The sequence below is a fragment of the Colossoma macropomum genome, unplaced genomic scaffold, assembly GCF_904425465.1.
Source record: "Colossoma macropomum unplaced genomic scaffold, Colossoma_macropomum, whole genome shotgun sequence".
NCBI classification, from domain to species: domain Eukaryota; kingdom Metazoa; phylum Chordata; class Actinopteri; order Characiformes; family Serrasalmidae; genus Colossoma; species Colossoma macropomum.
This window is the reverse complement of record NW_023494804.1, coordinates 22,508,254-22,559,645: the sequence shown is the minus strand read 5'-3', so window position 1 is coordinate 22,559,645 and position 51,392 is coordinate 22,508,254. Positions and strand designations below refer to the sequence as shown.

The 51,392-nt window shown below is 37.5% G+C and overlaps 3 protein-coding genes across 6 annotated transcripts; 1 reads left to right on the top strand and 2 right to left on the bottom strand.

The window, feature by feature from the left end:
- The first annotated feature begins 751 nt into the window (after positions 1-751).
- On the top strand, positions 752-3,935 carry kcnv2a (potassium channel, subfamily V, member 2a). Its single transcript, XM_036595384.1, has 2 exons — positions 752-2,068; positions 3,651-3,935. Exons 1-2 carry the CDS (start codon positions 752-754, stop codon positions 3,933-3,935), a joined length of 1,602 nt encoding a protein of 533 aa, XP_036451277.1.
- A 2,896-nt stretch (positions 3,936-6,831) lies between these two features.
- On the bottom strand, positions 6,832-23,631 carry pum3 (pumilio RNA-binding family member 3). Its single transcript, XM_036595322.1, has 18 exons — positions 23,607-23,631; positions 23,123-23,205; positions 21,177-21,359; positions 20,924-21,062; positions 18,349-18,424; positions 17,998-18,091; positions 17,837-17,903; positions 15,638-15,812; positions 15,408-15,511; positions 14,798-14,876; positions 14,275-14,373; positions 13,310-13,363; positions 13,132-13,212; positions 12,678-12,820; positions 10,659-10,881; positions 9,568-9,655; positions 9,092-9,182; positions 6,832-7,297 (listed from the first exon to the last, which is right to left on the bottom strand). The coding sequence occupies exons 2-18, from the start codon at positions 23,190-23,192 to the stop codon at positions 7,171-7,173; spliced, it is 1,893 nt and encodes a 630-aa protein (XP_036451215.1). The 5' UTR covers positions 23,193-23,205; positions 23,607-23,631; the 3' UTR covers positions 6,832-7,170.
- Positions 23,632-24,605: 974 nt separating this feature from the next.
- On the bottom strand, positions 24,606-49,089 carry carm1l (coactivator-associated arginine methyltransferase 1, like). Of its 4 annotated transcripts, XR_005008646.1 has the most exons (14): positions 48,826-49,089; positions 45,503-45,628; positions 44,144-44,250; positions 43,885-43,989; positions 42,248-42,358; positions 38,561-38,738; positions 38,304-38,394; positions 30,720-30,801; positions 30,545-30,630; positions 30,355-30,444; positions 28,455-28,592; positions 28,249-28,338; positions 26,808-26,906; positions 24,606-24,809 (listed from the first exon to the last, which is right to left on the bottom strand). XR_005008646.1 is itself a non-coding variant. In XM_036595878.1 (13 exons), the coding sequence occupies exons 1-13, from the start codon at positions 48,989-48,991 to the stop codon at positions 24,800-24,802; spliced, it is 1,380 nt and encodes a 459-aa protein (XP_036451771.1). In that variant the 5' UTR covers positions 48,992-49,089; the 3' UTR covers positions 24,606-24,799. The 4 variants fall into 4 exon arrangements, 3 of the variants coding, with proteins under 3 accessions (XP_036451771.1, XP_036451770.1, XP_036451772.1); XM_036595878.1 differs by lacking the exon at positions 26,808-26,906; XM_036595877.1 differs by lacking the exon at positions 24,606-24,809 and having other exon boundaries at positions 26,574-26,906.
- Between the last annotated feature and the right edge of the window lie 2,303 nt (positions 49,090-51,392).

The window sequence follows — 51,392 nt, the reverse complement described above, 5'->3', positions numbered from 1 at the left end:
TATTAATATGCGAGGCACAACAGAGCAGCCAAAGTTACTCCCAGGTTTTGTACTCCAGATTTGGTATACGATGCAAAAGGCCTAGTTGCACCCTTTATTGCAGGGGTGGGCTACTCCGGTCCTGGAGAGCCAGATTACTGCACAGTTTGGTGATTTACCTTCTCAGGCACACTTGATTCAACTTATCAGCTATTTAGCAGGGAGATCACCAAACTGTGCTGGACTCTGGCCTTCAGTTCCCCACCCCTGCCTTATTGCATCCAAAAGCCTGTGTAAGAGCGGTCTATCCATTACAAGGTCGTGTATAGGTCAGATGGACTACAGTTGTGTATAGCAGATGGTCAGTTGTCTACTGCTGCTTCTTCTGCTTCTTAACTATGAAAATGTGATTTGTAATCCACAAATTCCTTTGATGAAAAGGATTTGTCGCAATGTATAATTTAGGAACAGGAAAGCCCCCATTAGAGTTTCTGCATAGCATATAGGATAATACCCAAGGTCTGTTGTAGAGGAGATTTGTGAATGTAAGGCAAATGAAAGACATTAGGGCGGGGAGAGGGAGTCTGGAAGAGAGGATAATAGCGTTTAAACCGTTAAGCACGCAGATCCTTTCGGTCAGCAACATTGGACGGTCAGTGCTGCTTCCCGCTGGTGTGCTGCGATGCACCTCGTACAGAGTTATTAGAGACATGCATCACTCTCGCACCCTCAGTAAACTGTGAGCGGACTTGGCTGAGAGGACACTGCCAGCATGTTCAAGTTTAAGGGAAGGAGGCGAAGCCTCTTCCCCAATTACAAACTTGGAGGCGCAAACCTCTGTGCCAGTGATCCTGTGGTGGAAGATGAGCTTCCTTTCGCCCAGCAAAACTGGCTGAAGCCTTGGAATTCCATGCAGGAACTCAGTCGGGACATCTATGACATCTATGAAGAATACGAAAATGATGAAGATGACCGAATGATGACCACACCTCTAAAGCTTTCGTCTCCAATTAAGAACTACATGTTGAATATTAATGTGGGTGGCAAAGTGTACCAGATCTCTTACAGGGTGGCAGCGAAATACCCCAAGACCAGAATTGGCCGTCTTGCGACGTACACGGACCACAACAGAAAGCTTGACCTCTGCGACGACTACATTGTCCAGAACAACGAGTTCTTCTTTGACCGGGATCCGGACATCTTCCACAACATCTTCAATTTCTACCGGACCGGGGTTCTCTGGATAAAAGACGAGCTGTGTCCTCGCAACTTCTTGGAGGAGATTAACTACTGGGGCGTCCGAATCAAGAACACCCACCGGTGCTGCCGTATCTCCTTTGAGGAGCGGCAGGATGAGCTGAACGAGCAGCTTAAGGTTCAACGAGAGCTGCAGGCCGAGATTGAGGTGGAGGAAAATGAGGAGCTCTTCAGAGGGATGGCTTTGGGACCGATCCGGCGCAAGATCTGGAACCTCATGGAGAAACCTTTCTCCTCGATTACGGCCAAACTCATGGCTGTGGCCTCCAGCTTCTTTGTGCTGGTCTCACTGGTGGCCATGACCCTCAACACGGTGGAGGAGATGCAGTACAAAACGCCCACCGGCCAGCTTAGTGGAAAGACCTACACAGAGTATGTGGAGACCTTCTGCATTGCATTCTTTACCGTGGAGTACCTGCTTCGGCTTGTGTCCACACCGGACCTCAAGCGCTTTGGGAGGAGTGTGCTGAACGGAGTGGACCTGATCGCTATCCTCCCCCTCTACCTGCAGATGATTTTGGAGTGCTTTGAGGATGAGGACTATCAGAGGCACCACAGCGACATTGAGACGGTGGGGAGGGTGGGCAAAGTGGGACAGGTGCTACGCATCATGCGTCTAATGAGGATCTTCCGCATCCTGAAGCTGGCCCGGCACTCCACAGGATTGCGAGCCTTCGGCTTCACGCTCCGCCAGTGCTACCAGCAAGTGGGATGCCTTTTCCTCTTCATTGCAATGGGAATTTTCACCTTCTCTGCTATGGTTTACACAGTGGAGCATGATGTCCATCAAACAAACTTCACCAGCATACCTCATGCGTGGTGGTGGGCAGCTGTAAGTAGTTTTTCTGTATTCCTGTCCATTTAAAGCAACAACCAAGGTTATTCAGGATACCAAGAGAAGTCTTTGCAACCCCTCAGCCCATCAAAAAAGTCTTGTTCTAAATTTGCAGTAAACTATACTATAAATATTCTGTTAAGGAAGGCTGAACCACTGTTGCATTGTTAGGATGCAAATAATGCAAATAAGCTACTTTGAAAGCATACATTCTTAAAGCTGGCTCTTTAAGGGTTCTTTAGTAAAGAAAATGGTTCTAAATAGAACCTCTAAGAACCCTTTGTTTGATTAAAGGGTCCTTTGCCTGGTGAAAGAGTTCTTCAGATTGATGGAGAATGTGCTGTAGATGGTTTTATATAGAACCTTTTTGAACAGGGTTCTATATAGCACCAAAAAGGGTTTTTCTATTGTTTCGATGTCAAGCTTGTAACAAAAGAAGAACCCTTTTGCTGCCCTTTTCAAAAAAGCTGGACAATAGAAGAACCCTTTTCAAAAAGGTTCTATACAGAATCATATACAGCACCTTCTCCATTCTCTAAAAAACCCTTTCACGGTGCAAATAACACTTTCTCTATATTTATATAGAACTATCTTCTTTATTAAAGAATGCTTGAAGAACAATAGAAACAATAGAAAAACCCTTTTCAAATAGGTTCTATATCGAACCATCAACAGCACATTCTCCATCAGTATGAAGAATCCTTTCATGATGCAAAGAACCCTTCAATCATGCAAAGTGTTCTTCATGGTTCTACATTGAAGCATTTTCTTTACTAAGGAACACTTGAGGGACCATTTTTAAGTGTGTAGAGACGAATGTAGTTTGGTTAACTACTTAAATAGTTCAAACTACTTTGTAAAAACAAAAAAAATATCAAATTGACAATGTGATATGAAATTCGAAAAAAATACAATACAAAAAAGTCACATACCAGCAAAAGAATGCCACACAGTTTATTGCAAAAAGTGCCCACTTTTTTACAGGTCATAGTACATAAACCAAAAAAATAAAATGCCCTACTATTCACAGAAAAGTGCAAGGAATGTCAGCTTTTTATAGTCTGATTTTTTTTTTTTAGGTTTCAGTAGTTAACTACACAAAAAGTGGCCGAAAAAGTAATTTAACCATTTGAATCACTAGGGACATATAAATGTAGTTGAACTACCAGCCAGCTACTGTATAGTTAATTACTAGTTTAATTAGATGTAGTTTACAAATAAGCCTTCCCTGGCATCAGCATCACTGAAATTTACAGTAGTGGCTGTGCCAACTTGGAACCGTACCTTACGGCTGAACCGTGCCCACGCAGGGACTTTATACTGTAATGCTATTAAACATGGCCTCTCGAGGGTGTTAAGACGGAGTGCAAATATAGCCTTTGCCATCTATGCGTCACGTTCCTTTTTCTAATGTAATCCCCCACTGACATTTTCAAAAGTGCACCCACTTGGCTGCAGGTCAGGTTTCCCACCAAAAAAATCCACTATACTCTTTCCTTAAATGGCAAACGAGTGCCTTAAATGATCACATAAATGTGTAAAAGTCAATTGAAATGTTGCTTATTTCTCTCCTCCACAGGTAAGTATCTCCACTGTGGGTTATGGGGACATGTTCCCAGAGACTCACTTGGGCAGGATTTTTGCATTCGCCTGCATCTCATTTGGGATCATTCTGAACGGCATGCCGATCTCCATCTTATACAACAAGTTCTCCGACTATTATTCCAAGCTGAAATCCCACGAGTACACTTCCAGTTTGAAGGCTCGTGGCAAAGTGAGGTTTGCCAAAAGAGCTGCCAAGAAGTTTGCAGAGTGCTGCGAGAAGCCATACACTACCGCTCCAGAACCGCTCCACTGTGAATAATGTTTGACCTGTGATACGGTGTGATAAGGTGAGATACCTGTGCTAAATGGTAACTCAAAAGATGCAGGAACTCCTTTATAATTCTTGACTTCACCCAGTCAGTTGGAGGTCCTACATATTAGCTCAGCATTTTCCTGTTTTATATTGATTTGCTTTGAAACTATACCTTTTTTAGTATGCAACAGCATCTTCATCTTCAGCATCTTCAGTGTGCTTCAAACTAGGACTGTTTTTTAACATATGCTTCTAATGCACCAATTTGTACACACAGGCAATTTTGCTAGACTGAGATATTTTCAAAAAAATCTGTATTTTTGTAAAATGATTTTGTATGCAATGTTTTGTATATCAAAAAATGTCATCTGTATGGATACCTGATCAAATGACATTTTCTTGATTGTCCATGTGAAAATCAGTTAAATTCTCTACAGTAAACAAACAAATATGTATTTTTTGGTGCACAATATCTATTTAGTTGTTGAATGTAACATATAAAATGTGCCATAACCTTTGTACATGACACGTGTTATTTTTTTACCAATATGTTCAGCACATAAACAGCAATTGTGCACTAAAATGTGTAGAAGTGTGTTCCCTGGTTTGCAGATGTTTATGGACATCTGCTCATTCAATGTTTCTTCCAAAATCAAGAGTATTAAAAAGGACTTTGTCTCCACCTGCAGCAGTGACTGTCTCTACTCGTTTGGGGAAGGCTTTACACTAAATGTTGAAACTTGCTGTGAGGATTTGATTGCATTCAGCAGCAGAAGCACCGGTGAGATCAGGTATTGATGTTGGATGATTAGTTCTGGATCACAAACGCCACTCCAACTCATCCCAAAGGTATTGGTTCGTTCTCCATCACTATAGACAACGCAGTTCCACTGCTCCACAGCTCAATACTGTGGGGTTTCATACCCCTCTAGCCTACACTTGGCACTGGACATGGTGACATGCTCATGTGTGGCTGCTCCAGAGTGTCTTGTTCTAGTGTCAGTGCTTTTCTATGGACTATACAAGCTGTGTGTGCATTTGAAGTCCTGTGTCAGCAGTGAGTGCACCTTAATGCAGCGGAATTCACAAATAAGAAGGGGTGTCCACAGTGTGTATGTATGTATATATATATTGTGGACACCCAATTTTTGACATTAGCAAAGATCAACAATGTTAACAGAATGGGAAGAAAAGCAGTCGTTGTCTTTTACTCTCTAAATATATGTTGTTAAAAAAAAAAAGACAAGTCACTCTAAAGAGCTTTCCAATTGAGACGTCAAAGTCTAACGTAACCCAGTACAAAGAACTAATCCAGGGCAGAAATAGTAAAGGGATTGAAATAATGAGTTCAAGGTCTAACATCTGGCCATGAATAGTTCAATACTTTTTTCTGTCCCTTTATGGACATCTGTGTAAGATTCACTCCGCAAAAGCCGATTTACAGTTCACATAACAGCTTTCCTCAAGCTACAAGGTTTCTGTGCCGGACAGATTAGAAGAGGCCCTGGATCCCCGCTACTGAAAAGTACTCCATCTTTAAAATATGTAGTAATACAAACTGATCTCAAACTCACAAACCTAAAGGTCTTAAAATTAAAAGTTTGTGCAGTTTATTCAAACACAAAAAACTGCCTCATTTGCCACTAACTAGAGTCCAGACGCAGACCAACTGAAAAGCTTTTCATTTGCAAAGTCTGTTCAGACCAGAACAGTAGGGGTGTAAAGATTCACATTTATAATTTGACTTGGTTCAATTCAGTGGTGTCTTAAATTGATACATCATTAAATTTAGCAAAAATAAGGTGTGCCTGACAATCTATCCTGATGTTAAAGGTCCCATATCATGAGAAACTGAATTTCTCACTTTAAATTAATTAGATGTGTGTAAACATTGCCAAGTTTCAAAATGCATGTTCACTCCTCAGTCCGTGGTCCATAAATGAAACTACACCCACCTATTCAGCCTACAGCAGTTTAGCTCCACCCATTTGCCCTTGAAGTTGTGAGGAGTGTACTAGACATAGCACAGTGCAGCCAAATCAGAACAGACGTCATTTACACATATCAGTCTTAAAGGAACAGCATCACAAAACCCTTCATTCTAAGGGATAAAGTTGGAAAATGATCATGTAAATATGAATTGTTTTTAGTATACAAATCCACACAATAATTTTCAGTTTATTAGACCATTTAAAATTATTTAAATACAATATTTTATAATGTGCCACAAAAGAATATACCAGGGCTAATATACACTAACAGGCTTCACACCATATAATCAGTATTAAGAGTACTTCATTTGCTCTAGTCTGTTCAATACCTCTACGTGTAGAACAATGCAATATGATGTATAGTTAAACTCCTAAAGAACAGACCATCCTTACGGGATTAATCCTTAAAGATCATAAGGAAGCTGTGTTGTGGTGAATAAGCCCTTTCTCGCCTCACCGAGCACACTCAGAGCAGACAGATGGAAGCAGAACTAGACAGCAGAAGGAATTTTCTAGCAAGAGTGCACGTTTCCACTTCTTCGCAGAGTACACGCCTTCAACATGAGGCTGAAGGTTTGGAGTTTAGTGGGGCTGAGAGATTAGGACCTCTCTTTGCAGTCAAAATGCTTTTGAGTAATGGTGCTTAAACACCCTTTTGTTGCATTCTGACACAGTCAAAATGATTCTACGCTTTCTAAATCAATCCTTTCACTCAGACACAACACTTTCACTGCCTCAGGTTCTTCATTTGCATGGGCAACCATGTCTCTTTAGTTCTATTTATGGAAAAAATATATTTCATGTGCTATGTAGAGGCTAAAATTAAGGGACAGCTGAACATGTTTAATTCATAAGTTGCACAGAGCATGGATTTTTTTTCCTTCCTAATATGAAAAACGCAAGAGCTTGCATATGAATGTAGTCATTTATTTTGTATTTAAATACATACAAATTCATAGGTAACAATTCAAAAAACAAAAGGGAAAAAGAAATTAGAAAATCCTTTGCACAACTCGACTGGGATTGTTTTGCATAATTACAAACTAAAGGCTGCTTAAGCCAAGTCATAAAGAAGGAGACAGGATTTTCAACTGAGAATCCCCCCCTGTAAATTACACTAAGACAAGGCTGTGGGAAAAGCAAGCCTGGCTGTTTTAAAATGAGTTACGACCTTGGTCTCAGACTCCGGCACTGTCAGGATGCGGTGTGAAAACGTGAGCCGTTGATCAATACAGATATTTTTTCTTTTTTTAGGCCAGTTTCTCCAGCAGAGCTTCCACTCCTTTTGAGTTCTGGATTTTTTGTAGTTTAGGAATAATGGGCTGCAAAGCTTTCTTTACTTCTTCTGCAACTTCTTCGTCTGCACTCTGGAGGAGGCTGTGGGGGGGATACATACAGCAGATGAATAAAGACAAATGCTTACAAGCAATTTTATGTTAATTCAGACACCGTACAGCAGTTTTATTTGCATGTTAAAGGGCCTTTATCACTGGAAAAAAACAACTAATTTTTCCTCTCTTTATTGGAATTAAAGATTTTGATGTAAGAAGTAAACATTGTTAAAGTTTCAAAACATTCCATTCACTCTCCAGTCTATACGTGAAATTTAAGCTGCAAATACTGCCCATTTTGAATTCACTGTTTTGTGATGTCACAAAAACGAGCACATTTCAGCCCAAACTGCTTTCTGAACGAGGAAAAAAAAAGCCTGTTCAATTTTAAGGGACGAAGGCTAAAAAAAAATGGTAACATAAAAATGAATCACGACGGTTTTCAGAACATAAACCCACACAAGGGTGATAAATGGTGTCAAAGCAAAAACAAAATACAAGAAAAAAATGTAGGACAGGCACGTCAAACAGTCTTAAGCCAAGTTTCACACAAACAAAAAACTTGCTGGGTTCACATCATGGAAAACCAGATTTTCACTCATTTGGAATGAAGGTTTTGAGAGTATGTAAACTATGTTAAACTCTCAAGACCTACTGGTTACTCTCCAATAAATAGTCCATATATGGAAATTAAGCTGCAGAAACAGCTAATTTTGAGTTCGTTGTTTTAGCGATCACAGAAAAAAAACATTTATGTGTATATCCGCCTATTCAGTCTACAGCTATTTAGCTCCAGCCATTCTTGCTGATAAGGATTGTTCAGCCTGGTCTGCTTTTTGAATTAGGCACAATATGGCAACCAAGCAGAAAAGAGGTCATTTACATACATCAGTCTTAAAGACACAGTAACAAAGCCTGTTTAATTCTAATGGATAAAGACAGGTCGGAAAACGATCATGTAAAAATGAATTAGAACTACCTTTGGTACATAAACACACACAAATGTCATTTGTGGATGTCAGGGAAAAAATTTAAATACTAGAAACATCTAAAATATGGGCCCTTTAAAATCTCAATTTAATTTTCTATTTCTTACTTCAATTACTACGTTTCATAAAACGTTTCAACAAGAAGTAAATTCAAATGTTACATTCCACAGGCTTTGACCTATGAAAACACAACTGCATTGTGCAGGCCTGAGTGTACAGAGGGGAAACAGACAAATCTCTCACTGCTTAAAGTCTTAGAGAGATTAGAGGAGGTCAGGCACAAAGACTGGGGAGGAGAGGGGGAGTGGAACGAACCAAAGACCCACAGATGAGGGAGAGTTATGGAAACGGGGGGGGGGTGAGTAATCCACAGCCTGCTGCCTACTGGAGGGCTTCCTAGCATGAATGAGAGAAGGGAGCCACTGTATAGGCCTTTATTAGCATACCAACATGAGGAGCGCATAATGTGACAGCGCTGCTGTACGACAGACTTACAACCGGGGCCGAAAGCAGAGGAATTCCTCTTTACAATAAAAACACTTTGTGAAATAGCACGCTTGATGGAGAAGCAAGAAATCTTCTGTGAAAGAGTCTTTGAGATGTTCTCTTTTTATATAAATTACAGCGTTTGAGCTGAACATGAATGAGCATTCCTTTCTGTACTTGGATTTTTTTTAGCAGCAGCATTTCATCAGTGCACATTCTTCACCACTAGATGGTTGTTGTTGTGCAATGAGTTTAATGTTCACCATGTAAGGTTTTGATAATATGTAAACTATGTATGAAATTCTAAAAAAAAATACATAAAAATAATTTAAAAAGATAATGACATTACAAGCAGGCTCACTTACCAGGAAAGAACAATGGCCCCACGGTTGACTGAAGCCCACGTCTTCAGCTTTTCTAACCCCACCTTCTCCAGCAAAACTCTGGAGAAACATTCTGTAGACACAGACAGCAAAAATAAACAGATGGCAATAGCAGTCTGAGAGGGTAAAAAAAAGTCGAATTCATCATTTCAAAAGGAATAAAGTCAACTTTCATAAGTCTTTTTTTCACTAATGTGTGCTTCAAAGTGCCCCAAATTTAATTTTAGGGCTAACACACAGTAATGTAATGATTTTGATGATTTATGGAGTAATTTAAGATCATATTATCAAATATACAGAAAAAAGAAGAAAAAGAAAAATCTTAAAATTCTTCTTAAAAAGAGATAAAGATCCAGAATTTTAATTGTGACACCATTTTTTTCTTTGTCACAGTAGTAAAAAGTCAGTTAAAGTGCACACCTGTAAACCTAGGACTCGTTCAGCGGTATAGTGCTTACCTTCTTGTCCTGCTGCCTTCATCTTGGTGTCCTGCTCAATCAACCATTTCAGCACAAGATGTCCAGCAGGGTGCTCAGCCATGTGCAGCTAGGACACGAGGAGGAAAAACAGGTAAGACAATGCCCACAAAGCTTAAAGACAAACAGACATTAATTCCATTTAAAAACATACAGTTAATAAATTCCATGGTTTTGAAAGAGGTAAAGGCACTGAACTGGTGGCAGGTTGTATCCTCCAATTCACAGTGCACTTAAACACTTAAACATGCTCACACCCAAAAACACAATAATTGGACTAAACTGATCAAGTGAAAAACAACAATAGTGCCACACAATCAATTGTACTTCCATTAATATTTACTTGGCTGCAATACATAGAGATGTAAGAAATGTACTACCAGATTTACCATGACGTTAGGAGAAAAAAAAACAAAAAACATGGCAGTAACATGTTTGCTCATTCGTAATCGAGGATTACTGCTATGTTTTACTACTTGTGCGATCTAAGCTGTTGCCACACTTTCATCTCATTTAAACATTGCGGTAGCGATTCATAACACAACACAATCCCACTAAAAAATAACACCTGAACCGCTCTAGCAGCAATTTTCCTCAGAAAACCTTCTAACTGCTGTTGTAGGAGTAGAAGACTTGCTTGAGCAGGATTTCAGATTGGCAGATTTACTGGGCACTGTATTTAAAACAGCCTCTTCTTGCAACAATTGAATTCAATTTACACATTACAAGTAAAAACTGGATTTCTGAAAAATGTAATATTTACTAGTAGAATTTTAATTATCATGTGCAAACTGAATTCCTGATCTCAAGAAAAATAGCAAATAAAAGCTGTAACAGCTTGCCTTAGTAATTTTAAATTGTGAGAAAGTCACTTTAGGTCTTATTTACCAAGCCGCACAATTTCCATGGCGTAGTTTTATGAGTCTGGCACAAAGAGCCCTATTATGAAGCCCAAAATGATTTTTTCCATTTAGTTTGTTTGCTGAAAGAGACAAGACGCAATCTCAACAGGCAGAGTGCAAAAGTAGAACAATATACAAAGGTCCAAACACTGATGAAAACTCTGTTCTCACCTGGTCTTCTACACCACCAGCCACAAAGTCTTCAGCAGCCAGCTCGGCCACGGCCTCCATGGCAGGTCGGGTGTCTCCGACTGCTGCTCCCAGGATGTCACTGACCACCACGCTGCAGGCCTTATCCATCACCATGGAGCGAGCGTTCTCACACAGGTACTTCAGCAGTGGAGGAGACACAGCCTCCAACAGCTCCTGCCGCCTCAGAGTCACATCCTTTTTACTGGATAGGACACATACATGTTATGCAGATGCATTGAAATGCATAATGAACAAATGTGTAAATGAAAATATAAATTGGTTACTCAAATATAAGGAAGCATTCATGGTTTAGCTTACCAAAAAGCTTCAGTTTAAAGTCGACACAGAAAACTGTTTTTATACTGGCTGAGTTGAATAAGGAGAGTGACATGACATACTGTGAATCTCAAACACTGTTGTTTCCTCCTTCAAAAACAAATCCATCATTTGCAAAAGAGGGCTGATTCTAAAATCCTGAACTGTTACGCAACAGTCTTATTAATATTCACGTCTCTAAAATTTACATACACCAGCCCACATTCTAGCTCAGCAGAATAGAACGACAATGGAGGAACAGCAATGGAAATGATAGACTATTTGCAGAAATTGTACTATTCCAAGCTGTGAATGGATGTTGGCAATTTTCATTCCCTTCCCAGGAAGCGAACTGTCAATGAGCATGGCTGATGTTCATCTTTAAATGATGCTGAAGATGGCTTCCTATGCGCCAGCTTTTTAATCAAATATTCTGTTCCACCTTAAATGCTTCAGCTTGTACAGGCGCCGAAAGGTAACTACAGCATGTAAAAAAAAACAAAAAAAAACAAAAAAACAGCAAGCTAGCAAATAGGAAGCCCACTTCAGCTTCCACATGTTTAACAGGATCCTGGACAACTTGCTCTGCATATTTCACTCCAGACAGTTTCACAAACCTTGGACAATATTGAGCAGCTTCACTCAGAGTTTGACACAGAAGGGATGGAGGGGTGTTCCATTTTTAGCATCACAAACCCAACCTCGTAACTTGAAAGTAGCCATGCTGTGTGATTTTGTCTACTTTTTGTAAAAAAGTAGACGACCAAAGACATATACCTTTTGTGTAGACATGAGAGTACAACTTAAAATACTAAGTAAATGCATTCTATGGCACCTTTAATGGCCTATAAACTATATTTTCTGGTATTTTAGTTCCTTCACTGAGAACCACTTATAAAGTCTGCATGGTTTTATGTACCATAAACAGTTATAATTCATTTTTACATGGCCTTTTCGAACCTCTCTTTAGGCCTTAGACTGATATATGCAAATGACATTTGTTCTGATTAGCTGCCCTGTATTCTGCCACATTCAAAAGCAGTCCATGTTGAAACACTCCTTATAACTTCAAATGAATGGGCGGGGCTAAACTACTGTCGGCTGAATAGGCAGAGATCTTTAAATGTGCTGATTTATGAGACATCACAAAAAACAATTAATTCAAAAGGGGTGTTTTTGCAAGAGAGCGGAGAGTGAATGGTGTGGCTTGAAACAATGTTTACAGACTATATTAAACTTACGTTAAAAAAAAAAGGGAATATTTTATTATATGGGCCCTCATGGTCAATGGGGAATAAAAACAGTCGCAGTCAGTCCTTCACAATATCAATTGTGAAAAACTGATGTGAAAAGCAAACTTAAGACCTTCCTTTTTACTCAGGCTTTTAGTTAGGTAATGATACACTTATTCTAATTTGTGTTTAATTGTATTGTATTTTGTTGTATTTAATAGATTTCATCTTAATTTTGTAGTTTTACGATGTCACTTCATCTTTCACCCTATTATATTTACTTTTACTCTCTTGCTTTCTTGCATTTTGTGCTGCATTTCATCTATTAAAGGTGCTATGTAAATAAACTGAACTTTGAAATATGCCAAGAAAACCAGAGGAAATATTGGATTGGTTAGTCGATTAAGTGAACAGTTGATAGACTAATTGAAAGTGTGTAACTGGGACTAACCTGTGAGCATTGTCGTCACCCTTCTCCAGAACTTGAATGATTTCTGGTAATAGGTGGGCCGGGTCCCGAGGGCTGAGAAGATAGAGCAGCACCTTCTTGCCATGTTTATTGCTGATGACCTCTGACAGCGAACTCACCAGCTCCTGTGAATTAAACGTTCTGTAGTGAATTTCTCAAAATGTTACAAAATGACAAACTACTCTGAAAGCCAACTTGATCTTAAAGTGTCTTAAAGCAGGCCTGAATCACCTTAATCCAACACATCTAATCCCTCTAATCAACATCTTCATGAACATCTCAATACCAGAGGCAGGTGCATTAGAACTGGACTGGAAAAGCTCTCCAAGAAAAGAAGACGGTCCTCTCCATTTTACACCTCTGTCTTTTCTTTGAGAACTAAATAATGACCAGACAGCACTCAGTGGTAAATGAGCAAGATCATTAAAGCACTTACTGATATAATAGCTTGTTTGACCAGTTTGGTGTCATCGATGCAGTCAAAGGCTGCGAGGAGAACTAGGTGTGCATATTCTCCCTGTGAAAGACATTATTATTATATGCTTAAACTACTCACTCTAAACAGCAAGTTATAGTAGAAAACTTCTATTTTCCACCCAAAATTTACAGCTTACCATTGCAAACTGTGCCATGTAGGTCTTCATTGTTTTCACAATAACCTTCCTGTCCTGAAATACAGATTGCACACATGTATTTATAAGCATACAAAAGTTTTGAAGAAAAACTAAAAACTAAACCTGCTTTGCCGTAGGATTTTGGAGGTGTCAAGTTTTGAAATGTTTTTTTCCTCTCATTAGCTGGTTAATGTAGAAGAAAGGCACACAGCTTACATCACTGTTAGGAAGCTAAATATTTCTTAATGCAACTGTAGTTGTAGTAACTCTTTAAATAAAATAAATAAATGATTACAATGGAAAGAAGGGATTACTTGAATGACAGAAATGACTCGATAAGCGACAAAAAGCTAAAAACTACATTAGCAAGGTGATCTGGCTATTTAGATTTCTTACATCAGTTTGCCATATTTTCTCTGTTTTAAAGGGTAAAAAATTTCTTTGCCACCAAATTTGTGCTGAATAAAGATACAATTGCTGTTTTCTTTATGATTTTGTCTGACAAATGAGGCAAGAGTTACTCTAATGCTAGCCTTTTAGTATTTATTAGTCAAGAATTCAGTGGCCAATCAGGCAGTCAGTAGAACTGTTGTAGAATGAATTTGCATAATGCATGCTGGGTGCTGTAGTGTACAGAGCCCTGCTGATGACATCCCTTATAAATAAAAATAATGCGTGGCCACATCTTATTAACATGTGGAAACAAGATCCTAATGCGTGGCCATGACCTAGTAAGGCGTGTGAACGATATTATGCCTTACTAAGTCATGGCCACGAATTAGGATCTCATTCCTATGCCTTACTAAGTCATGGCCACGCATTATTTTCATTTCAGAATGTCACCAGCGGGGCTCCGTATTAGTGAGAGAACAATGATCAACATCAAAACGATTTTAGGCTGGAATGTCCCTTTAAATATTCCAACAGTCTCTTGAGTGGAATTTCAAAAAGCCTTGAGAGCTCACCTTGGATGTGCCATGCCACAGGCAGTGCATGGCTACACGAGCTCCATCGTGAGTGTGTGCCATGTATACAACTGATTCCCTTATTGACTCAATCATCTCCTGCAAGGACACAGTGAGGAAGAGGATTGGGAAAAATAAGCAACACAGATTTAACACAGTTCTGCACAAATTTGCAAAAAATTACTTCTGAAAAATTCTTCATGTGCTGCATTTTGTTGCCGTCCAAAGAAAAAAATCTTCAAAATGGTAACTTTACAGCAGAGGGCAAAAATGTTCTTTACTTTCAATTCAAGTTAAAGTAAGAACATTTTATTCCAAGCAATTCTGGAACATTTCTATTGGTCCATTCATCATTGAATTTTCACACAGTGTGATGGCTGCTGTGCTCAAATGAAAAGTCAAAATCAGATAAAATGGAAATATGCTTTTCTTTGGACAGGGAATATATGCAAATCACATGAGGTCAGCAGCTCATACAAAACCACTCTTCATGTTCATGGACTCCACAAGACAGTTCACTTACTGTTCTCTGTTTGGCTGGTGCATAGAGGAAGAAGTCTAGGAACACTTTGTGGACCAGTGAATGTTTAATGACCGCTTCTCTGTGAAGAAGAAACAGAAATATTTTAGAAAATTTACACAGACTGTTAAACTAGTAGTGCACTAGATTAATACAATATTTGCCAATAAATTAGAAATAAAATGTAAGGCTGTTACTATAAATTATATTAATAATCCAGTAGTCTGATGAACTATTTTAAGCAATCGAGTAATGAGTAGGTTAAGTGAAGAATGACACACCAAAACTGCCTTTCAATAATTATAAAAATAATTAACAATTTATTTATTTTAAAAAACAAACAGCAAAGCCTTAAAAATGACATTAAAATATAAATGACAGCAAGAGAGACCAATATGATACTTCATTAATCATTATAATGCAAACTGCCAACTGACCACTGCCCATAAATACAGAATGTAACATTAACTGCTGATTTTGTTGAGTTTATTAATCATATCAGCCCTATAACTGTAATTATTATTAGTGGCCAAAACAATCATCATCAGTCCATAAATTACGTTTTAGTACATCCCTATTTTAAATGCTGCAGTCTGCTTTGGGTGAAACTTACTTCTGTGCCATTGGAGTAAGTATCTGTTTCATTTCTTCCATGATGCTCTCAAGTTTCTCTGGATTGCTCTCCAGAACCTTCTCTAACGTAGGACACACTGCAGACTAAAAAACAAATCCTACTATTAGTGTCTTAAGTTAATTTGATCTTGGTAAGGCACGAAAAACAGCAAGCAAACAGCAATTACTCAGCCCACGCAGAGCCAACAGTTAGGGAACATCCTTATATACCTTGCAGACTTGAAATGTGTTGCCACAGAGCTCCTCTGTAAGCATGAGTCTCTGGGAGAGGATGGCTTTGTCATTATAAGCGTACTCCACCACAGATGAAGCCTCTGAATGCCTCAACATCTGTCTGACCTTGCCCTTAAAGGCCAGCATCACCTCCCCGACCTGCTGCTTGTTCCTGATAGAGCATAGAAAGGTTAATGTAGAATTAAAGGGCAATTCCACAGATTTTCTTTTTCAAAACTGCGACGCAATTCAGTCGTTAAGATGTAAAATATGAGTAGTTTGATGTGAAATGTGTCACTCAAGAGAAAGTTGGTGGTGAGGGGAAACAGACGTTCAAAAGTTATATCATAAAATGCAATTTCATGAAATGGTTACAAATATGCTGCCTGATATAGTGGGCAGTTTCATTCAGTATATCGGATGACATTCTTCCTTCAAACAAAACAGACTTACATAAAAATACATTTACTGTTGTACACAAAAGTTTAAAAACCCCAAATGATGTCTTTATTTACTAAGTGAAAATAAGTTAACATCCTCTACAGAGAACACATGTAAATATGGCATTTCTGCAGGTTTTAGTGCACAATTTTTATTTATTTGCTGAGTTTATGTTATTTTTAGGAAAAATAACAAATAAAATATAAAATGTGGTCCATATTGAAAGTATTTAAAATTCAGCAAATAAACAGTTACTTTGCATTAAAATATAGATTTCAAATATTAAAAAAACAAGACATCTGAATAACCAATACTAATAATATTATAATCATCATCATTGCTATTATTGTTATGGTAATAACAATAACAATACTAATCATAATTACATTTTAACTTCAGAGCACCCTAGGACACTGTACTAAATGTTAAAAGAAAAACATTGTAAAAATATTTAAAATTCTAATGTTGTAACAATTGTAAAAGTTAGTAAAATGACAGAATTTAAAAAAATCTTAACACAACCGGAGCCTCTGTTGGTTTAGGAAAGGGTGTTCCACAGCTACTAAAAGGTGTTAAATAATGAGGAGAGCAGGATTTGAACTTATGAAGAATTAGGTGGAATTCTCATTTGTACCACCGAATAAATGTATATGATTTATTTCAATTTAAAAGCATGAAATTAAAAACGATAATAAAAATCTGTTTTTCAGACATTCAACCATTAATGTGAAAGGTTTTTAAAATATTTATAGAATATATGAATATTCTAGATAAGATTCGATATAACATTAGAAAATAAAATGGTTTTTGATGGCTGCAGTCCTAAAATATTATTTACATTAATTTAAAACAACAAATTAAAAACAAGAATAAAAATCTCTTCAGTCTTTTTATTTAACCATTAAAGTGCAACATCTTTGGTTTTTAAAATCCTTATAGAATATCTGAATATTCTAGATAGATTCATTATAACATTCGAAAATAAAAATATATGCAATAGCTGTAGCCCTAAACTGTACACTACTTGCATCATAAACATTGCGCCACCTGGTTCCTATCACCACCACTGTAAAGAAAGAGTCTGCAAGTTCCTCTACAATGAACCAATTCACATTAAACCACTCTACATGACTGAAATTAGACCAATTAAAGCCACAAATCTGTAAAATTTCACACTATTTCCATCTTAATGAATTTGTTGCTAGGTGACTCGTCTTCTGGTTTGTAACACTTGGAAGCACCCGCTTAAAGCCATTGCCATATGCTCCATAATTTAATCCGTTCAAAACAGTGTTGAGCAAGGCTGGAGTTATAGTGGGTGAACAGTAAATTCACTAGAAACATTCTTCGTTATCTAACAAACGTTCTCATGATTGATGAAGACTGCACAGTGGGCCAAGGTCTATCAAGCTGATAAGGAAATTTGAAAGATGGAGCGTGAGATAGGCAGAGCACTGTGTGCTTTGAGAAAGCAATATCATGCAACAAGGGCACATTTAGGCACACTTTGATTTACAGAGATTATTCTTCTTTATTAGTTTTCCTATCGTATATGAAGATTAAGTCATGCAGTCTACTTTAGTGAAATAGCCTTAAGCTCCTCATCCTCAAACACAGTTGGCATGCTAATATAAGAACATATACACTACCACAGCACCATCTGTGATATAACAGGAAAGAACAAAATCCCCTTAAATAAACTTAAATCCACTGAGCTTTACATAAAACTCATTCAGAAAAATGATGGTGACTTACCCATACATTAAAAATTTCTTTACAATGTTTTTAGCATATTTGGATTTGCTCAGTTCCACCATGTGATCTGAAAAATAATGACAGCATTTAGATTCAACAACTTAAACCAAATACGGGTTCAAATACAGAGTTAAAACACTGCTGAAGTGAATGCCATCAACCTTTGAGCTCATCAAAGATTTCTTGTCTTTGCTTATCGTTTCCAAACTGTATGAAGCACTGAAGTACTCGAGTCGAGTCATGGGCAAATGCGATCTAGAAAGAAAACATAAAATCTAACTGCAATCACAAAGCACACAAATTTTGGAAATAAAGTCTAATAAAAAAAATGTAAATATAATGCACTATTCTCAGGATAATGCCAACAAAGCCTGGGTCTGTCATGCTACACACAGCTGAAGTCTGATACTGGACGAGACCAAGGCTTCATTGGTTTTATACTGACATTCTGCGCACACAGATGAGCACTTCTGGTCCTACCACTGACAGAACAAAGTAACAAGAGCACTTACAGTTTTAATTTTGCCTTGTACAAGGACTTGGAGTTCTTTCAACAGCTTTGCTCTCTTTTCTTTATCACAGTCCTTCCTGTATAAAAACCAGATACCAGACATAACAGATTAGAAATTTACAGACAATTTTCTGCAAACATCAATGCACAGATGATTTGGCCCAATCCCATTTCACCTCTTGTCCCTACCACTTAGCTCTACCCCTCCATTTTGCGCGTTCACGCTTATGGGTAGGGTGTCCCGATTTTTTCTGAGATACAGGGGTAGGGCGAAATGTTAGGGATACATGGAGGCACACTCCAAACGGAGTGTTATGAGGAAAAAAAGAAAAACCGACAACATGGCTGCACAAGCAACCAACAGAACCCACAAATGTATTTTCTCCCTTTAAAAAAATTATGATAACCATTGTATTATTTTAATGTAATGTTGTTTCAATTTATTGTGGTCCTTTTCTTCATAACAAGCATAAAAAACTGCTAGTAGTACGCTCATGTCTAGGTAGCTAGCTAGCTAAATTTCTCGTTCCACTTTAATTTACATTCTGAACTGCTGCATCATTTAGGGTGGAACAGGAAAATCCTAATAAGAAGCTGGCAAATATCTGACTTCAGCTTCATATCACTGAAGAATTAAAGGTGGGTGATAATAAATAATTGTCCTCTTTGAAGGCACAAAATGCCCTAAATTTAACTAAAGCCCAGCAGCGAGGCTACTGAACTTTACCCTCCTCTGCTATCACTGCAGACTGGCAGGGTCACCTACAGAACACCGCTAGCACCTTTTAAGTTCCAAAGGGCAAGGTGACACTCGAAAACAAGGGGCAGGGGTAAAAATAAGAAAAGGGATTGGCCTTAAATATTCAATGATCTTAAAAGAAACACTAATTGTGGAAGTGCAAAACTTTGGACATCCAGTTGTACAGTCACAAAAATCACGCTGTTAGGCCTTAATTGATTCATCAGGACGGGATAAGCAGGTCAAGAACTGTCTTTTGGGATGACAGAGTGTGACAAATTTGACTTCTCAAACCTTGTGCTCACCAAGCTATTTGATGCCTACAAAGCAGAGGAAGACCATGAAAAGATATCAAAGGGTTTCCAGCTCAGTTTTTACTGTCCAAAAATGAAGAAATAGCAATTAAGGAACAACAGCTACACTAGAGCTGCATTTGTTTGTCAGCTAACATTCACTTGACCTGAACTACAGTTAAATTCATCTTAAGACTGTTCTCCGCTAGTGTCATTGTCATTGATACATTGACTATGTATCTATCTACCTTTGGAAGAAAAGCAGCCCCACAGTATCACAGATCCACCCCCATTCTTTACAGCGGGCACGAGATACTTTTCTACATGGCTATATTTGTGTCCACGCCAAACTCACCTCTGGTGTTTGTTGCCTAAAATCTCTATCTTTGACTCTTCTGACTATAGAACACAATCCCACTGAAACAGTAACTTCTGGCAGACTGTAGTCACTTGACTTGTTTATTGTTTCTTGCAGTCATTTCCTGATTTGTGCAGCTCAACAACGTTTTGTCATACATCACTGTTGTTTTTTATAGTCTTTCACATAGTGACTGATGACTGAGGGAATTTGGTCTGTGTTTCATCTCTGAAATATTCCCCAGTGAATCAGGAAGTCATGGCTGACCATTTAAATGTTCCTAATCCCACAGGTAAACTTTGAAACATAAAATATGAAGGAGAATACACTTCAGTTTGATTGCACTCATAAGAATTTCTAGGGGTGCCAACACAGATTTATAAAAAAAAGTACTTATTTTATGACAAGACTTAGTTTTTTCCTTCAACCGTTATACCTTAAAAATATTAATATTTTGATTGAAAGATCAAGATCAATAAGGAGTTAAGAATGCTTTTTACAGCTCATTTTCCTCATGATTACCAGTGGGGTGCCAATATTTGTGGAGGGCACTGTATATATAAACGGTCCATAGACAGCATACTGTGACAGTATGCTTCGGCCTAAGATGCTTGCTTTGTGTGCTTTGTTTTTCCTTGACATCTTCACTGTCTGATTTAAACTCAACTTCAGGGGACAAAAACTGTGACTGTGCTGAGCAGAAACACGTTTTATAGTGAAGCGCGCTGCAGTGCTGGTTGGGTTAATCACTGCTGTCAGGCTGCAGCATTTGGCGAATGTAACCCCGACACTCACCCAACCATTGGACTAGAATATTAAATGATGTTGCTTCTGATATATGTACATAATGTAGACATACTTGGAAACAGGACATAATGATATATGATTTGGTGCTGTTCTAAGTACAAAGCTGTTCTTTTCCAAACACAGTTGACAGAACAAATAAAGTACACATGTTGATTGTGCATGTTTTTTAAATTTGCTAGATGGTGAGGGGTTGTATGGATAGTTCACTACATAAATCTAGCCTAAACAGATCCGGGTGCTGCATGAACATGCCACCCTGCCACCCCTTTGCTATCGTTAATAAAAATGCATAGATCTGCTACTGACAGGAGATCAGTAAAGATATTTGATATCTGTAATATGCATGTCTGTCTAAATGAAGCTACAGAGAGTTACTTACCTTCTGACTATCTCCCACACTTGTTTGGCTCTGATCACAATGGGGTACATCCCCTTCTTATCATTCTGTTGTCGGTTCTGTTTTAACTCTTTCTTCTTTTGTTTGAAATCATTCCACTTCGGTTTCTTTGGCTCACTGTCTGCATAGTTCAAAATAAGAATAAAGCACCTAAAATTCAATTTGGTCTAAATTTCACAAACCTATTCAAAACTATACCATTAAAGTCATTGAAATAAACACTAACAAAACATACCCTCCTCCTCTTTCATATCCCCTTCAGATAGTTTTCTCTTTTTTGCAATCCTTCCATCTGTTGGCTTTTGTTTCATGAATTTCTGTGGTCCCCCTTTTCCTCCAGATTTTTCAAAGGTTTTCTTTCGGTCAGAGTTGTGAAGTTTGAATGGACGTTTACCAGGAGACCTTCCCTCAGGCTTGCCTAGAAGTTCCACGCAAACAACTGCAATTTTAGACAGTAGCAGTGGAATGACTGATACAAATGCACAGTAAGGAATGTGTCATCTTCAGTTAACTGCGCTGAAGGGAATCTAAGCTTTATCTTATTAATGGCAAGAAGAAATATTTGCTATTCTTTGCAGTATTTACTCTGGAACAATCTAACACTATAAATATACATATGATTTGTACAAAGACAAAAATGTTTTGCCCAAGCCTGTGTTGTGCAGAAGTGACCTATTTGAAACTCACTTTGTTTTGTCATTTAGGTCTATTGTTAATCATTGTTCAACTATTCTGTAAAAATACATTTACAGTTGCTTTTAAGAGTCCTGCTACTTTAATCACCCATTTCTTGCTCAACACTAGAGGTGGGTGATATGGCAGAAACGTAATATCATGAAACTTTTTAAAAAGTCCAAGAAGTTTTCAAAGATACACAATAAGGCATGAAATATTTTTCTGACATTTGAGAAGTTGGAAAGACAACATAAATGCCACAAAAACTATGAATACACTGATTTGTACTCAGCATTTCACATACTGCACTGCACTGCACTGCACTAAATCCAATTAAACAGCAAAAATGATGCTCTCTTTGTAGCCAAACATGCAGTTCGAAAGTGTTTTAGTATGGACTACATCCGCAATATGCTCAGAGAAATACACTGTGAAATACTGTCACATAATTTATCAAGATAATGATAAATATTGATATATTTTCAAGCTCTATTCAACACCTCTGACAATCTAATATCTAAACGCAGAAATTCACGAATTTGTAAAGCAATAGTTTAAATCTGTGGTAAAAACCAAATTATAGTTGATAATGACCCAAGATACTACAAGGTTTTAAAAAGTACAAGGTTTTAATAAGCAAATGTAATGCTTTGTACGAGGGCTGGGCAATATGACAATATTTGTGGCTATCGTGATAAATTACGTCACATTATGCTTTTCTAAACATATCGTTATGTTATGTACAAATCTTTATATTCATAGTTTTTGATAGTATTTTTTTTAAATGTTGCACTATTTTGTCTCTTATAACTTATCTGATAAAAAGAAAAAAAACAAATATTGTGACACATTGTGTATTGCGAAAACTTAAAGTATTGTGATATTACATTTTTGCCACCTCTATTTTGCACCCATATGTTTAGTGCTCTTAAACGTGGCATCCATGTCAGCTTTTTGCATGCAGAGATCTTGCTCTGCGTTTTAAAGAGTAGGTGTGATATAAGACATCTCCCTATTGTTGACTTTTTACATCTAGACTAAAGATCACACCCCTGTCATTCTATTCTGCATTTAGACTACAGCTTTCATTGGTCACCACTTGTCCCAAAAAAAGATGAAATGTACATGTATTCATGAAAAGCTATCAAAAGATACCAAAATACTACACTCTAAAAACAGATGTGTTAAAAAAACATTTTTCATCAGTGTGTTCAATTGAAGACAACAAATTGAGTTACTTCTAATTCAGAATGTGTTAAATCAGAAAACAATATGCCACAACACGTGTTAAATCGGGTAATACAAATAAGAGTGCTGTTATTTAACACATCACTTTTTAAGAGTGCATAAGTTTAAATCCCTCTTCACACAAATAATTTCATTTGTACTCACACATTTAGAGTTGGCTGTGAGGTTCAGAGGAATAAGTAACATAAACAAACCCCGTCTTTTCAGTGTAAATGTATATATTATTTCAGCATTATGTCAGGTGTTTTAAACAGTTACCTTTCCCTTTGAATGCAGGTTTCTTCCCATCTTTAACAGAGAATGATTTCTTTCTTGGCTTGGCCTCCATGGCGGACTGTGTACTGCACAGAAACAGCAAAGCAGGATAAACTTACTGAATTACTGAGGTTTTACAGCAGCGTTTAAAAGTCATTAAAGCTGCTGTTTCTCAGCGACACGTATCGCCGTCCCTGTACGTTTTTAACTGAGTAGTTTAGCTGATCTGTGTAAAATAAAGGCGCTGTATTAAGAGTCTGCACGTCTTCCAGAGGCTTTAACGCTTTAGCTCCGGAGCTAACCGCTCTATCTGCGGCACATTTACCAACTTTATTAACAAAATCGGCTGAATAAAAGCTCGAGATGTTTCTTTCAAGATGACACATACATGTACTGTGAAGTGCTGGTGAGAAACGAGGATTTAAACGCTGTTTTACGCAAAGTTTACTCACTATTTTGGTTACAGAACTGAGACACGTTTACTCACCCATGTGTGCAGGAAAACACTTTACGGCATCCACCGTTTCAGCTGTCGTAAAACAGATACGGCGCTGGTTTCGCGACACTGAGAGAATTTACGGCTTACATGTAGTTTTCGTTCTTTAGTCTTTCATTATGTTCTTTTATATGCATATATAACCTCGTATATTCAAAATAATAACATCTTTATATACATCTTAACACATCTTCATACATGCATCTATATTATAACGGACATTATAAAAGCAGTGAGACTAGATAGAAGGTAGATGCCCCTAATAAAGTGGCCAGTGAGTGTGTAAACATAGATACAGATTGTATTACTCATTTATTAGTCGAAACACATCATAATCTAATTTAATTTCACGAAATTTTACTTAATTTCCTTAAATTATTTATTTTTTAGCATCAGGAAAAAAGCAGAAAACATATATTTAACAGAAAATTACACAGAAGCTACACTGAAACTATAATAATATAATATCAACTTTTTCAGTTTTTAGTGTGTCCATTCTTTAACTTTATCACAGCTTCCATTCTTTTCAGGAAACTTGCATGGAAATCTGCATGGAGGTTTTCTCACACTTCCAAAGTTCAGTCTTCAAAGTTGGTTTAGCATTTTCTGCTTCTCACCATCCAAGTAATCCCAAACACATTCAGTGACGTTGAGGTCTGTACTCTGGGGTGGTCAGTCCAAAACACCAGCAGCTTCATTGTTGTTGTGTTTGTTTGTTTGTTTTTTCTGTTGGTTGGTTGGTTTTCTTTTGTTTTGTTTTTTTTTGTTTTTTTTTCTTTTCTTAGTGAGGGCTTATTGACAGCTTTTCAGATATGAAGCAAGAGTGGAGCTTGATTTATGGTTGATCATGTGTCTAATCTCCTCAAAAATACATCCTGAAAAATGAAAAACTTCTACTTAATACAAATTATAAAGTAATAACACAATGCCAGTAATCACGTTGATAATCAATATGCTTTATTTGCTTTTAATTTACATAAAGCAGTGCCTTTTGCAGTTTATAGACTGTAGAGCATCATTAGAGACAGACAAGCTAAGCAATAAAAAACACATTCTTTTAAAAAAAACTGTGCATTATTTCAGATTATTTGAGGCTGTTTTGAGCAGATTTCTTAGTGCTGGTCCCGGGGCTGAAAGGGAAGGCAGGCTCACTAACGTCTATTTGTCTGACGGACTGCAGTGACTCAGGCATACCTGAGAAAGAGATACAATACAAAATAGTTTTAATGTGATCAGAGTACACCAGCAAAGTGGCTGAAATAGCTCTAAACATGGACACTGCAAGTTCATACGACCACATATTTGGGACAAAATAATTCATACATTATATTATAAAACTAAAATATATAGGATCAGTTCTTAGTTTGGATTTGAATCAGATTATCTTAATTTGCACTTTTTATTTGACTATTTAAATTAGAGCCACAAATAAACAGCAGGAATGGAAGAAGAAAAAATAAACATCTGTTAAGAAGCCACAGCAGCTCATCTGAATGGTCAAGGTTTACATACTCTTCACTGTCTCTTCAAATTTTGTATCTGATCTTTCCTTTATATTATTTTTTTCTTCTGATAAATGCCTTTACATTGTGTCTTACTGCTTACCCAGCGTACCCTACCCAGCAGTTTTGGTCAGAGGTCATGGACAGGCTATCAGAGATTTTGGGCCTTGTCACCCCTTTATGTCCCATTGTAGTACTACTTAATGACATTTCTTCACCTTCAGCACCCAGTCACCTGAAATCCTTTATATTAATATTATTTACCATTGCTGAAGAAGTTACACTGCTGACCTGGAAGGACAGAACCAAAATCTCAATAAAACATTGGCTTAAACTTCTTTTGGATCACTGCAATTGGGAAACACTTACAGCAAATTTTAAAAATAATACAAAACCATTCAAGGAAATCTGGTCACAATTTTTACAATATATTGAGAGCTGAGATTTTGACATACTCTTTAAGAAAAAGGTTAAAACCCATATATAGAATTTGATAACTACCAACATCATAGTTATGGTATAAAAAATGGATGGGGGCATTATTACTTTGTTTATTGTTTTGTTAAATTATTCTTGTTTGTCTGTGCTGTCTTGTCCAGTTTGTCCACTGTCAAAATGTTTTTTTTTTCTCCTTCTTCTTCTGCCATGTCTCTCAGCTATTTCTGTCTTTTCTCTCACTTAAAGGGGTGAGACGGTGGACAGGGGGAGTGTGGGGGTGACTGGGGGTGGAGGGGGGGTGGTAGTTGTGGTACCACATCACTTTATATTTTTATGACTATTAATAAATGCTGAGTTGTGACATTAATTGTGAAACGAAAAGGAAAAAAATAATGTCTCCGTAAAAAAAGGAGGGGGGGGTGTAGCTAAGGAATACTGGCCTGGAATTAAAAAAAATATATATATAATAATAATAAGAAGAAGAAGAAGAAGAAGACGAAGAATTTTAAGCATATATTCAGTATCATACCTTAAAGGACCCATATTCTACAGTTTTCTTGCATTTTATTTTTCCTCTGAGGTCCACTTTAGGTACCTAAACTTCTAATTTTTATTCTCTTATTATTGTTACTATTATATATATATATATATATATATATATATATATATATATATATATATAATTCTTTTTTATGTGACCATTTTCCAATCTTTTATTAATGCTTAGAATTAAAGAAGGTGTTTTGTTTCTGTGCCTTTAAGACTAATATATCTAAATGAGCTCTGTTCTGGTTGGTTGCTGTGTAGACATAAAGCAGTCTGGGCTATAACACTCCTTATAATTCCAGTATGAGTGGGCATGAATAAAGTGCTGTCAGTTGAATAGACAGAATTATACAAATGTGTTGGTTTTTGTGTCATCGCAAAAACAATGAATTTTAAACAGGCTATTTTTGCAGCTTAGTTTCCAGATATAAAATATATGGACTGGGATGTGAAAGGTACATTTTGAAACGATAACAATGTTTACATACTGTTACTATAAATGCTTTAGCTTTAAAAAAAAGAAAATTCAAGTTTCTACAATAAGCCCCCTTTAAGAGTGATATAAAAAAGAGAAACTCATTTTTGCCTCTGGACATTAGGGACATGTCATTGTTTGTCTCTCTTAAAGATGAACCCTACATGTTATTTTTCATAAAAAACTCCTTGTTTTTAACTGCCACTGAAGCTTAATGTGGGTTTACTTTACCCAGCCTAGTCCAAGGATGTCACATTCCCAGCCACGGTGGCACTGACTACTCTGCCATGCCTCACTGTTGCTTCTTAGATCTGCAGCCACCCTGGCATCCTAAACAGGCAGACACACACACAGGTAAGACCAGAGAACGAGGGTCAGGCTGAGTCTGGCTACCAGTAATACTACGGTCTATCTCTTTTTATAATGATGTTAGCACTGAGCTGTTTTTTGGTCAGAACATTAGGCCAATTTACATTAGCTTATAATAATGAATGGCTGCATTTTATATTACTTGATGTTATGTGATACTAGGAAATAGATTTATTTCAGAGGCAAGTCTGTAAACACATATTCAGGCATGAAAGACAAGTAGAACAATTATGCTTCCTTCTCCATTGGCTTCCCCCAAGAGAGTATCTTAGAACAAATGAAAAATATGGAGTCATTCAAGAAGACTATAGGCCAGTTTTCCAGATTAGATTAGGCCTAAAGCTAAACTTAAAAGAATTTGTATTGACAAATAAATCAACAGCATTGCAGTTTAGCCCAAGTCTAGAATTAATCCATGTCCACAAAACCAACCCTAGACAACCAGAGTTGTTCATAAACTTTTATGACCACCAGATGGCAGAAAAACACCATCTGCTAAGAACAGTTCACCAAAAAATCTTCCTGACACTGCATGACATACTGTTGTCAATTTAAAAGTATTTGCACCTACTGTTCTTAGCTGTGCAACATGCTTTTGTCCATTTGATAGATCAGTCAGAGCACTTACTTAGCAAGTAAGTAAGCAATCTCTGGTTCCATAGCACATTTGAAAACATCAAAGTGCTTTACACGGGTGAAACCAAAAAAGATGAAGAGTAAGAAACGATAAAAACAACAGACAATGTTAAAACCAACAAGAATGTCAGATAAATAAACAGACAAAGAGGAAAGAGAAACACAAGACAATACAATACGTCCCACATCATCTAACATCAACTATTTTTGAACGCCAAAAATACAGCTATGTTTTGAGCTTTTCAAAGCTGAGCCGTCGCCATACTTCAGATACGGTTATGTACCATCAGTATAACAGTCAAACGAAATGTTATGTTTCTGATCAACATGGCCTAGAGGTATCATGTATATGTAATAAGACTGGGCCTAAAATGGCCCCCTGAGGGACCCCACAAGTGACTAGAGAGGTAGGAGAAGTGCTCAGTTGAAGGAACAGTGCGATGATTTAGGCATTCAGTTTGCACAATGCTAATCAATACGTATAGGCTTCCATTACTTGTTAGCTATTAGTCTCGTAGCTCCAGGGCACAACTATAGAAAACATGCAAACTTCAGACACCAAATATGATTTGGCCGATTGACTATTGGTGAAAAAGGATCAAAAAGTGTAAATCTGATTTCTAACTTTAAAGATGAATAATTTAGTGTTTGGTGCTAGCATACCTACCGAAAGAAAGGATTTTTGAGATCTAGTGTGTTGCCAGATTTAAAGCCAGACTCATCAACAACAGCTGTGATGTGGATGTCATAACTCTGCCTGTTGAATGAAAAAGACAACAGACAGAAATTTGTCAGAATGATTTGACACTGGAGCTGCTCTGTGGACCAGTGTGCTTTCTTTAATGGGTGCCATTATTTTATGTAGCATTATACCTCTTGTTGGCAATCAGTAGAACCTGTCCTGACAGCGTCTGCCCCATTTTGGCAAACAGTGGAGTCTGGAGGAGACAGCGGACCTGGTACCAGTGAGACAGGGGCTCATGGGGCGCAGTGGACAGCCATACAGTCATCCTTTAGAAGACAGTTTAATGTTTAGGATATAAAGTTATATGCTGTTCAAGTTAGATGGACCGTAGTTGATAAATAAAAGGTTTTGTCTGCTTAGACAATTTCTGGTAAAAGGTGGCATTAATAAAGTTACACAATACAGTGGAATGCAAAGGTTTGGGTGGTCTTTTTCTGTTTTAATAAGTGAAAGTAAGTTAACACATTCTGTACCGAGAACATACTTCAGCATAATTTAATGCACAATTATTGTTTATTTGCTGAATTTAAAATATTGGAAAAAAATAAAATATAAAATGTGGCCAAAGGCATAGGTTATGGCATATTTATTGTACGTAGATAAATAATAAATAGATATTAAAACAACACATCAAGCTTCATATTATATTTATTTATAAGAAGAGACACATTTCAGGCTTTTTTAAATTTTGGTTAAAAAAAATATTGCATATATTATTGAATATTATTGTAAGCCATTTTAATTAATTCTAGCAGTTCAAAATTAATGCAGTTGAAATGATATCATGATGCATTTTTACACCCTTGGTATGGAAATGTATAATTACACTTCAGTTTAGAGCCAAGAGGGGAGCAGAATACTTAGTAGTAGTAGTAGTGGCTGAATACTGAAAACACACACATTCTTTAAGCCGCTTATCCTTCTGAGACACGGGGGTGCTGGAGCCTATCCCAGCAGTCATCAGACAGAAGGCAGGAAACACCCTGGACAGGTCACCAGTCCATCACAGACATGTACACTCACACCAAAGGGCAGTCTACCATGTCCAATTGGCCTGACTGCATGTCTCTGGACTGTGGGAGGAAACCCACACAGGCTCAGGGAGAACACAAACTCCACACAGAAAGGACCCTGGTCGCCTAGCCAGGGAATCAAACCCTGGCCCCTCTGTGCCACCGTGTTATGTGAATACTGAATTGCCCTGAATGAATTCAGTAATGTAGTACATTACAATGCAAAACATTTTATCACTTCTTTTTTATTACTTTTTGTTCCTCACTGTTACTGGTTGGTAGTTTTCTTCATGTGATTTTTCTGCTAATGTTTCATGAATGTAGTTACAAAAGTGTCAACATTATTTTGACTCTAATTACCTGCTTTAGTTACTGTTGCTCCCATAATCCCATTGCTTTTTCATAAACTAAGCAAATAATTTGTCATATCCCAACGACAAAATTTTGCAAATGTGACTATGACGTGGCCACCTATGTGATTTTCAGTTGATAGCATGTATCTAACTTAGCACAAAATGCCTCCATGAATCCAGTACAACAGCGATGGGTGATGACCTACAAATACTTAAATTATTAACAAATTTTCTGGTCATACTCAGTTGAGAAGTTGGTTTAGGTTTAGGGTTGATGATAAAGTTAGGGTATTTATTATATATTATATATAATATATAGATATTTTGTTGAATGTTAGTTAAAGACAGACTGAGGAACTACAAAGCGTCTACAGTGGGCCATCCAAATAAAGTGTTACCCAGCAATGCTGTCACTTCAGTGTTTGTAAAGAAGCTGTTTTCTGAGTTCTTCTTTGAGCAAGTCTTTACAGCCATGCACCAATTTTAAAACACTTAATAAACAAGAATTGATTTTATTTCTCCAAAAGATGGTGTACATTTTTTTCATTTTAGTGAGTAAATATTGATAAACTGTACACTGCCTTTACAAACCGTAACTTGGACTGAATACACTTAATTTCTGTTTTCTCAGTAATTTTTCGACTGTAAGCACTGACACTTACCTTGATCCTACAAACGCCACATCAAACCAGAACGCCAGACCATGAATCAGTCCCGACTGCAGCAGTTTGAAGACAAAGGGAATTTCCATCCTGCAGATCCAAACAGCCACATGTTGATATTTTAAACTGTGATGACTTTGCTCTTATACACATACATGAAATATTATCAACTCAGTAAATCTATGTCAACCTGTGCAAGTCCTCTTCTTTAGCTTCAAGGAAGTTAATGCTGTATTTCACAGATCTTGCCATCAGAATCTGCATATCAAAAGTGTCCTGGAAAACACTGCATGTAAGAACATGTGTTCACTGATAACATGATAAAAACTGTTACTGAAACGTGGAATAAAGCATGCGAGACACACCACTATTGGCTGTCTGAAGAACTCATCCATAGCTGCAGGATGAAGTCCACTCAGGTTTACACCATAGAAACTCGTCTGGAGCCTGTAGAAGCACATATGCATTTTCATTGATAGTCTAATTGTAGCAACATACAGCACCGTGCCAAAGTGAGAGGCCTCTCTTTCGTTTATCCAGTGTCCAGTCATAATAGAACAGAACGTTCATTTTAATCATTTATGAGATAGAAGATCCACTTGCATCAGAAATGGGGAAAGATAAAGGTAAAAAAAACAAGAGTTTCCAAAACTGGAGCTCAAAAACTTATTAAAAGATATAGAGAAAATGAGACCCCTAACAACCACCTGCAAGACCTGATAGACCACCAAAACTGTCCCCATCAGATGGACAGCACATAAAGCTTTTATTTTTGAGAGAGAAGAGAAAATCAAGCTCCACTCTTACTTCAGATCTGAAAAAATCCACAAGAGTTTCTGTCCATCCTTCCACTGTGAGAAGACAACTCAACACTATGAGTCTGAAACGACGTTTAGCTATTAAGAAGCTGCCATTCTCAGAACAATAGACTGTCCATCCCAGAGTCCAGACCTCAACATCACTGAATGTGTTTGGGATTACTTGGATCGTGAGAAGCAGAAAATGCAACCAACTTCTAAGACTGAACTTTTGAGGTGTGAAAAAATATCCCTGCAGACTTCTTTAAAAAACTAAAAGAAAGTCTCCTGAAAAGAATGGAAGTTAAAATAAAGGCAAGGAGTGAACACACTAAGTACTGAAAAATCTCATATTATATTTAGTCACACAGCAGCCAAAAAGCCAATATCTGACTTTCTAAGTGTATCAGTCAAATACACACACACACACACTTTCTAAGCCACTTTTCCTTCTGGTTTGCAGCGGTCATTGGGAAGAAGGCAGGAAACACCCTCACACAACATTCATCACAGGGCAGACACACAGACATATACATTCACTCACACACACCAAGGGGCATGTCCAGTTGGCCTGACTGCATGTCTTTAGACTGTGAAACCCACACAGATATGGGGAGAACAAGCAAACATGAAGGGACCCTGGTCGGCCAGCTAGGAATCGAACCTAGGCCCTTCTTGGTGTGAGGTGACAGCGCTTCCCACTGCACCACCATGAGTAAGTAAAACATGTGAATCTATGGCTGTTTAGAGCGATTTAGAGAGTTGCTATATATTCATTGCTATATATTCAAAATACACTGTTGAACCTCTCCTGTGATGTGTTTACACATTAGCCTTTATTTTGATCACTTTTCTTTATGTTTGTTGGATCATATGAATGTCATGATTCATCAAAACACCCGAAGAACATCTGTGAGTGGTCAGGATAAAACATTCAGTGACTGATTAGAGACCAATTTGCATATTGCAGCCTTCTGTGATATAACAATAACAATTAATTAACAATACAATGGGGACAAGAAGTCTGAGACCACATTGAAAATTTGGGATTTTCTTCATTTAAATGTGTAAATAAACAACAGAAATTTAAATAGAAAGTAAAATAAAGAAGAAACAGTCCAGATTCTGCCCTGTTTGTAGGTCACTCTCCAAAATGAAGAAAATGTGTGACACTGACCACATTAAAGCCTTTATACAAAAAGGCCAGTTTTTTTCAGTCAAATCCTTCCATTGAAGCTCGTGATCAGACAACTCTCAGTTGGATTTAATCTACTCATCAGAGGCTGTGTAGTCCATGCCAGCTCGAGTGCAGGCTCTCAGTAAAGCAAGAGGACATACAGTACTAAATACTAAAAAATATAAAATACTGCTTCACTGGGGGCCTCAGACTTTTGGATCCCACTATGTACTATGCAGCTCTTCTGACGGCTTATGCCAAATATGTACAAACTGCATCAGCAAAGAGGATCAGGGGTCCCACGGTGATGCTCAGCGACAGTTGCTAAACGCCACAGAACTACGAACTCAAAAAAAGACAACAGAATCAGAAAGAAGCAGTATCTCTGCAGCCCGTTCTCTACACACCCTGTAAACAGTGAGCTTCATAAAGCTGAATTTGGCAGAGATGGCAAAACTGCCACTGGAAACCATTTATGTCCAAGGCCAACACACAAAGACACATACTATGGTGTAAACAGCACAAAACCTGAACCCTGAGCAAAGGGGGAAAAAAGATCTAATGAGACGTTTTACGGCCTTCTTCGTACATCTGCTCATGGTTATAATCAGAGAAAGCCAAAGAATCAACGGGAGATCAAATATGAACCGGCTGAAGCTACTGATGACAAACAGACTCAGTTATCTCTATTAAACTTGTCAGATATAAGACATGTTTTTTCATTTACACTATCGTTAGCTTTTTGGAATCATTTGTAATGATATTAAACATTTTGTTATTTCATGCAAGAATAGCTGACATGATGTAGATTAAATTATTGTAAATTAGACACTTATCAGTAGTTTTAGATGGTTTATTCAATATTTCAAGCTTTTTGAGACCAAATAACATGTAAAAGTTTGGACTTCTTTGGTCTAATGTGAAAAATAACACTCAGTCACTGAGCTTATGAGAAAGAGAACATGAATGAAACAGCTTTGCTTCTGATCACATGCTTGACCACATGCCCGGTCATGACAATGATACAGGATGCAGCATGCATGCTGGTGGGAAAGAAGATATTTCCCCAGTTTGGACCACTGTGAGCCTTTGCTTTACAGTACATCACCCTGTAAAAATCCATAATAAACCATAAAAAGAACAGTGTGAAATATCAGACATACACAGTCAATCTAGCATGTTTGATGGCTGAACTTTGCTTTTTTGCACCAGAGCCATGAGGTTAATGTAGCGAACAGGTAATGGAAGCTTGTACCCCTCTGCGTGACTAAATCATCATCATCATAATCTCTAACAGACTTGCTTATGAAGTTTCGGACACTGTATGACAAAGTTTTATCTATGAAAATGGGATAATATATGAACAACATTCAGGCTTCAGGATTGCTGCTGCCATTGTGTTAGCTAAGTGGCACACTTTTGTCAATTTTCTTGGATTTAGGAAGGGCAGAGAGACAGAAGCTTTCATTGCTGATGTACTAATTCTGTGAAAAAGTCAAGAAATTCAATAAGGAAGCCAACATCAGCGACGCCATCACTATAGCTCCACAGCTATTTCACAACCAGAGCATCTCGTTGTTCTGAAGAGAAACCTCTACACTTATCTGCAAACCACAGTCATAACAGAAAATGGACAAATAGACTGGTTTTACACCAGTAGAAGACAAGGCTGCCAACTAACACCATGCTTGTTTGACCTGTTTGAAGAGAAGGAGGACTGTAGGAAGATGATCAAAGATTTAACCCAGCAAAACCAGCATTTATTGTGTATTAGATGCTTTTGTGGGTGACCAGCTAAGCCAGCACTAGACCAGCATAAACCAGCATAAACCAGCTTAGACTATCATGGAATTCATGCTGTTCCATTCAGCATCTTCTATCCATATCTTGTGTAATCTGGATCTATATCAATATTCTAGTCCCTGTGTACCCTGCATCTCATTTATTTACTCACTAACTGCACATATGGAGATGTGTACAACAGTACATATCATAGTTTTATCTCATTCAGTAAGTTTTATTTCATAACTTATTACTGTACAATTGTACATTGGAAATAGTGCAATACCATTATTTAATAATTAATAATATAATACTACTATATTATATTGTGTATATGTGTATATATTTAGAGTCGGTGTATATATATTTATTTTTTCTTTATATATTTATATTTAAATTCTACAAGGGGGCTACACACCTAAGATTTTCACTCACCTTGCACCTGTGTAAATGTGATGTGACAATAAACATGATTTGATTTGATTTCATTTCATTTCTTTTCATTTCATTTAAAGGAGAGAATGTGGAAGAAACGTCAGTAATTTTGTAAGTGCAGATGACGCAAATGGCTTTAACAATGGAAAGGAAAGACCACTAACTTTGCCACTGAAGACGTGGAAATGGTGGACAACATACCATCCAGCAGTCAAGAATCAGACACAGACTGGCACTCAGTACAACAAGGATGAAGAAAAGATCTTCACAGTGTAATGATTTGTCTCTACAAACAAAGATCAGAATTGTCTGGACTGTGCTCTTTTCTGTGCTAATTTATCGGTGTGAAAGCTGGACAATAAAAAAGCCTGGACAGAAAAAATACTGATGCTTAAAACCTATAACTGCTGCTGATGAAGACATTTGAGAGCACTTTGGAAGACAAAAAACAGACAAAAAGATCCTTGACCAAATCAAGACCGCGACCTCAGCTCTCACTCGAAGCTCAGATAACCGAACTGAAGCTCTTATTTAGGATACATTATGAGAAAAAACAATTCATTGGAAAAGACAATTGCTTGGAAAGACTGAAAGCAAAAAAGGAAGAGGATGGCCAGCAACAAGATGGATGGATACAATCAGAGGAGTCATGAAGAAGCCATTAAGAAGCACAAAGTCCCAAACAGGTACTACAGTGACAGAAGCCACATAAGGAAGTCTATAGTGCAAAGCTAAGCAGGCAGACTTCAGACACCAAACATGCCTTTGCTGGTCAACAAGATATGTAAACAAAATAATTCAGAGTGGTTTAAAGTGAAATGGTAAATTTTTAGAGAAACTTACTGACTCAGATTTCTTTACAGTGGTGGTGATAGGAACCAGGGGTTGCAATGTTTACAACACAAATACAGCCATTTTATTTAATAACCCAGATAACCTATATGTGAGTTTTACATGTAATGTTGTTAATGCTAAAATAGTGGTAAATCCTAAAAAACAGGTTTCAGGAACTATTTTCTGGACTATTTTGCCCCCTCTCAGCAATTAATATATGCAAAAAAATATTTGTGGCCCAAAGACTTGGTATAGCAATGTCTCAGACTTTAGGCTACATATCCATGATTATTTCATGTAATAAATTTTGGTGAGGTGGCTTTTAGAAGACTGATATGACTTAGAAGACTGATGATGATTTGATACACTGTGATATAATTAGATGCAAGACGATCTATTGAATGTTGTATTGTTATATCCCTACCTAATAGTCCACTGATTTTCACAATATTACTAAAATATTAAAATATTTTTAAGGCTTTAAAAGGTCATTAAGTTGAACCCATTCCCTTTTAAAATACAGTATTTTGCTTGCTTTGATGTGAATGGAGGTGTTGGAGAAAGTGAGTCAATGGTTTGCTTGGGCAGATAAATTGCCCTGAGCGGGTCTCTGGCTACAGCCCAAGAGCAGCTGTCATCGCATAGTGGAGATGTAGGAAGATATTGGCTAACAGGTTCCTCAGAGGAGCTTTCACTGCATCTGCACGCCAGCATTCCAAGGGGATTTACTAACATAATATCATATATCATCCATTAAACATGATAAAACAGCTGGTGTTGTAGATATGAGCAGATAAAAATTTACAAAGTGATGGTGAGAGATGTTTATGGCTGCGTTTGAAGCAGGGTTGCTAAAACAAGGTGGTTTAGTAGAGTGTAAAACAGCTTCTGATTGGAGGAGGTGGTGATCCAGATGACTGGCACCACCTTCCCGGCACTCTGCTTGGTTAACTACACCAGTGGAGCAGAGAAGGGAGAGATAGAGACGATGTGAGCAGCCTGTGTATCTGCTATGAGTCAGGTTTGGACTGCAGTGGAGCGTTTTACAGCTCTGGAAGCTCTGCTCGGGTCACAGCACCATCCTGGCAGGCCGCTAGCTGTGGGTGGTGGGCCGACTGCCCTCGCTCTGTGACGGCCAACCACAGGTCCCTGCAGGAGACGTCAAATAAACCCTCATGGATAAGACTGTAAACATTCAGAGGGAAGCACGAAGCATCACTGAAGCTTCAGTGAGGGGGACTACGGAGGTGAGGCCGGAGACACATATTTAAAGACACTATATTTAAAGACACTATATTTCTCTTAAAGTGGTAATTTGACAAAAAATCTAATTTGCATTTTTTTTTCCCTTAACCATAATATATATATATATTCTGATAGACATATTTGGTGTCTGAAGTTTGCTTGTTTAGTTTTGCACTGGCGCTATGACACTAATGTTGCTAACAAGTAATGGAAACGTACAATTAGCATTATGCAAACTGTTTAAATCTTCACATGCTTGCATCAGACCTTGTTGAGTTGGTAAAAAATGTGTTCAGTGAAAAAATTCATTTACAAAATTACAAAAAACAAGTTTAAAGCCAAATCCTTATCTCAAAACCATCATATGGCATCAGGAAATGTACACAGAATCATTTCATGTTCTATCGTTCTGTAAGGGAGCTTTTAGAGACATTGTACCCTTCAGATATCTGGTTCCTATCACCACCACTGTGAACAAGTTTCTCTACAATAGAGCAAATAAAACCATTCTGAATGACATTGTTTGGTAAAAACATTTCACTTACCTCAGAGGTTGGCAATCAGCCAAGGCATACTTTGTGTAGAGTTAATGCTAAATGCTGCTATAAAAGTCTTTCATGTAGATACATGCCAACATTTTTTTCAACCCACTTGAGCCACTTTCAGGTCTTCAGTAAGGTCACACAGACTTATCAATGTGGTTTAGGGTGTGTTATGTTACGTTAGCATTGTTGCTCCAGCGTTAAACTAAAGAAGCATAAACCATGTCTTTGCTGATCATCAATAATTCCAAAAATGTGTACATTTGATTTTTTGCCTAAATAATTTTAAATAGACGTATGTGTTTTTTTTTATACTGTCACTGTTCTTTATAAAAATGGACAAAGATATGGACAAAATTCAGGCTTCAAATGGCTGCTACTACTGCTTTTATCTGTGCAATGTACTTTTCTATTTTTGTATATGTCAGTGTGTCAGAAACCACATAAGCAAACCTATTAGATATCACTTAACAGCTCAATGACGTTTAAGGGAACCGTGTGATAATTTAGGCACGCAGTTTGCACAATGTTAACTAGTTGCTAAAGCTCCCATTACTTGTTAGTTACATTAGCCTTGTAGCTGCAGTTTAAAACTAAAAAAGCTAACTTTGGACACCAAACATGTCCTGGCTGATCTGTAATATTTGTAGCAAGTTCTATGCAAAACTTAAGCTGATTTATGCTGGTCTTGTGCTGATTGGTGCTGGCTTGGCTGGTCACCCAAGCATGGCCTACTTTATTTTTAATGTAAGTCAATGGAATCAGATATTTTCAAGTAATTTTATGCCATTTCTTCTGGCCTGTTCATCGTAAAACTTACACACAATGTAAACTAATTAAACTAATAGCATTTTCAAATTACATCAAAAACTGAAAAACAAGGTTTTGTTCTGACAGTAGTGATAAGCTGGTTCTGCTGGTCGCCAGGCATGCAGGTTTATGCCATTTATTTCTTGTAGGTTGGGAAGTTGTGCAATTTTGATTTACAATTTAATATTTTCCCTGCTCACCTGATTAAACTGACTAATTATCGAGTCTGTTATGAACTTAATGAGTGAAAACACTTCAGCACAGGCAGGTCTACGATGAAATACTTTTGCCAACTGCTAAAAATTAAAAAGAACTTCATAGTTTTACCAGAAGCTGGAACGTGCATGGTGCTCTAAGTAAAGCTGCTCATCAGTAAAGGGAGCCAGGTGGATGTCACTGAAGGTGGGGAACATCATACCTGACCAAGACAAGAAAGACAGTCCTTAGTTCAACTAGTAAAAGACGACCCAGTCAGTGTAATAGTAAAGAGTACTGTGCTAGGAAAATGAATGAAAGCTCATCGGTGAAGTCTAATGAAACACATTTGGTCAGTGTTTTTTTAAAGACCGGTCACTTTCTCCAACCTTCGGGCTTCAGCCAGTTTTTGGAGTGCAAGTAGCTCTCCAGCATCCGTTCATTGAGGAGCATGTAGCCGATTGGTTCAGAGATGATGACATCCACTTTCTCTGGGCAGGACACCTCCTCAATCTTCCCAGCAAGCACGACAATTCTGTCAGACATGCCATTACTCCTCACTAGTACCTGAACACATAAAATACACTGTCATCAATCAAATCACATGTATACTGCCCGTCAAAGGTTTGGGGACACCAAGCTTTTCAAAATGGATTATACAAATAAGCATGTTTTCTGTGTCTACTTGCAATAACGTAACATTTTAAAGCAGGGGTGCACAACTCCGGTTCTGGAGGGCCCAGTGTCCAGCACAGTTTGGTGATTTACCTGCTCTAACACACCTTATTACACTTATCTGTTAATTGCCAGGTTAAGTATGTGTGTCTGAGCAGGGAAACTTCCAAACTGTGCTGGACACTGGCCCTCCAGGACCGGAGTTGTACCCCGAGTTGTTTTGAAGACTAACTAGGTTTATTTTGATAAAAGCAATGTCACAAGTGAAAACACTAACTATAGGAGAAAAAAATAATTATTTCAGTGCAAATTGATGTAACAAGATTTTATTGCAAGTATTTTGGAGCAGTTATATTGGCCTATTTGTCATTGAACGTCACACAATGTTGTGATGTCAGCACTCAAATTTTCAGATGTATGGGCTAAATTTAGCATTTAATGTTATTGTTATGTTATTTCTAATCTGTAGCGCAGCATTGCATCCTTCAGCACTGTTAGACCTCTTGCATCATTTTTGTGTTTTCATTCATCAGTGTTCTCTTACTACAATACCCAGCATGCACTGCACAGACACAACGATTGAGAGTGTCCGTAAAGGCAATAAAGGAATTCTGCTAGCATTGCGTAGAGGCTAATACATACAGATGTGATATTCAGCTTGCTAGCTGTAACATTAGCAGCCTGGCTGTTTTCTGCGTTAGTGGAAATGAATAGCTTAACATACCCCAAAGCATCCGCCCCAAAGCCCTTGTAGTTTTTCCCAAAGTTCCTCCCACCTTCAGAATTACAAAGATCATCATCAGAAGGGGTTTTTCATTTTTAATTTTTGACCAGAGTGACTATTTTACCCACCATTTGGACCAAAAGAGTTTCGATAGTTTGGAAACTAACTACCAAGGAAAACATGAAGAGTGTTAAATCTAAATGTACCATTTTGATGATCGTAAAGCTGAGTGCTGAAGCTAAATGTACCACAGGATTTAGCAAACAGCTGTTCTGACACTTTGATGAGCATGAAGCTGAGAGGTGAAGCAAAATATACCTCTTTTAGTATTGAAGCAGACAGCAAATAGCTCTTTTATGTTAACAAAACATTTGCAGGGATGTTTTCCTCACTTAATTTAAAAGGAAGACAAAAATCTAACATTACTCAGAACATATCAAAAGAAGGCAAAGTGTCCCCAAAGCTTTAGTGGACAGTGTAAACCTGTAGAAAAAAAATCTGTAGAAAAAATGGCTATTTAGGAGGTTCTCTCCACCATCACTGCTGTACCATTTTTAGGGTGCATGCAGCGACACGGGCAAAAATGTGGGCCCTGCGGATCAGAATCATTCAGAAAGAACAACAACAACGCTATGTGGGCCTAAACTGCAATTTCCAAATAAAGAGAGAAACTAAGGTTAAGGTCAGAAGCTGTATTTGGCAGATCTGTTGCGACGTGCTGGAAACAAGAAGAAACACATCTGGTAGTAGTCTAAAAACGAACAAATGAGTGAAAATCGAGCAGTTTAAACCATGCTTGACTGTAGAGCAAGCATCCATCCAGCCATGAAAATATGCTTCCTTTACTCCCCCCTGCCCCCTCAACATGCACACTCAAGCACACAGAGGTTCCACAGCCAAATGCCAAATCTGTCCATAAGCCATTAAGCAGCCAGAATGTCATGCATTCAAGACATGTGCAGAACAACCTTCAGCGCTCTATAGGTGCAGAACTGTTAGACCTCTTGCACAAAACCCATCAGCCTGAACTTAACAAAACAGCGGTCAACCTTCTGCTTAGCTTTTTTTATTTTCTCAACTTAGTTTAGATAAAAGTTCTCCTAATTTACATTTTCAGTAATGCATCTACGTTGAGTCTAATACAATTTAAAGGGAAATTCCACCTATTTTTCCAGATTTCTACATGATTAAATGGATAAAATGGTTTAATATTAAATTTGCTGTAGACAAATGTCCAGTCAGAATTGTTCAGAGTGGTGGTGATAGGAACCAGACATTTGAAGCATTTAATGCCTCTAGAAGTTCTCTCCCAGGAAGCTATTACAGGAAATGGTTACAATTACGCAGGGTGAAGGCTGAATAATGGTTTTACAATGTTTTTGGCTTTAAACATATTTTTAAAATCCATTCATAGCAGAGAGGCATATGCAGACATAAAATGGTTTTTTTTTAAGTTTACCACTATTGAAGAAGGCATGATTTTGTTTACTGGCCATTATGGACCATATAAATAATATAATAAATAAATACCTATATTTGTTATTGTAAACATACTGTAAACATTATGTCCCCTGGTACCTATCAGCGCCACTACAAAGAAATCTGAGTTGGTAAGTTTCTCTACAATAGAGCATTTCACATTAAAACACTCCGAATGACTTTGTTTACAATGACTTTGTTTTTTTTTCAAAATCTCTGAATAATTCAGTCCTTGATGTAAACAGTCATTCAGAGTGGTTTGATGTGAAGTTGATTATGTGTAGAGAAACTTACAGATTTCTTTAGAGACTTACAGATTTCTTTACAGTGGTGGTGATGGGAACCAGGGGTCACCATGTCTACAACACAAATGCAGCTATTTTATTAACAACCACCAGTGAACCTCCACATGCCCTCGGAGCTTTTATATGTAATGATGCTAAAATAGTCATAAATATGGAAAAATAAGTTTTCTTTGGGTGTTGCCTTACAACGCCCTCAATTTGTTCAAAAGAACAAGGTATTTAGTGTATTTATTACCATTTCATGTAATAACTTTCTGTGAGGGAGCTTTTAGAGGTGGGCGTCTGGTTCCTATCACCTATATTTCAGCTTTAAGGGGGCAATCACAATTTTTATAATGACTGTTTTGTTGATCTAACCTACACTGAAAAAAAGAATGCTGACTTCACTTGATTCAAATGTGTACATCAGTTCCTTATGAATAAAATGACTTACATTAACTTCATTCTTGCCAAAAATGAGTGAATTAAAACAAAAAAAATGGGTAGATGTATTTATGCAGAACTAATGTACACATTTTGAAATGAGAAAAGTCAGCATTCTTCTGTTCAGCATAACACACAGTACTAAAAATTGTGAGCTTTTTTTTTTGATTAACTTTTGACTAAAACTGACTAAACACATGCAAAAAAATTCAAGTTTTCCAGACTTAATATTTTACAGTGAACCTGTTGTGTTCACAGAGAGTCATTTACTGTATGAGAACATGACTCAGTTTGTCAGGGAATACTTATGACTTTACTACATGCTGAAAGATTTTGGCAGGATGTTTAAGCTGACGAACAATGCATCACTTCTAAAGCACATACTTAGTTGTCAAGATTTCTGAGGGAAACAACAGCAAAAGAATAGAGTGACATAATAAGAAATAATAAGGGTTATGTAGTGTAAGTACTTCTGCGTATTTGGCCACTGAACTGGCCTCCACTGCATACACTTTCTTCGCCCCAGCCTGGATGGCAAAAAAGGAGAGTATTCCAGTCCCACAGCCTACATCAAGCACTACCTGCAGGTGGAGGAAAGATGAACAAGATACATAGCATAAGAAGAGACTGTATTCTTGATAGAGGGGAGAGAACTCCCTTAACAGCTCAACGACAGATGGACACTCTCTCCCTGATGATGTAATCATGGCTTCACCTACCGCTGCTATGCTAATGGCAATCAACTAATCCTTTCCTTCTCACTTTCTAACATTCAGGTTGTCATCTCAGCATGTCTGGCTAACATCTCTTCATGAATGGCAACCCACCACCTGAAGCAGGCATGTGCAGACATAGACCCAAGGGGTGATGTCTGCACAGATGATAAAAGTGTCCTGTTGGTTGGTGTGAATAAAAGTTGTATAATAACTATAGTGTCTTCGTCATTCTTCAAGATCCTTTTCATCAAGATGAGGCTCAGCTTCAGAGCCTCAGCAGAGGTTTTGGGTGGGCTTAAGTTCAACTAGATTCATTGCTCTTGGGCGTCCCCTCTGATGCGGTAGTGACCGTATTCTGTCCTGTCATAAATCACCAGAGTGCTGGGAATGCCATCAATAAAACGCTGACCATCTCTTTGACAAAGCGTAACAGTCCATTACGCAGTCATTTTGAACAACAACTAAGCACAATATCAGTAGTAAGCAGTGCTAATAAAAACAAGTGGTCATTGTTGTAAAAAAAAACAGTGGTTTGTACAAGACTCTGTGGAGTTCTTAAATTGAGTTATAACTGACTCTTTAATAGTGCAGTGAGTAATGCCATGCCTTTGCATGCTTGTAAATGGGGTTCAAAATCCCTGCAGTGGTACATATGTTGTTTTTTTTTTTTTAGTTTAATTGATGTTCATGTTTTTTCCTCATGTTGAGGATTTGACCCTTTCTCTGTAGAGAGGCCACCCAGAAGCTTCTTCTGTCTTTTGTCATCTCAAGGCTTGACAACAGCAACTTGCTCCTGGCTGATCTTCCAATGCGTTCCTTGCAACTGATCAAGGATGCAGCATTACAGCTTGTCTTCAGTCTTTCTCAGTTCACTCATGTCATTCCACTGCTGCATTCTCTTTTTTGGCTTCCTTTAGCTGCCTGCATTCTCACCTACAAAGCCAAAAAAGGACCTGCTCCTCCCCACTGCATATAAAAATGTCTGGGTAAAAAATGGGTGTTATTCACCAACCATTCTCAAGAAGAAATATTTTCTTAAAACCCACTCACACAGTTTTTGGAACATTTACCAATTTATTTGGTGAATGTATATCTCTTATTTGGGATTTGTTCTTAGGTGAGAACAGAATCTACACACACTCAAGAGCACAAAGGTGCAAACAGTTCTGCAGATTAATAACACGTCATGAATCTGACATAGACTTTTTCTTAGGACCTTTCTCAAGAACAAATTTAAGAAAGATGACATTCTTTCTTAAGAAGGTATTGGTGAATGAGGCCCATTGTCTGCTAAATGCTGTAAATGTAAATGCAAATGAATTATAGTGGTTTAGCATTTTTCAATAACCCAGCGACGCTTGGTATGACAAAGTGTTTGCTGACTGACTGACCTTATCTCTGAAGTCAACATCATTCAGTAAAATGGCTTTTTGGTACGTCGCTGTCCTCAGGTAATCCTGAAGCATGTTCTGCTGCTGAGAAAGACAGCCGTAAAACTGCAGGAAAACATACGAAATGTGTCATTATATGATGTCTTCATTTCCTGCTGACATATTTACTTCATTATGAGTTCCAGAGACAGAAATCTGTGTGATTACCTGAATGCAGAATTATTAAAGAAATGCATTGCATTCAGAAAGTTGTCTGTACCTGAAAGTATTGCAGGGCAGATGAGTTGTCTGTTCTCTGATCGAATGCTGACATCCCTCTGCTGGAGTCCAAATGTGACTTTAGCAAACTGTGGAAAGTCTGGAACTCTGGGTTTAAGGGAATAAAACAAAGACCATACACTCCTATAGCATCTTGAGGCATAATGCGTGGCTACTGAGAATGAAGCATGACATCTCAACCCTTTATAACAGAGACACAAGACAGACATTAGTTTGCTGACTCGGCTGAACTCTGTGTGGTCTTTGGTCGGGTGACTACTGCCTGGGATTCTGTACTGATTTCTCCAGTTTATCTGGCCCAACCAGAGTCAGGTCAAACACAGATGCCCAGCACATGGGCTGCAATGACGTCACTTACACTAGCTCAACGGAAAGAGGCGGATATTGTATTCCGTTTGATCCTGCACTCTAAATAAAGCTTGTGCAAAATACAAGAGGGAAATTCAGATGTATTAAAGAGCGCATATTCCATACTTTTCTTGCATTTTGTTTTTCCCCAAAGTCCATTTATAACATGTGGTTTTATGACCCAAAAACAGGTAATTGATTTTTACATTGCCTGTTCCACCCTCTCATATGCCTTTTTTAAATTAAAGGAGCTGCTGTTACCATTTTGTTACTGTCCTTTTAGGACTGATGTATGTACATGTATTGTGCCTCATTCAAAAAACAGTCCTGACTAAAATGTACAGTTAAGTTCAGAGTGAAATCCTCAGGGACGTTGGAAAAAAATAAACCCCAGCTGCACCTTTCAGATGCGTAAAGGCTGTAATGATCTACTTGCTTCCTGACAGCCAGGAACAGAACAACGTTTAATCTTTTTCCCCTCATCTTTCACTCTAATAACTCTAATAATGTCTTCCAGACTACTGCAGGAACAACATTCCTTATCACTTCAGCGGTAATGAGCTAAACTGCTGTAGGCAGAATGGGTGGTCATATGTAAATGTGTTCATGGCTGTGACTTCCCAACCATGATGAATTAAAAACAGGCAGTTTTGGCAGCTTAGTGTCCATATATGGACTGCAGACTAATCTGTATGTTTTGGACGTTTACAGAGTTTATGTCAAACCATTTTATTTTGAAAAATAATAGTAAGGGAAATTAAGGTTTCCATGATATTGGCCCTTTTAAGAACTGCAGGTTGTAACATTTATTGGGAATAGATTTCATTGCAAAATATTTTTCCTCCACTTATCATGAAATCATCACATCAAACAAACACGTGTTTGTTAAGTCTCTGTCAAGAGTTTTGTAGTTTGCACAAAGCAGTGCCAGAAAACATGAACTGAGCAGACGTGGCGCCAAATGTAAGAACAAAAACTATGGCGTGCTTACCTGGCCGCGTGCTGAAGCGCAGCAAGACGCTCACGCAGCCCGTGGTGATGAGGAAGGACTGAGACCCCGCTCGACAGCACTCTGTCTCCCTCGAGATCAAGCATTTAAAGACACACATGCCATCACCTGCCAGAACAGAGAAAGAATGAGAAAAACAGAATCAGTGATCATTTACAGTTCACAAATCTCCAGCTACATTCATTTTATGTGGTCATTTTCACATATAGAAAGATCATTATTCACTGACCCTGTGCACTACATTTCAAAAGTTTGGAATCAAATTAATAACTGTTCTTTAATAATAACATAAGATTAAAATGTTACAAAGCATAAACTGAGTTTATTCACAATTTGAAGTATTTTTGGAACAACAAGAAGTTATGACACAGTAAATGTTCCTTAAATAATAAACTGCAATTATGTATTTATGCTCCATTTATGCTAAGAATAGCTGTTTGATCAGCAAAATGTGGTCACCTTTTTTAAATATGTGGATTTCAGGATATTAATTTTATTATATATTCATTCTCAATACTCTACAGCTTCCTCGATTATAATAAAACAGCTTTTGCAAATCATCAAAACCTTCTTAATTTTTACAGCTTCATACACACTGTTTGAAACCTGGTAGACCACCAGTACTGTATGTACAGAGGTGTGTGTAGTGTGTGAGCTGGTATGTGTGTTACACTGTAGGAGCTGCTATCTGATCTGGGGGGGCAGCAGGCAGAGCGCGCCAGCGGCCAGGCCCAGTGTACCGTAGCAGTGAAAACAGTGTAAAGCATGAGGATGCTGGAGTGCACAGGGGCAGAGCGGCTGCACACCGGGCCCTGAGAGTCCACACTGCCGCCGTAAATCCTCACAGCCTGTCAGCACGGCCAGACACATGACCACACACATGGACGTGAGGGAAATGTGTGGCACACCTGAATAAAGAGAGAGAGAGTGCAGGAGAGAGACCTCTCTCTCTTTCTCTCTCTCTCGCTGTGTCTCTCTCTATTCAGTCCTAAGTGCATATTCACAAGACTCTGGCATTATGTCACGAACTGAATGGAAGCTGCTTCAAAACAAATATGCTCATAAGTGTATTTAAGCATAAAGATATCTACAGTACTGTGCAAAAGTCAGAGACCACCCTTCATCGGTCCATAAACCATAATTCACATCTCACATCCAGTTCGAGGGCAAATTTTCTTCTCTTTTGTCTGTTTCCTATTCTCAATAAGAGCTTCTTTACAGCTACACATGCCTTCATACTCATACTGCTGAGTTGTTTTCTCACAGTGGAAGGATGGACAGAAATCCCTGTGAATTTTTCAGATCTAAAGCAGCTTGATTTTCTTCTCTCTCTCAAAAATGAAAGATTTAAGTTGTGTTTATCTGGTAGCGACAGTGTTGGTGGTCTAGCAGGTCTTGCAGGTGGTTGTTAGGAGTCCAATTTTCTCTGTTTCGTTTAATCATTTTTAACTTCAGTTTTGGAAACTCCTGTTTTGTACACTTATTGTCCTCTGACTTTCTTCTTCCTCACGCAAGTGGATTATCATATCTAATCTCCTCAGAAATATCCCCCCGAAAAATAAATAACTTGTATTTAATGGGTGTTTTGACTAGAAGTTAAATGTTCTCTCGCTTTTGCATAATACTGTATATGCACCATTTACAAAATACAGACTCATAGCATGCACGGCCCATCAAAATTTTGGGGACACCTTAAATTTCTCACTGTTATTTTCCAGTTAAATAAGAACAAATACCTGGAGAGATCTTGCTAACATAAAATAGTTAAGTAATAAAGTATATTTTGCTGCTTCATGTTCATCAAAGTGTCTTCATCAGTATACAGAGCAGGTTTTGCCTTTGAGAGTTTTTACAGTTTTTTTTTCTAAATTATTGTTAAAAGCACAGGCTAAAACTCTTTTGGTCCAAAGGTGGTTTAAACAGCTGAAAGGTTTGACAGCCGATGAGTGTTGACATCTCAACACAGGGGTTTGACATCATTCATATCATGACATACTTGCTCTACAATTTTTAATTTAAGTTTTTAATGTTAAATAATTTCAAAGTGTCAAAGAAGCGGTGGTCACTCAATTTTGAGATGATCTACACGTGCTCAACTTTAATTTACAAAACAAACATTCAGGTGAAACTCAATTATTATTGTTATCAGGTCTAGGATCGGGTTTAGGTTTTGGATTAGATGTAACAGAACCTTTTGAATTCAACACAAAGGGGAATTCCACAAACGTTTTCAAAATTTCTGCATAATTTGATTGTTAAGATGTAAACAAAGTAATTTAGAGTAGTTTCATGCAAAATGTGTTTAATGTACCATTCTAGGAAAAACTTGTTCACAGTGGTGGTGATAGGAACCAGCTGTTTAACGCCTCTAAAAACTCACATTAAATAGTTGCTAATATGTTGGCTGATGCCTGAAACGTTATTTCAAGATAGTTTTGAGATAAACTTTTGGTCTAAAATAATTTTAAAATGCATTCATGCAAATTGTGTTGAGGCAAAATAGTACAAAACATATTTTTTTTATTATCATCATTAACATTACATATAAAAAGTCAGACGTCACGTGTAGGCTCCCTGGCGGTTTTAGATAGTAAATAAAATGGCTATATTTGTGTTGTAGACATCTGTATGACTTTGTTTACATCTCAACCACTGAATGCAGAACATTTGCACACACACACACACACACACACACACACACACACACATACATACACACACACACATACATACATACATTTTAACAGAAATCAAAGACCAAAATGAAGAAAGTTTATGTATATATAATACATCACCACTGTCAGCACAAAACCACTATAATGGTAACTTTACAGTAGAAGGAAAAAACATTCTTAACACATTCTCACTGTAATGGACGTCAATGTAAAAAGATGTTTTGCTAGGTAATTTAGGACCATTTCTGTCAGGGTTTTCATGAAATGCAAAAAATTTAAATTAAATCATTAAAATTAAAAACTAAAATGCAAGGTTTTTGCATAACAGTGACAATACATACAAATATATTGAGTGTTGTACATGTCTATATATATATATATATATACACATATATAAAACGAGTTGCTACATATATATATATATATATATATATATATATATATATATATATATATATATATATATATGATTTATTGACTTTAGTGACAGTAATAGCTAATGTCAAAGTTTTATGCAATGAACCATTAAGAAAATTAAAGAAAATATAAATTTAAATCATATGATTCATAATTCTTGATTTCTGTAAGTCATAAAAAAGTCATAAAAATAAGGCCCAAAGCTGTGTTTACCGTCCTCCACACTGAGAGAGATGTCCGCTGTGTCTCTGCAGACCTGCAGAGTGAGATCCTGATGCTCCCTCTGTTTGGAGATTTCCAGCTTACCCTCAGTCTCGCTGTCATTCAGAAAGATCAGACTGACCAAGAAGCGTTTCTGTTCCTGATCACTGTCCATCATTTAAACCTGTGTCCATTTACCAACATGTTTAGCTGGTTCCTACACAGAGCTGTAATTCAGGCTGAGTATAAGCAGGAGTGAAAGGGGGCTGCTGGAGCTCAGAGGAAGAGTCGGGATGGAGGGCGGAGACAGAAGGGAGGCCAGGAACAGCGGGTGTGACTACACTCAGCGCCTAAAGTGCTAGTGCAGAGAGTGAATCATTCAGAAAATGAATGCACAATTTTTCAAAAATAAGAATAGTTAAGAATAATAAGAATGTTTCGGTTTTCATTGCTTGTCTGTTGCTGACCGTAAAGCATGAAAACATGAAAACTGTGTCAAATGCTTATGGTCAACAGACACATTTGACACAGTTGGTGTCGTCATGCTTTATTAAGGAATTTGGCATCAACCCAACAGCACTACTGAATCACTTCTGAAACAGTCAGTCACCTTTTTATAGCTGATGTTGCACTTCAGTACAGTTTCACTGTTGCTTGATGCACGCATTTTACCGGGGTAGAAAAAACAACTAGACTTAATTGAAAGTATGGTTACTTTATTAAAATGTTACTCAATAAAACATGGAAATAAGGAGCCAGTAAAATACCTGAGTGCAAAACAGGAAATATCAACATTTAAACACACTAATAAATACTGTATATACAAGTATGTAAAACAAAGCAAAAAAGTATATCGTTGCTATCTAACAACAGAATGTACCTCCAAAACAGTAACTTCAAAGGAGATACTGAAAACGTTATTAACCTCTTAACACAAGTTAATGTAAAGAGATTTTATTCCCAGTGATTTAACAGCTTTTAGAGATTGGTCCATGCGTTATCATTTTCCCACAGTGTAAATGACAGCTTTACAGCTCTGAGATACACGTTTTTGTTGGTTTGTTTGTTATTTTGTGTTGTCTTTTGATAGCAACAAAATGATTTGACAAATACATTATCAAGTTTCTTTGCTTGGTTGTCTGTGATGCAGTCACTAAAGGGCAGTTCCAGTCCCTACACATAGGATAAATCAACTTAACTGTGGGCAGTTTCATTTCACACTAACATGAATTTTGTTGGGTGTTTTAATAAAAACAAAACATTCAAATGCAGGAGAAACTCAACTGACTGGTAAGAGAAAAAGAGAAAAATCTCCTTGTGTTTGAGATGTAATGAACCATTTGAAGGTCTTTGAGTATTTGAATAACAGTATTCAATTTCAATAATAATAATACCTGAGAACTTCCAAAATAAGTACACAATTAACCACTGATTACATGGTTTCTTGTTCTTCTGGAAGATCAAACACATATAAAAGAGTATAAACTGGTAAATATATTATTTACTACAATGACTGATTTATCACAATCAAAAATAAAAAGTACAATTTTAGTCTCAATTTTTTTTTTCCACAATGACCGAAAGAACACAGCATAAATATAATCTCTGTCCAAAAAAAGCAAGTATCTCCAAAATAGTAACTTTACAGGAGAGGGCAAAAACACTCGTACCTTTCAATTAAAGTCAATGTAAAGAGATTTTATTCTAAGTGATTTTAGAGCATTTCTATTGGTCTATTCATCATGAATTTTTCACACAACGTAAAGGACAGCTGCTGTGTTGAAATGACATAGAAAATTGAATATCGACAGAATGGAGATATATGGCTTTGTTTGGATAGCGACGATGTAACTGAAATGAAGAGACAAAATGTCTCTCCAAAATGAGAATATTTTAGTGATATTTAGTTACTGACACACAGTGGAGGAGTACAGTACTGCACTGATGACCACATACTCAGGTCACTCAGAAACCTCTGAGCTCAAGTGCACAAAAACCAGCAGAGCAAAGGCATGAAGAGACTTAGCAGATCTGCGCACGTGTACGGTCTCACATGTGATGTAATGGCCTGGACTTTTCTATTTGACTGCCCTTAGATGGTTCTGATTGACCTTCTGAGGTCAGAATATAAAACTCTTCAAAAAAAATTTTATGAAATGTTATGAAATAAATGTTATGAATTCAATCTTTCTTTCTGGAAGATGATTCATCAGCCTTTTTGAGCCTTTATTTCATATGAAGTCTAGTCACACATGAAATTCAATCTTTTAACAGGAAATCTACATAACAGCCCTGAACTTGCATTAAGACTTCCTTTGTAAAGCTTTTATTGTAAAGTGCCTGAGCTAAAATCCATCTTTTAATTATACAAAGTGTTTGTAGAGGATGATTTCTCTCCTCCACTGGGTTATTTCCCTCCCTGATGTAACCTAAACTAACAGTCTCTGGCTTGGAAATGCCCTGAATGAGTCATTAGTACAGATAAAAACATGAGTTTCTTTTTCTTTATTTAGATTTAATGTTAATTTGATTAATTTGTTGCTCTGCTAATTAGCATGAAATGTACAGTATTGCACATG

Bases quoted from the DNA above. Each gene is read 5' to 3' on its own strand.
- kcnv2a (XM_036595384.1), top strand. From the start codon at position 752: ATGTTCAAGTTTAAGGGAAGGAGGCGAAGCCTCTTCCCCAATTACAAA. The intron at 2,069-3,650 runs GTAAGTAGTTTT...TCTCCTCCACAG, and splicing joins ATGCGTGGTGGTGGGCAGCT to GTAAGTATCTCCACTGTGGG.
- pum3 (XM_036595322.1), bottom strand. From the start codon at position 23,192: ATGGAGGCCAAGCCAAGAAAGAAATCATTCTCTGTTAAAGATGGGAAG. The intron at 15,813-17,836 runs GTAAGTCACCAT...ATGCTCTATCAG, and splicing joins AAGAAATTTTTAATGTATGG to GAACAAGCAGCAGGTCGGGG. The intron at 14,374-14,797 runs GTAAGTGAACTG...GTGTCCTTGCAG, and splicing joins CACCAGCCAAACAGAGAACA to GAGATGATTGAGTCAATAAG.
- carm1l (XM_036595877.1), bottom strand. From the start codon at position 48,991: ATGATGGACAGTGATCAGGAACAGAAACGCTTCTTGGTCAGTCTGATC. The intron at 42,359-43,884 runs GTCAGTCAGTCA...CTCCACCTGCAG, and splicing joins ATGTTGACTTCAGAGATAAG to GTAGTGCTTGATGTAGGCTG. The intron at 38,739-42,247 runs GTACTTACACTA...TTATGTGTTCAG, and splicing joins CAGTGGCCAAATACGCAGAA to GTACTAGTGAGGAGTAATGG.